At 32.1% G+C, this 71,745-nt stretch overlaps 7 protein-coding genes and 3 pseudogenes across 10 annotated transcripts; 4 read left to right on the forward strand and 6 right to left on the reverse strand.

The window, feature by feature from the left end:
- The first annotated feature begins 19,420 nt into the window (after positions 1-19,420).
- Positions 19,421-20,814, forward strand: LOC107638193 (CASP-like protein 4D1). Its single transcript, XM_016341360.3, has 3 exons — positions 19,421-19,644; positions 20,035-20,167; positions 20,414-20,814. The coding sequence occupies exons 1-3, from the start codon at positions 19,421-19,423 to the stop codon at positions 20,615-20,617; spliced, it is 561 nt and encodes a 186-aa protein (XP_016196846.1). The 3' UTR covers positions 20,618-20,814.
- Positions 20,815-22,598: 1,784 nt separating this feature from the next.
- LOC107638194 (uncharacterized) lies at positions 22,599-23,402 on the reverse strand. Its single transcript, XM_016341361.3, has one exon. The coding sequence runs from the start codon at positions 23,257-23,259 to the stop codon at positions 22,729-22,731; it is 531 nt and encodes a 176-aa protein (XP_016196847.1). The 5' UTR covers positions 23,260-23,402; the 3' UTR covers positions 22,599-22,728.
- Positions 23,403-24,631: 1,229 nt separating this feature from the next.
- Positions 24,632-28,721, forward strand: LOC107635664 (transcription initiation factor TFIID subunit 6). Of its 2 annotated transcripts, XM_016339205.3 has the most exons (11): positions 24,632-25,168; positions 25,244-25,345; positions 25,431-25,539; positions 26,065-26,168; positions 26,246-26,383; positions 26,480-26,575; positions 26,791-26,915; positions 27,249-27,381; positions 27,515-27,640; positions 27,726-27,837; positions 28,199-28,721. In XM_016339205.3, exons 1-11 carry the CDS (start codon positions 24,956-24,958, stop codon positions 28,573-28,575), a joined length of 1,635 nt encoding a protein of 544 aa, XP_016194691.1. In that variant the 5' UTR covers positions 24,632-24,955; the 3' UTR covers positions 28,576-28,721. The 2 variants fall into 2 exon arrangements, with proteins under 2 accessions (XP_016194691.1, XP_016194692.1); XM_016339206.3 differs by lacking the exon at positions 26,480-26,575 and having other exon boundaries at positions 24,755-25,168.
- A 58-nt stretch (positions 28,722-28,779) lies between these two features.
- Positions 28,780-29,542, reverse strand: LOC107635665 (uncharacterized). Its single transcript, XM_016339207.3, has one exon. The coding sequence runs from the start codon at positions 29,437-29,439 to the stop codon at positions 29,026-29,028; it is 414 nt and encodes a 137-aa protein (XP_016194693.1). The 5' UTR covers positions 29,440-29,542; the 3' UTR covers positions 28,780-29,025.
- A 1,615-nt stretch (positions 29,543-31,157) lies between these two features.
- On the reverse strand, positions 31,158-33,493 carry LOC107635666 (heat shock 70 kDa protein 4-like). Of its 2 annotated transcripts, XM_016339209.3 has the most exons (3): positions 33,378-33,493; positions 32,994-33,240; positions 31,158-32,901 (listed from the first exon to the last, which is right to left on the reverse strand). In XM_016339209.3, exons 2-3 carry the CDS (start codon positions 33,211-33,213, stop codon positions 31,286-31,288), a joined length of 1,836 nt encoding a protein of 611 aa, XP_016194695.1. In that variant the 5' UTR covers positions 33,214-33,240; positions 33,378-33,493; the 3' UTR covers positions 31,158-31,285. The 2 variants fall into 2 exon arrangements, with proteins under 2 accessions (XP_016194695.1, XP_020977908.1); XM_021122249.2 differs by having other exon boundaries at positions 32,994-33,441.
- Positions 33,494-34,921: 1,428 nt separating this feature from the next.
- Positions 34,922-36,784, reverse strand: LOC107635667 (heat shock 70 kDa protein 4-like). The gene is made up of 2 exons (XM_016339210.3): positions 36,565-36,784; positions 34,922-36,363 (listed from the first exon to the last, which is right to left on the reverse strand). Exons 1-2 carry the CDS (start codon positions 36,782-36,784, stop codon positions 35,039-35,041), a joined length of 1,545 nt encoding a protein of 514 aa, XP_016194696.3. The 3' UTR covers positions 34,922-35,038.
- Positions 36,785-38,115: 1,331 nt separating this feature from the next.
- LOC107635668 (heat shock 70 kDa protein 4-like) lies at positions 38,116-40,126 on the reverse strand. The gene is made up of 2 exons (XM_088485359.1): positions 39,907-40,126; positions 38,116-39,801 (listed from the first exon to the last, which is right to left on the reverse strand). Exons 1-2 carry the CDS (start codon positions 40,124-40,126, stop codon positions 38,219-38,221), a joined length of 1,803 nt encoding a protein of 600 aa, XP_088341485.1. The 3' UTR covers positions 38,116-38,218.
- Positions 40,127-41,280: 1,154 nt separating this feature from the next.
- LOC107637454 (heat shock 70 kDa protein 4-like) lies at positions 41,281-43,455 on the reverse strand (annotated as a pseudogene). Its single transcript, XR_015881045.1, has 2 exons — positions 43,156-43,455; positions 41,281-42,912 (listed from the first exon to the last, which is right to left on the reverse strand). The product of XR_015881045.1 is annotated as a heat shock 70 kDa protein 4-like (transcript).
- An 8,503-nt stretch (positions 43,456-51,958) lies between these two features.
- LOC148569600 (uncharacterized) lies at positions 51,959-52,566 on the forward strand (annotated as a pseudogene).
- Positions 52,567-64,691: 12,125 nt separating this feature from the next.
- On the forward strand, positions 64,692-66,065 carry LOC107635669 (putative acetyltransferase At3g50280 pseudogene; annotated as a pseudogene).
- Positions 66,066-71,745: the final 5,680 nt, after the last annotated feature.

Consider the following 71,745-nt stretch of genomic DNA (forward strand, 5'->3'; position numbering starts at 1 on the left):
TTTATTTTTAGTATGTATTTTAAATTTTAATATATATTTTAGAATAATAATATTATATATTCAAATTTTTTTATTTATTAAATTTAATTAAATTGGTCTAACATAACAAAAATCAGTTATGCCTAGTATTATTTCAAGTCTTATTGTTTAACTTGATTATAATTAATTCATAAAAAAACTTAAATGTGTAGTATTATCTTTTATTTTATACCAATAAATAATTTTGATGATTGATTTTGGTGTACACATGACAATTGTATTATTAATGTGCTTTTTTTTTCCTTTCTTTTAGTTAAATATACATGTTACATACATTATTCATTTTGTACTTAGCTTATAGTTATTTTTACCCTTTGTTTAGAGATTTATAAGCACAAATTAAGAAAAAATGTGTTCTACTAACTCTTTATTTAAAAAAAAAAATCATAATTTAAGGGCTAATTGAATAGTGGCAACCGATTTTTTAAAGAATTAAACATGTGAGATTCTTCATTTCTTTGTATTCATGCTTTAACAGACTCTAATTCAATTATTGATTAATTAATTAAAAAGCTTCAAAGGAAAAAAAGGACACATAACCAATCTATGGTCTCAGACTCTTAGATCCAATCTTTATAATTTTGGTGATAAGCAAATATTTGAATCAAAAAAAAAAAAAAAGAGGTGTTTGTTTATTGCATTTCAATAAAGGTCAAGATATACCTGGAGTTGGATATATTTTTGGGATTTGGTCCAATTCAATATTCCTGTGTTTTACTTTTCACTTTGGAAAAATCCTCACCCAAAATAAAGATACCCGGAGTAGGATATTTTAGGATTGTATGTCAAATTCAATATTCTGGTGTTTTTTTTATATATATATTTTCATTCTAGGAAATTATTTTACTTCAATATTCTGTTTATGTTTGTGCTTTACACTAATAACTTTTTCTATGTATCTAACAACAAAGGGTTATATATCAAATAATCAAAATGTTATACGAATTAAATGAATATAAAAAATATTTGTTCTTTCTTATGAGCACATTAAATAGATAAATAAATTAAAGTACTATAGCACTAAAATGAAAGTGAACAATTCTAAGGTAGGCCTTCACATATTAATACATAACATATATTTTGTCTAAAAAAATTTCTAACATGAGTCAACTCTTTTACTGTAAAATTATTTTGTTAGTATTTATTTTTGAAAATAAATAAAATTGGTTAATGTTGACTAAAAAATTTGACTCCCTAGTTAATACTAAAAGATCTAAAAGGTAACACTAAAAGAGTTCAATTAGAGAGTTAATTTTTTTAGTCAATATCATCTAATTTTTTAAATATTTTTATCTTAAATTTCAAATTTAAAGTTTTAAACTCTAAATTTTAAATTTTAAATCTTAAACTTAAATTTAAATTCCAAACCCTCCAAAACAATGAGATTATAAAATAATTTTATAATAAAAAAATTAACTAATAATAATAAGAATCAATTCTCTGTAATTTTGAAAATTAATTTTTATCATAAATTTTAACTCTTAAATTTTAAATCCTAAATTTTAAATCTTAAATACTAACCCTTCTAAAAATTAGAGTTACACAAACAATTTGACAGTGAATAAAATTTGCTAATATGAATAAGAATAATACCCCAAATTAATTCTTAAGAATTTTTTAGTCAATATTTTAGTCTTCAACAAATCTTAATCACTAAATCAGTCTCTAAATTTTTATTTTATCCCATTCAAATTGTTCGTCTATATAGAGGAACTGATATGAAAAATTTAAAATTTTTTAAGAATAACTACATTTTTATTAAATAACGACAGAGACTGATTTATCTAATTTTTTATCAAAATTTGATTAAAGGACTGATATGCTTGATAAAATAAAAGATTAGAGGCTAATTTGATAATTAAATTTTTTGAAAATTAAATTATCCGTTTAAAATTTTTTTGAAAATTGATATAGAATATTACTCTTTTAATTAATTAAAAAGTAATTTTTTTTATATTTATTGAAGCTAAAATTAAAGCATGAAGATTCCCATTTTTAGAGGGCACTGAAGGTGATAACGAATAGTTCCTGATGGTTCAGATTCACAAAGATTATACATACTCACCAGTTTCCACTATTGTTTTGTCTTGTTGAAGTTAGCCCTAGTTTTCATATGATGAATCACTGTTACATATGTAGAGTACGTCCACCTTGCTTACTTTAATCCTCTAAATAGAAATTTCAAATTCCTAGATAAACTTCACTATTGGTGTGGTCTCATATTTTGAGAATTGAGAAGCCGCTTTTTATTTTAAAAATAAAAATAAAAAATTAATTTGAGTTACTTTTTTAATTTCCAACCTTCAATGGGAAAAGGACTTTGGATAAATCCAATAATTGGGGACCAAGGTGTGTAGTGTTATGTGTGTGAGAGACATGATTTTTTTTTAGATAGAAGAGAGAGTTGAGTTTTTTTTTTTTTTTTTTTTTTTCTAGTAATACAAATATGTACTAATATATATATATATTGGTGGCCAGAATTTTTATTATAGTATTACAGGAAAATTGACTAAGTGGATCGTACTTGTTTGTTTTACATGTGAAGATTGAGAGTGGTGCAATGGAAAAAGAAATAAAGGAGCATATAATGTAACAAATACAAGTACAATAATTAAGACACTAATTAAGTGAAGTGTCTATATATATATTTGAAACTTGTTATACATAGTGTTAATAAGACACTAATATTGGTGGATTTACATTTATAATTGTTTGAAAAATTTTATTTTTATGTATTGTTAGCGTAAAAAAGTTATGTAAATAACTTGTTTTTTTTAATTGATAATCATTTTTCGACTAACTTAGCTTTTTTTATGTTGTCCATCGACTATATTTTTCGGCTTGATTTTAGATCTTGTCTCACCCTCCATGGATAAACCTTGCGGAGGAACCTTAGATTTTCGAGACATTGAATTCTCGCTAACATTGGCGTTACTACTCAAGCCGACATTCTCACTTTCTTCACATTAATAAAATAATTAATATTTAAATTTATAACTTAGATAATTTTCTAACGACATAAATTTAATTGTATAATTGTATACATTTTTTTATTTGCATATTAGTATATTAAAATCAAACTTATTTTTATATAATACATGCTCAATAAATCTTGAAAATAAATATATGCATATATCATATATTATCATGAAATCACTTATTTATTCATAAAACATGATTTAATTATTAAGTAACATACAAAAATGACTATAAATGTAACACATGTGTCTATGTCATGTAATGTTTTTAGAAGTTTGGTGTGTTTGCATCTCTTGTCGTGTGGTGTGTGTCTCTCATCCATATCAATGTTGGCAGGTAACATATATATGTTATGTTTTGGCGAAGAAGTGCCAAATTAACATTCCACTCAAAACCATGCAATATTCGTGCATCAACTTCTATTCCATGGATGGATGACTTTGTTGAATGAAAACAAAAATAACTAAATAGATAGAACAATTCCAAATATTGCTATAGGATATAATCATTTAATTATTAATGTCCAAATTGATAAATAAATTATTAAAGTAGTCATTTAGTTTTAAGTGATTGGAGGCTTATCATTATCAATAGACTTAATTGCTTTGCTTAATGAAATTTAACTTTCCATTTATGTCATGAAATCAATTAATTATTTCAAAAACTTAGATAGATAGAGAGGAACACATGGAATTTTTTGGCTAATTATAAAACTTATGATATCATATCATACAAAAACCTAGAATTTACATGTAGTAACTTTTATGTAAAATTAATAATTTAATCAAACATGTTAAATAATATAATCATTCTTAACTTTATATGATGATATGAAGATAATTTCATGTGAATTTTTACTCATAAAATTAAATTACTTATTTTAAAAAGTTAAAATGATAAAAAATATATTTGAGTGATTATGTGTTTAATATATATCATATAAGTATAATGTTATATAGTAAAAAATAAAGTTTTTGTGAATAATGAATATTGTTTTTTTAATTAAAAAAAAAATTATCATGTACATACAAATACACATATTTTTTATAAATTTATTAAGGGTAAAATATATTTATTATCTTTGAAGTTTTGCAAAAATTTTAAAAATACCCCCAAGTTTCATTTTGTTTCAATTTTGTTTCAAAAGTTTTCGATTTGTATCAAATATACTCTCGGCCGCTAATTTTTTAAAATATTTAGGACTAATTCAATAACAATTTCATAAGAACAACCTTTAACACAAGCAAATCAAGCATAATTTTCATGTATTTTTGTTCGATTGGTCTTGAATTTTTTGAAAAATTAGCAGTCATCAGGAGTGTATTTGATGCAAATTGAAAATTTCTAGGATAAAATTGAAACAAAATAAAATTTAGAGATATTTTTAAAATTTTTATCAAATTTCAAAAACAAAAAATATACTTTACCCATTTATTAAAAATCTTAGGTCTTAATCAAATATTTTTCATCATATATTGAGTAGAAACTCAAGTGCAGTCAACTTCACGTGAAGTTGATACATGAGAATCGTTAGATGAAAATTCAATCAAATTAGTTAAATCATCTAACGGCTATCAGTATCAACTTCACATGAAGTCGACTTCACTTGAGTTTTTACCGTATAATCCTACTAGAATTAAGCACATGGGAAAGTAAAGAATCTCACTCATCATGGGGTTTTGCGATTAATTAACCTAATTGTGATTATGATGTGAGTGATAGTAAAGTATGGTATAATTGAAGGGGGGCTAACTTGAATGTATTATTAGATATGGAATCTGGGGGTTGGAGGTGTTGCTTTTTTGCAATTGCCAAAGCAAGCTAATTTGCTGGGTTACAAGGAATAAAGTTGAAACAACACAACACTACTAGTCAAAAAAGCAAACACGTACTACACTCTCTCTCTGTTAGTGTAAACAGTAAGTGAAGGAAGGTTTTCTTTGGTCGGTTGGTCGATCTATGTTGATGTGATACTCAATCCCTAAATACTAAATAATTATAATATTCATTTTATTCACTTCATTTCTATCTATATATTATTAAGAGAAAATACCAAATAGATGCTTAACTTTTTAATTCGCGAGCATTTAAATCCTTAAGAATTTGAAAATACATTTAAGTCTCTGACCTTTTTAAAATCTAGATATATCGATTTCTCGTGTTTACTTGGGTCTGTCAAATCCAACTGAAAAATTAAACGTGATTTTCGTTATACTGACCTAATTGATACGGATGCACATGTGAGAGTTTTTAAAATGGAATAAATTAGACTCAGGAACCGATGTGTCCAGATTTTGAAAAAATTAAAAAATTAAATATATTTTTAAATTCTTAAAGACTTAAATATCCACAAACCAAAAAGTCAGAGATCAATTTATTCTTTTCTCTATTATTAATGGTGTTGCATGATTATTGACACTACTACGATGCTACTAGTTCTTTTACTGTCGACTCTGTCTTATGATATTATCAATAACAAGGACAAAAAGAAAAGGTCCCCACTACCACCTAATTTTTCCAAAGAAAGAAAAAATGCATTTCATTTTAATATTCTATTAAATTTAACTCTTTACTGAAATTAAAATTATGTGAAATAATATTTTTTATTGTGTTATTTTATTTCATCCGACAATTATCATTCATCTAAATAATTTTTCTAGGCAATATAATTCAGCTAAAATATTTATGAGATTTTAAGACTAGGCCGATTAACTAATATGATTTAATTAAACGTTACTATATTCAGTAGTTCAATCACTCAATTTTTCCTAAATTTTATTTACTACTTCTTTTCGTCGTGTTACGATTATAGTCTCAAGACTAATTGTGCATGTCATTCGTAACTCTATACAATAAATCTTGTGCATGTCGTACTTTTAGGGTTTGTAATTAAAATGGTGTTAAAAAAAAAAAACTTATTTATCATTACAAGAAGAGCGAAGATTTGCAGTGATTTTTTTCCGTGATTAGTGACGGTTTTAAACCGTCGCAAGTACTAATACCAACAGTTAAATAAACTGTCTTAGTTAGTAGCGTAGACAATAAATTTTGCAGTAATTTTTAGTAACTCTTAATATACGTGTTCCGACCCGGCTCAGTTGGCATAATGTCTCGATCCGGGTGGCCAGTCAAACAAGGTTGTCGAACTCGATCCGGGAAACCGATCTGGCACTTCCACCCCTCCAGCGCAGCATCTGACAACTGAGGGAAAAAGAAACTTCCTGAAAGGTGGGTCTGCCCTTGTGGGATCCACTCTAGATGCAGGGTATATAGGGGGAGGGCCCTACCCCTCCCCGAGGTACGTCACTATCTCACTTTTACTGCTATTTATACGGATTTTTGACTTGAGCGTCGAAGTCCTTTTTGCAGGTGGCTCCCCCTCTCCAACATTACAGCCCGTGAGGTCACAAGGTCCCAGCCATCCACTCTCCTACAAGAATCCGAGAGGTCCATTCGCTCACCAACAACCAGGTCGAGGCTCCCACCATCTTACACCCCTTTCACCACTCCTTTCACCTATCCGGCTTGTTTGGTACCTGGCCTACCGAACAATACGCTAATCAAATAATAAATTAATTTAATTCTTAAAAGATTAAACATTCCAAATTTGTCCTTGAAAAATTTAATATTAAATTAAATTGATTTTTTTGTTGATTAGATGATAACTATATATCGCAAAATAGCTATACCACGACCGTCATTATTTTACCTTATAAAAGAACCAATTTAATTTAGTTGTATTTTCAAAAATTAATTTAAAATATTTAATTTTTTAAAAACTAGATTGACACCCATCACTTGTTTTTTAAAAAAATTATTTTTAATATTATCTCCTTACTGTTATACAATCTATAAGGATTAAGGAGCATACCAGGGATTTCGTATATAGTTTCTTAAAATATTTTTTATTATATATAATTTATAAAAAAAATTTATTTTTATTATTTGAATAAAAATAATTAAAATATATTTAAAAAAATATAGGAAAACATTTTTTTAACATTTTAAACCATAGATTAAAAAAAAGTTAATTTTGAATTAATTAGATATAATTCTTGTTAATAAGTCTAATGCAGTTCGTTATTCACGTTGTTCGTATATCTCATTGTTCAACTAGTGAGATTGAAAAAATTTATTATCTTATAGCTAGAAAGAGTTTTAAATATATCAGGAATATTGGTGTTCTAATTGTTTTAACCGTTGATCTAAATTATAAAAAATATATATAATATATATTAATTAAAATCTGGTTAAAACAATTGAAACACCAGTGTTCCAGTACACTTAAAATTTTTCCTATCTTATAACTCAATGATAGGTAAAGATAAAGAAACTTGGAAGTTGCATAGGGGAAGATAGGAAGCAGTTGCTAGAAGAAGAGAAGGAGCATCAAGAAATAAAGGTCGGAATCCGAAGCAAGAATTAAATAATATTAATTATTGTTAAGCTAATAAGTAATAAGGTTTCTTTATTATTTTCATTTTTGTTGATGTGGGCACATGTGTGTGTGTGTGTGTTGTGTAGGCGTGAATATGTTCTCTTCTGTGTTTCCTTTCATTGGCAGCTTTTGCTTTTCTGTAACGTCCTTTCTGTGTTTAATTTGTGTGCATGATCATGATCATCATCATCATCATCATCATCATCATCGCCATCATCATCGCTCTCTTTCTATGATTCCAATCTCCCTTCATCTTCTGCCCCACATTACCCTCAATCATTAATCTCTTTTAGATTCTTTCTCACTACTTCTAAATCATATCATAATAATCTATATCTTGTACTATGGCTGTCTTTGCTTGCTTTTGATTTGGATGAGAGACATATACATAGTGTTATTATTACAATTTACAAATCTATTATTTAGTATTTTATTAAAGGAAAAATTGTGACATAAATAATATTAAATATGTGATGCTGATTTGTATTAGAATTTATTATTTTTTTTATTTGTAAAATTTTACTTTTTACCTTTATCATCACTAACAACAATAAGGATCAAATTAGTTTTTAATAATAAATGTATTTATATGTATTTTTTTTAAATTAAAAAACGGGCCAAAGGCCCAAACACCCAAAGAAATTACATTCTCATTATTCTAGCGAACAAAATTCTTCTCCTATCAGTCTCTAACAATCAGGAGTGAAGCTAGATAAAATATTAGAAGAGAACCAAAACTATTTATACAATAAACTAAGAATAAAATAAAATTTTAAGGGGAGACTAAACTGAAATTTACATGTAAAAAATTAAAATTAGCGGGCCATCGCCCCCCTTTCCTATCGCCTGACTCCGCCCCTGCTAACAATGGTGCTAGAAAGAGGGAGGTGAATGCCCGCCGAAAGATCGTGTGCGCGCTTATATAGCAAGGGCATCAGCGCTGGAGTTAGCTTCTCTCATGACATGGTCAACACTGAACTTGCTAGGGCACACTAGCAGCTCTTGATTGTACGAATCAGGGACATGCAATCATGGAGAGGACTTGGGTCTCCTTGCAGCAGCTTCACGGCACTAGAGTCTGTCTCCACTTTCATCTTATTTAACCCTATCTCAATTGTAATTTTGAGTCCCGTGTAAATTGCCCATAATTCTACAACTGTGATTGTGACTTTTCCATGTTCATCATGAATTCTGTAATAACCATGTCATTTTCATCGCTAATGAGGCCACTACAGTTTCTGAACCGGTAGCATGAATCAACGACCCATCAATATTAATTTTAATCCATCCTGTCTCCGACAGATTCCAACTCACCATAATAGGGTTCGTGGCTCGCAGGGTTTTAATACTCTTTTCGGTAAGCTCCAAAACTTCATCGTATATCTTGACAACTCCTTTAATCTCTGGAATAATATGCTGAGGAGGGGTATACCCCTGTCTGAAAATTAAATCATTACGCTTCCTCCAAATTATGTTGCAGGTGGTAAGGAAAAAATGGGTCATGAAGTCCCATTCTCTGTTCGAAATGTCTTGTCCAGGTTCTCTTTAAGCTAATCAGTGCTGTTATGACTGAAGAACGACGCTGAAAAGACCCTACTTGAGCCGCTCATCCACACACTCCGGGTGTAGGGACAGTCCCTCAGCACGTAGAGCAAACTCTCATCCTGATTCATACACCTTTGACAATTTCCATTCTCAATAAGGCTTCTACTTCTTCTCTTAGCATTAGTTAATAAAGCATTGTGACTTAATAGCCAAAAAAAGGTTTTTAGCCTCTGTGAAACTCTAGTTTTCCAACAGATTTTATAATGTTGTTATGAATCATCTTTCTGTGTGTAATAAATTTTGTAAGTTGTTTTAATAAAAAAAATTTCTTTTTGGTAGCGTTTTGTGGAAAGACAGAGACAGAAAGACTGAGACTGAGAGACAGAGACTAAGAGGTAGAGATTGAAATAAATCTCAGTATTCTAATTGGTGCAAAGTAGGAGACAAAAATTGAAACAAGAATGAAATTCTAATTTAATTTGTACAAAAGGTAAAATTGGAATTAATTAATTGAAATGAAGGTATTTTAGATATAAAATGTTATTAAAGTTTCAGTCTCTATCTCTAAAAATTTTAGTTCCCTATATCTCCACTTTTTGAAGGTACTGAAATACTGAAATTTTGGGGACAGAGACAGAAATTTTAATACCAATCTCTGAACCGACAAACATGATATTGAGTCTCAGTTTATGTCTCAGTACCTCAAAATAAACGCTACCTTTATGTCTGGTAATCAACTGAGCGAGTCATGCCCAATAGAGGGGTGAGGAGCTTTAAGAGTGCTAATAAGATCCATGATGTCCTCTGGCACAAACCAGGTTATTTTTGTCCAATCCCAAGACCCTTCTGTTGTAGCATAATCCTCCAACGTCTCAGTTTTCATCTCCTCACTAATCTGACTATGCACTAGTTCATTTAGGTTACTAATCTCTGGGATTCAATACGCTGTCCAAAACTTGACCCGCTTCCCGTCCCCTATTCTCCAAATAAGACTCCTCTGAAAATTCTCCCAAACCTTGACGGTCCCCTTCCAAGCATTAGAACAGTTTGCCTTACTGACGACTTTGGGAATTGGGCTGTCTCCACACGCGTATTTAGCTTTCATTACCTTTACCCAAAGGGAGTGATTATTATGAACCAACCTCCAAGAAAGCTTCATAAGAAAAAGGTTATTTGTTTCCTGAGCTTTGTGCAGCCCCAGGCATCTATATCCTTTGGCTTCCAGATTTTATCCCAACTAATTAGATGAATCTTCTTATCCTCCTCATTCGACCCCCAAAGAAAATATCTACATATTTTATCTATTTGGTTACAAACTTCTTTCAGCATCTCCATGGTCTGCATGGTGTAGGTCGGTATGGTGGAGAGAGCAGATTGGACCAGTGTGCATCTTCCTGCTAGTGAAAGAGTTCGCATGTTCCAACTAGACAGCTTCACCTGCATCTTATAAAGGATAGGTTGAAAGTGTTGCCTTCTGCATTTCTTGTGAATGAGCGGCACTCCGAGATACTTTTCAAGGTCGTTGGTCAGAGGGATGCCAAGGTTCTTGCTTAGTTTTTCTCTAACTGTGTGGTTAACATTTTTAGAGAAGAATACACAGGACTTGGTAAGAGTGACTTTTTGACCTGAAGCGTCACAAAACACCTTTAAGGATTCTTTAATAACTTGAACCTGGTCTCCATCCTACGCAAATAGGACAAAGTCATCTGCAAAACAGAAATGAGACAAATGAGGCCCGCCTCTACTTAGCTTAATAGGTTTCCATTTTTTTGCTCTATGAGAGAATTAATTAAGTGAGATAACTTTTCAATGAACAAAATAAAAGGTAGGGGAATAAAGAATATTTCTGTCTAATTCCTCTTGTCAACTCGAAATATTCTGACAGAGACCCATTCCACAATAAATTCATTGATGAGAAAGATATACATTGGTGAATGACTTTTATAATACTATCTGGGATGCCAATATCATATGTATCTATATTTATGTGTATGTGTGAGCCTTTATATATGTGTCTTTATTACTGTTAGATAGTAAACAAACACAATCTGTGTGAATATGGGTACTCACCAATTCAGCATGCATCAACCTAATATATAGTGTTTATGAAAAATAGGAGTATTTAGTTTATATACCACATCATTATTTAATAGAGTAAATCATTACACCAAATCAGGAGGTGACAGTATACACCCTACTCGCGGATATCTAACCCTATCTGTAAGGTCCCACATCGGTTGGGGAGGGGAACGAAACATGCCTTATAAGGATGTGGATACCTCTCCCTAGCATGACGCGTTTTGACGAGTGAGTGTGGGGAGCTTCGGCTAGCATCCCTATCGTCAAAGGCAAAACCGTGAGGCCTTGTGTGCCAAAGCGGACAATATCGTGCTAGCGGGTGGTCTGGGCTGTTACAGATGGTATCAGAGTCAGAACCCGGATCGATGTGCCAGCGAGGGCGCTGGACTCCCTTAGGGGGGTGGATTGTAAGGTCCCACATCGGTTGGGGAGGGGAACGAAGCATGCCTTATAAGGATGTGGATACCTCTCCCTAGCATGACGCGTTTTGACGAGTGAGTGTGGGGAGCTTCGGCTAGCATCCCTATCGTCAAAGGCAAAACCGTGAGGCCTTGTGTGCCAAAGCGGACAATATCGTGCTAGCGGGTAGTCTGGACTGTTACACTATCCAATCCGATCGAGTAGGGTTACCAACCCTATCTGCTGCTGATATGGTTGCCAATAATCCGATTCGATGCAGATAGGGTTGAGTGTGGAGTGGGTTTGAGCGCGGGTCAGGTAGGGTACGGGCTGAATCTCAACCCTACCCATCTTATATATGTATATATTATAAAAATATATTATAGGTATGTGTTGAACCAAAGACCTCTGCAAAAAGTTTTTACCATTGAGCCAAGATCCTCAATTGATAGGTTAACACTTTTGTTTATATAAAAATTAATTCTATTTTAGTGATACAACTTTATATCACGACATTTTATTTGTGTTTGTGTTATTAATTTAAGTAAAGATTTTTATGTAGAATTGAACATTTTATAATTATGCTGTTTATGGGATGATTGTATTGAATTTTTAATTTGCATACTTATTAAGTTATATAATAATATTGTATATTTGTAAAATTCGCGGGTAGGGTTAGATACCCGTGAATTGACTACGATTGAATTAGTGTTGGATTGTTCTCATCAACCCGCGAGTAGAGTAAAGTTGAGTTTTAGTAACAAATTTAATCTACGGATAAAGTTAGAGTTGAGTTCAAACCCTACCCATTGCCACCCCTACATCAAATTGGATGAATAATTCCACCTATTTTATGACTTTTATTTTTTAAATGTCTTCATTAAAAAATATTGTGACATTTATATATGTAATCTTTTAACCGTTGGTTTTATATCCGTACAATATCTCTCTTTTTCTTATTTTTTATTTCTTTAGAAAGACCAAAATTTTATTTGCCGTTGTTTGAGATCGAGAAGATAATACCGTAGCTTTGACCATGTGCAAATCTTAATCTTTAAAGAGAAAATCTTTGATATTATAACTATATATGTAAAATTTGCTACATTTATTATGTTTTGAAATACAATGTTGATATTTTTGTGAAATTTATTTTTTTGAGAAAAAAAAAATATTTGATATTGTAGTATTTATATAAGTATAAACTATTATCTATAATGGAGATAGTTTATGTAATAATTAAAAAAGAAAATCTGATGATAAAGAGATTATGATGGCTTTAAACTCCGACAAGCATTTAAAAATGAAAATTTTGATTTTGAAAAATTTGTAGCCATTTAAAATCACATAAACTAGTAATTTAATGACGATTTACAACAAAATCGTCGTCAAATATAGCAAAAATATTGAAGTGTTATACATTATCAACAGTGTCATCAATGGTTATTTAAAATTACTAAATTCACTAACAATGCTTAAATTAGCAACGTTTTTTAAATTTTGCAAAAAAAATTTATAACGCTTAAAACTGTCACTAAATAAAAAAAAATAACGCTTGCGAAAATTCTATTTTGATGTAGTGAATAAATAATTTTTAAATTTATTAAACTAAAACAAAATAAAAAATTACAAAGATCAAAACTAATAATAAACATATAATTTATATGAATTCAAAATTAAATTTATAGCACGGTCCCAAATTCCCAACCATGCAAACTAAAAATCTCACCTCCACCACCACGTTCCATGGATCTCCTCCGGCAATGTTAGTCTTAGCTTACATACCATCATCTTGCAATAGATCAAGGTCTTAAAAATAAAATAAATAAATAAAAGGAAAAAAAAAATATCAATGACTTATAGTTTGTTTGGGTGGGCTTTTAAGAAAATATCTTTTTTCGAATTATTTTTTTTTTAAAAGATCTTATGAAAAAGTAAAAGTAATTTTATGTTTGGGTATCTCATGCAAAAAGATATTTTTATTTATCAATTATGTTTGGATATAACAATATAAAAGTACTTTTTGTTTATTTGTTACATAAAAGACATTTTTTTAAGAAAAAAAATCTTTTAAAAAAAGATGTAAATTATAGCTTCTAAAAAAAGATGTTTTTCTGATTTTTCTAATACTTTTACTTTTACTACTCGAAATTTGCCAAACATACTAAAAATTAAAAAAAAATATTTTTCATTAAAAAAAGATATTTTTTTATCAAAATAATAACGCCCAAACAAACACTTAGTACATTATGAATTAAAGAAAGCATCACATATATATTTATGCAGTTTTGCAACTGGAAAAGCTGTATCCCCTCTCTACTTTTTGTAGCTTTTTTTCATAGTAGTGTATGTGGCTAGCAGTTAAGTGAAAATATCAAAATCTAAATCAAATTAAACATCAGCACTTATTAATTAGTATAGTAGCATATTATATATGTGAAACTAACATAAAATTAAAGTGTTTATTCTTCTTTTCCTACTAGATCATTGAGCTACACATAATACAGCAGTCTGAAAAGCAAGAAATTCGTTTCTACCAATGTGATTAATTATAAGAGTAATATTTTGGATTTGTTTCTAATAATTTTGTTTCAGAATTTTTTTTTTAATAAATTAAAGTCCAATAAATTGATTCTTAATATTTTATAATATTAGACAAATTAAATTTTAATAAAGAGTAAATAAATGGATATACTAGCCTTTAATATTGTATACAAAGAGTAGTTCGTTCTTAATAATTTTTTTAAAAAATAATTAGTTTTATCTTGTTATTGACTAATTTACCAAATATTTTAATTACTAAGAAATTAGAGACTAATTTAATTATTATTATTGTTGTTGTTGAATATTAATTTATACGAAGCAAAATGGTTAAATCATTATGAAAAATATTAAGAGACTATTAGAATTTATTATTTTTTATTATTAATTTGTTATTAATATTTAAAAATATAAAATAATTAAAATACGTTATTAAATTATTAGATTAAAAAATTAAATTTATAATTAAGTGATAACCAAAAAAAAAAATTTCGATGGAGCTAATATTTCTCTATTAGTATATAAAAATAAATGGTGGAAACTCAGGTAAAGTCGACTTCACGTGAAGTTGATACCTGATAACCGTTAGATGATTTGATTGATTTGACTAAATTTTTATTCAACGGCTCTTAGGTATCAATTTCACGTGAAGTCGACTTCATCTGAATTTTCATCGAAATAAATACAGTAAAACCGCTGGGCATCATTCAGGCACGCGTACCCTTTAAAGGTTCCAAAAGGTATGAACCAAAAAATTAAAGAATTATATGGTTACGAAAAGCCATAAACTACATATCAATAGTGAAAAGCCATAAACTAATTAATTGTTTATTTCTTATATCCTTAATTGGCCAATATTCGCTATGTCCTTATCCTAATTGCTACTATACCTTTAGGTTCCTTTATTTTAGTTAATTAATATTAGAGATATTGAAATTTCATTTTTATTATTTCTAGCTACAATAATACCTAGTAATAAAATTAAAGAGATAATAGCCAAAGTAGACTACTTTGTATCTTCATATGAATTTCCCCATAATTAATTCTAACAAACTTATTAAACTATATACTTCATAAATAATTTGAGAATTGTTTCCTGGCAATGCCAAAAAAACCCTATTGTAAGGGTGCTGGAGACACATAGATAGGGATTTCAATAATTTTTTTTTTTCTCCTCCTTACAATGATGAAACTAGTAGCTAGCTAGCAAGAACTTTCATTCTTGGTTCATACTGTTGACAAATTCAAAGAAGTTGAAAATTGCTGTTCCTTCATCGAAGCTAATATTTTATTCAATGCCATTTGAGCTATAGCTCATTGGCTACATTATCTTTCCTCTTTTTTTATTTATTTATTTATTTATTTATTTTTTATTTTTTACCAAAGATAGAAGACTCGAACCCGCAACCTCTTAATTGAGTATGGGGAAACTATGCCATTTGAGCTATTACTCATTGGCTAAAATTTGAAAAGATATGTGACTCGAACCTGCGACCTCTAAATTGAGTATGGGAAGTCTATGCCATTTGAGTTATAACTCATTGACTAAAAAATTTGGAAAAATATGTGACTCGAACCCGAAGAGTCTATGCCATTTGAGCTATAACTCATTGGCTACATTATCTTTCCTCTTGCAAACACACAAAGTTGTTTTTTAACTGTTTAATTATTTTATTAGTTTTTATAATTTTATTAAATTTATAATTATTAAATTTTTTATACATTTTTTTAGTTAGGTCTTTGTATTATTTTTATTTTTATAATTAAATTTTTTTCAGTATAAAAAATATTAGAATGAACTAAAAATCTTTTTATAAATTAATGATATACATAATTAAAAATCTAATTAAATTTTTCATATATTTTGAGAATAAAATTATAAAAATTAATAAAATAATTAATTTTTTTAAATCATAATTATTATGAAGAGATTGATTGTTAATGGAGGAGATTATATATATATATATATATAATCAAAATTTTTTAAAAATAAATTATAATATATTAATTTTAATTTTTTACATGTAAATTATATGTAAATTTTAGTTTAGTTATTATTAAAATTTTATTTTAATCTTATTTTATTGTGTAAATATTTTTAGCCTCTTCTAATATTTTATTTAACTCCGCTCCTGAATAATAAACACGAAGATAAGTAACTTAGTATGTAATGTGTAACAAGTATACACGAGAATACTTAGATGAATAATTATAAAAATATAGATGAAAAGTTGGAATAATAACATCCATATTATTGATTTAAAAAAAAAAACTATAATCTTGATCGTATTGATCGGGTGGTTTGAATTTGTGAAAAAAGGCCAATAGAATACTTATTAAAAAGAAAAATTAGATAAAAATTATACTATTTAATAATTTTAAAAGACTAATTAATGAAGTAAAAAACTCTATAGAAATTATTTTAATGTAATTATAATACATGATAAGATGTACTAACATCGATTGATTCATGCACCATAAAATACTCCATCTATTCTCAGGTAAACCAAAGGAATGTCAAGATAAAATCAAGGAACAAGAGCTTAGGAAGAATGCAAGGACAGATTGTCGAGGCAATGATAAATAGTTAGGCAAGTTTATATTTATTTCACGCGGAATAATTACTTCTAAGGTAAGAGTTAAACTCCAAAATGGTCCCTGAGATTGGCGTCGTGCACTAAAATTGTCCCTGAGATTCTAATTGTACCAATTACGTCCCTGAGATTGAGAAAAGTGCATCATATTAGTCCCTGACCCGTTTTCTCTTAACGGCGTGATGACATGGCTGGATGACATGGAAGATAAGTGACACGTGTCACTCTATGATTTGGCCATATATAATGATATGATGATGTGGTGACCAGTGACACGTGGCATGTTGACATGAATGGTTGTGCCACGTGTCACAATGTTATTTGGCCACGTGTTCGTTTGTGCCATGTGTCGGAACAGTATTCGTCCACGTGTCATCCATTATGTCATCATTGTAGATGCACCAAATTAGTCCCTCACTTTGTATTAAGTGACTCATTTTAGTCCCTGAAATTGAATGTCGTGCACCAAACTAGTTCCTTCACCAATTTTTTTTCATTTTTTTTTCTATAAATTCAAAATTCCCAATATTTTTGAATGTATTAATTTCAATTCTATTTTTTCACATGTTATTCAAATAAAAATGCTTTTATAAAATAGTTTTTCCCTTGCAAATATCTTAACCGCCGACTTGGAGTTGATGTGAAGGCATTTCAAGCACCTTCACTACTATCTCCGACCTTTTTCAATGCTTTTATAAAATATTTTTTTCTCTTGCGGATACCCCTAACCGCCGTCTTGGAGTTGACGTGAAGGTATTTCAAACTTCCCTCATTACCATTTCCGACCTCTTTTTATCTAAACTGCAAAGGTTGGAGATGATAGTGAGAGTGCTTAAAGTACCTTCAATCTAGCTCATTTACACATAACGAAAACGTGTATTTCATAAGAATAAAAAAATGTATATTTTAATTATTGATTTCTTGTTAAAAGCACATATTTTTTTATGAAAAAAAATGTGTCTAATCAATCATATAATTATTTTTTTATAATAACATACTTATATATTACAAAATTTATCAATGTTAAATTATTAAAAAAATTATATAATTAAAACTAAAATCTTAAAAATTTTTATGAAAGCACCTGTATTTAAACGATATGTGAAAAAATAGAATTAAAATTAGTGTATCTAAGATATTGAAAATTTTAAATTTAAGAAAATGAGAAAAAATTGGTGAAGGGACTAGTTTGGTACACGACATTCAATTTCAGGGATTAAAATGAGTCACTTAATGCAAAGTAAGGGACTAATTTGGTGCATCCACAATAATGACATAATGGATGACACGTGGACGAATACTGTTGCGACACGTGGCACAAACAGACACGTGGCCAAATAACATTGTGACACGTGGCACAACCATCCATGTCAGCATGCCACATGTCACTGGTCACCACATCATCATATCATTACACGTGGCCAAATCATAGAGTGACACGTGTCACTTACCGTCCACGTCATCCAGCCATGTCATTACGTCGTTAAGGGAAAATGGATCAAGGACTAATATGGTGCACTTTTCTCCATCTCAGGGACGTAATTGGTACAATTGGAATCTTAAGGACGATTTTAGTGCACGACGCCAATCTCAGGGACCATTTTGGGGTTTAGCTCTCTCAGGTAAACTGTAAACCAAAGTCTTTCATTTTGTATTTATATTTATTATTATGTTACGTGTATTCTAAAATCAGTTTCGTTCTAAAGTCAGTCACTAAATAAATCATCAGTATAAAATATATGTTAGAAATTTAGAATATAAATACATATTAAAAATAAATTAAATCACATATATATATATTTATATTTATATTTATATTTATATATAAATATATTGGTGATTAATTTTAGTGGCTAATTTTTAGTATATGAATAATATTTTTATTATATTTATTTCACGTGGAACAATTAGTTCGGCCTATCAGATCAACTTATTTATTAATGTGTCAATTAGCCAAAAATAATCAAAACTTGCCTTATTTAATATTTATTAATTGTTGTAATAATTAATAATTATTTATTTTGTCTTTCTATCATTACTGATATTAAAAATATTATTTATATATTAAAATCAGTTATAATTATCATATAATTATATATAAATACATGTATCATTTAATTTATTTTTATTGTGTATTTTATATTTTGTATTACAATATATATTTTATATTAATAACTTATATAACTTATTTTGATATGCATTTGACATGATTGTGTGTGTATATATATATATATATAATTGTTAAGGATGGATAGTGCTGTCTAGTGCACCCTCAAGTTCCACAGTTTCAAGAAGTTTTGTTCATTCTTGTTCAATACTCATTGTTGAAACCAAGCTCTAATTATGTAAACGAATGTTCATAGCAAAGTATATGTATGTTACACCTAATAAATTAATCAAGAGTCAATATTATAAAATATTTAATAGGGAGATTGATCTGTAAATTTGAGGATGTATTGCTTTAATTTGTTAGTTAGCTTAAAGTAAACTTAACATATAAATCAATTTTAATTTCTTGAATAAATATTTGTATATACTAACTAGTAATATGAGTAGGATCTTATGGGCACAAATCCTCCAGCTAAGGTCAACAAATGGAAAGTCAACGATAAATAGAATGAGAGGTTTCTTAGAAGTTATAGAAAAGAGCAACCTCTGATTGTAGAGTGAGTCAATGATTTTGGTTTAATTTGCATGGCACCATTTTTCAAAGTCATCCATTTTTATGCGGCACATTCATACTCTTTTTATTAATTAATTCCCCAATTGGCTATGTATATATATAAATACCTTAGACTATACCCTTGAGATGATAGAAGGCAAAGAAAATTGCACCAATTTAATTAATTTTAGGATGGATAGTAATAGTGCACCTTCAAGTTCCACAGTTTCAAGAAGTGTGATTCTCGTTTTGAGGGTCTTAACCTTTGTGTTCCTTCTCATTGCTCTCATACTCATTTCTGTAACCAAGGGCACTGAAGATACAACAAATGGTTCTGTAGAAGCCAAGTTCAGCGACATTCATGCTTATCGGTAATTACTATTTTTTATTTATATATCAATCATGCTTTTCGAATTCGGAATCTTTAGTATGAAGAAATTATGTCATTTAAGTTATAATTCATTGTTTGCCAATGAATTATAACTCAAATAGCATAGTCTATCGGCCGCCATACTCACCTAAGAGGTTGCGGATTCGAGTCTCCCTATCTTTGGTAAAAAAAATAAAATATATATTGAAAACGTGTAATTTGGGGATTCTATATGATCAATTAATTTGGTGACTATTTTTTTTGTGCACATAGTAGTATTTAATAATAATAATAATAATAATAATAGTAAATCAATTAATTAGTTAATGTTCTCATCATCATATAGAATATATAATTAATTAAACGTAATTTCTTTGTTAACATTACATAGATACATGATCTCGACAATAGTCATTGGATTTGTATACAACCTCATGCAAATGGTGCTCTCAATCTTCAATGTGGTATCTGAAAAGCATGTATGCGGTGATTTTGGCTATGTATTTGATTTCTTTGGTGACAAGGTACATATAACAAGTCCTTCGACTTAAGTAATTTTATAATTTATAATTAAAATTTAATTTTAAAACACGTAATTTTACATGTATTTTTAAGGACATAACGTCATATTAACAAAAAGAACTATTTTTTATATTAATTATAAAATAATTATCTAAAAAATAGATATAATTACATAATTGTATAAAATGTTTTACACTATTATTACGTCAAAATTTAACGCTTATAATTAATTATATTTCTTTGAACAGATTATATCATATTTCCTAATTTCGGGTTCAGCTGCTGGATATGGCGCCTCTGAAGATTTACACAGATTTTTCAAAGCAGAAGATCTTCCTTTCAATTCGTTTTTTGCAAAAGCAAACGCCTCAGCGAGCCTTCTCCTTGTTGGATTTCTTTGCAATGCCATAGCATCAATTTTCACGTCATTTGCTTTGCCAAAGAAAGCTTAAATTATCAGATAGCTTGTTATTACACGTTATAGATTTCTTGTTTTCTTTGCGTTTAATTGTCATTTGTCTTTAGTTTTATTTATTAATTAATTCCTCTAGTACGCAGCATCGCAATTGTACTTAATTACTTTGGGTTTTGAATAGAACGAAATTTTATTGTTCTCCATCATTCATTTGGATTTTTTTTTTTCTTTTTTCGAATTTGGTATATCATTTTATTTGATTTATTTAAATTTTGGTGTTATATTAAATTATTTTATATTGACGACACTTGACTGAATTTAACAAAATAACTTCTTTGGACTTATATAAAGTTTTAGTACTTGTAACACACATATTGTTTTGGCTTCTTTATTTTATTTTATTTTATTTTGGTCGTTTTTACTATTTAATTTTGTAACGATATTTTTTAGTAATTAAAATTTAATACATATAATTAATTAAATCATATTATTTTTGTCCAAATCATATCAGATAAATTAATTTGGCAAAACAATTAGTAAATTATACCTTAAACCAGTTTAAATTAATATTTTTTATAAAAAATAATTATAATATCTCTATTGAAAAATAATTAAATTATTATTATTATTATTATTATTATTATTATTATTATTATTATAATATATATATAAATTTTAAAAATTTTAAATTCTAACCATTCTCTTTTCTTTGTATCATTATAGGGCTAGTATTTAGGATTTTTAAATATATATATATATATAATAAGAATATTTTAGTTATTTTTTATAATAGAATTATTATAATAATTTTTTTAAAAAAGAATATTAATTTAAATCGATTTAAGGTTCAGTTTACTAATTTTTCAACCAAATTAATTTGTTTGATATAATTTTAATAAAAATAATACAATTTAATAAATTATATATACTAAATTTTAATTATTAAAAAATATATTTTGAGTAGCTCCTGTTTAATTTGATAGGTTAGTATTTAATGGTATAAAAAACTAGAGACATTACTAATATAGTTGACTTTTTTTTTAATCAAAATCAATAATTTTTTTAAGAAGAGAAATCTGACTTTTGCAATATATTCAGCTTTAACTGCGCTAGAAGCATGCATAACGTGCATCCGATAATCCAAGGTAATTTAAAGTCCACAGTCCGATTTTATTGCTAATCATTGCCATCGAAAATGCTTATAATTTTTTTTTTGGGTAGTGTGTATGGAGTCCATTGTCAACACTTTAACACTAATTAATCAATCAGTGGCAGGATTCTTAATTCATATAACCAGCACACATGGTACATTCGATTTCCAATTACATGAACCTAGCAATGTTTAATTTAGGTGTGCTTCCAAGTTCCAAGCAATAACATCGATAAACATATATTCAATTTGTTTATGTCAAACATTTTAGTGGGTCGTCCATAACTATTTTAGAAAAAAATATGTAAAAAATTTTACCTTTGAAATTATATATGTGGTTGATGTTGTTTGACACCGGTACATCATTTAGGTTACTAATTTTGACAAAGTTAGCCAATCCGGTAAAAATTAAATAGTCATAAATCTATTTTGGTTGGTTAAATCAAGAATGTATCTTACCCTCAAAGAATTTAGAGAAAAATAAGCATAAAATTTAATTATATTCAAATCAAATTTATTTCATAAATAAATTGTACATGAGTTATTTATACTAGTGAAAAAAAATCTTTATGACTTGAACAATGTGAGACTAATAGATAATACAAAATTCACTATCCTAAATAATATGAGACTTCTATTTCCTTATTACAAGTAACTAATATAATTAACCTTCTAACTCTACTTGTTCCAGTGTCATTGTTACCTTTGTTGCGCTTTATTTTTATATCTTTGCTTTACCTGTATTACAAGTATATAAAAAAAAAATTAGATTTTAAATTAATCACACATATAAAATATATTAATAGAATTTAATTTTGATGTTGTCAGTATAAAACCGTTTTATATGTGTATTTAATTACATATCACGTTAATAAAAATAACTACCTTTTACATTGACCGCGTGATAATTATCCAAGAGAACGATTGTGATTACACGACTGTGCATCAAAATTAAATTAAAAAAAAGACCAAATATTAGCCATAACCGCTAATAATAACTAATCTAGAGGAGGAATTTCATCTGTTGACAAAAAACTATGAACCAAGAAATCCTCAAAGTTTCCCTTGAAATAAAAGAACTTCCTAAGCACTCCTTCCCTTTGGAAACCTACCTTTTGCAACACCCTTTGGGAGGCCTTGTTCTCCACAAGGGTAAAAGCTTGCAACCTCTTCAAATAAGGTAACACATTGAACACTTGTGACAAAACAATCTTCACTGCTTTTGTGGCTATTCCTTTGCCCCAATACTTGAACCCTATTGCATACCCTAAATCAGCCTTGAAGTTGTCTTCACCAAGCCATGGAATCACCCAAATAATCCCAATCGACCGGTCGTCCATGCAAATAGATCTTTTGAATTCTTGCGCCATGCATTCATCTCTGATGAATGCTATGGCTTGTTCTTTGGATACACAGACATCCAATCGTGTATTGCCGGTGACTCTATCGTCGCCGGCCCATAACAACATGTCGTCCGCGTCGGCTAGCTTGAATGGCCTCACCGTGATTCTTGAGAGGTCCATTGCCATGGCAAACACAAGTTTTGGAAAAATGTGAAATTGCTAGTGTTATGAGTGTGGAGATTCATTGATATTGGTCTTTTATAATACTAGCTAATTTATTAAGGGTTCAATCATAGAGGATATGATATCAATCAAATGAAAACCCGTGAAAATGTACTAGTGATACACAAACACTAAAAAGATCAGATTATTTGGGCCACATCGATATAGGATAAGAAGTGTGTGGTAACTAATTCATACATAATTTGGTGAAAATTCAGGTGAAGTCGACTTCACGTGAAGTTGATATTTGAGAGTCGTTAGATAAAAAATTAGTCAAATCAATTAAATCATCTAACTATTCTCAGGTATCAACTTCACGTGAAGTCGACTGCACCTGAGTTTCCACCACATAATTTACACATGCAAGGGAAATTGTATTTTTTCTTGGTTTTGTGCCTAAATTTGGCTAGTAGAGAATTATAAGTTATATATGTTTGCTCATTACTGTCTTTAACCAAAAGGGGAGTGCTAGGGGAACAATGAAAATTTTGAACAACATAAACAACCACCAATCAAATGAAAATACACTACATCCTAATTTAATGCTACTAATTAAATTTACTCTTTTAATCCTATTAATTCACATTGTTTACACATTGTTCAAAAATCTTGTTTGTTACCTATACTTTTTCTAACCAAAAATATATATTTCTAATTTCTAATATTTGCATGCCATTTTTGTTGAGGCTTCACATGCTTCATAGTTATAATTCCTGCTTATTATTTGAATTCTGTTCTAATAATAATTTGAAAATTTTCTCGAGTCAACTAAGGTCTCATGAAAAGGGTGTGAGATTCTCAACAATTTTTTGTTTAATTGTTGACATTTGAACTCAAAATATCTAGTTAAGAAACCTAGTTAACTGATACCTACCACATTAACTAATTTTGGATGATCATATTTTTTATGGTGCTTATTTGTTTGAACCATATTACATATACACAGAAAATTAATTATTTATGTAAAATATATATTTAAATATAAATATATATTAAAATTATGTTAAATAATATATATTTATTCACAAATATATAATAATTAATTTAATAGTTAATTTTTATATGTATATTTTTGTATTTATTTTTATAAATCATATTGATTTTTTTACATGGGTAATTGGCAGAAGTTGGGCCTCTCTAGATACTTTAATACTATTCTGTCTTATGTAAGGCCCATAGTGTCGTCCAAAAAAATGTAAGGCCCATAGTTACTTGGGAAAAACTTTATGTCGGACCCAAAAATTACTCAGTAAAATTTCGTACGACTGTATGAGGCCCTTCCACCACCACGAAGACGCATTCGTTTATTAGTTTTATTACTTATAAGCCTCTTTTGGTTGGAGTATTGAAGTTGCTATTTTGCAAATAAATTTCAAAGAGGGATTTCTTTGAAATTGTATTAAGTTGCTATTTACTGCATATAGCTATATATATTAATTGATTAATTAACTAATTGACTAATCAATCCTTATGAAAATTGAATATTAAAAAATTGGAACTGACACTAGCTCCAGCTCTGGTATTATAAGAAGCAGCTACAGCAAATTGAAGCGAAGAAGAAGAAGGAGAAGAAGGTTGAAGTTGAAGTAATTCACTAATTTTCAGTTGCAGTTGCATCACTGAAAGGAATTGGACGAGAAATTAGAGAAGGTGAGTGGGAATGAGCATAGTAGGGAAGGAGAGAATAGAGGTGATTGCTCAGAGCATCGGAATTACGAACTTGTCCCCCGATGTCGCTCTCTCCCTCGCTCCCGACGTCGAATACCGCCTCCGCGACATCATGCAGGAATCTATCAAGTGCATGCGCCACTCTCGCCGCACCACTTTAACCGCCGACGATGTTGACAGTGCTCTCTCCTTGAGGAACGTCGAGGTAGGGCGCTTTTTCCATTTCTAATTCTCAATTCCGCTTAGGTTTTTTCTTCACAATCTCCATTTTCATTTTCAGCCTATATATGGATTTGCATCTGGTGGTCCTTTACGTTTCAAGAGAGCTCTCGGACACAGAGATTTGTTCTATATTGAAGATAAGGATCTTGACTTAAAAGATGTAAGTAAGGGACTTTACTCGCTTCAATGGAGTTCAATGTATTAGCTAGTTGTAATTATAGTTTGTGTGTTGATTATGTTTATAGGTCATTGAAGCTCCTCTACCGAAAGCGCCACTTGATACTGCGGTCACCTGCCACTGGCTTGCAATTGAAGGTGTACAGCCTGCTATCCCGGAAAATGCTCCTGTAGACGGTAGGTCTCCGAGTACCGGTAGTTCTTTGTTCATAGGTTAATGGTTTATGATGCAAAACTTCAAAATAGGTTTGTAAGTTACTGAAATTTAGCTCGAGGGAATTAGGAATAGTTGAGGCAATTGTGTTGTTTAATCCATGTAACCTTGCTAATCTTCTGGGAAAATGCTTTATTGTTGATGTTGTTTTGTTATACCAACATAGCTAGAGTAGATTTCTTAATATTACTGCAGTAGTAATCAACTTCTTCAGTTTTTCACAATACTAACTATTAACTAGAAATGCTTGACTTAGAAAACTGTATAAACTTAAATAACTATACCATTTGAGAGTATACATATGCATGTTAGTGGATATATATACTTGGGATGATGCACCTTGTGCAGACAAACATGGATTACTTGGAATCTTAACTTGTCATGGTATATTAATCGATTCTTTGTGAATTTGTGTCATATGCCTATAACTTACACTCCCTTGCCCTTCCATGAATAGTTAATTTTTCCTTTCTACATTTTATTTGCAGTGATTTCAGTTCCTGCCGAAGCCAAAAAGAATGAACAGAAGGATGATAACCTTCCTGTTGACATCAAATTACCCGTTAAGCATGTATTGTCTAGAGAGCTTCAGGTATGCAATTTACCAAGCCACTATGAGATATCTCGTTTTTCATCTTGTAATTTATTTACTTTTATGATTTCTTGCAGCTGTATTTTGATAAAGTGACTGAGCTAACTTTGACTCAGTCTGAGTCGGTTCTGTTTAAGGAAGCATTAGTAAGTTTGGCCACCGATTCAGGACTTCATCCATTAGTTCCTTATTTCACATGCTTTATAGCAGACGAGGTAATTATATTTGACTTATTATCATTCTGGTGGATAAGAAGGAAAATATCTTGTATCCTAGCTCATTTAGACTGTGTGCTTCTCTGTTCTTCTTAGGTTTCTCATGGTTTGAGTAATTTTTCTCTTCTATTTGCCTTGATGCGAGTTGTTAAAAGCATTTTGCAAAATCCTCATATTCATATCGAACCTTATGTAAGTCCACCTTTTCTGGATTTAGAGTATTTGTTTATATTGCTGTAATATCATGAATATGGTTAGTGTTGAAATTAATGCTTATTTTGTTTTCCATATTCTGTTGGAATTTTCTCAAACCATACAAAAGATTAAGATATTAATGGGAAATTGTTATTTTGTTGATCTTTAACAAAATCTGTTATCTCTGATTCTTTGTATATTCCTTGCTTCAGCTGCACCAGTTGATGCCATCTGTTGTCACCTGTCTTGTGGCCAAAAGGTTGGGTAGTAGATTGGCAGACAACCATTGGGAACTTAGAGACTTTACAGCTAACCTGGTCGCCTCAATTTGCAAAAGGTGAGATGTCCTGAATTGATTCTGTCATATGTTGTGCATCAAGGGAAATGAAAGCAATTTTACTTGAAATTTTTGTTGGTCCTCTATTTATTTTGTGCAATTTGTGCTGCATTTCTTCCTTAATTTTAGAGTAGCAAAGAAAGAATCATGTGCTTTAATTTGAAATGCACTATTGTTTTTCAACATCAAGTCCAAAGGCACAAGAATTATAGACCAGAAAATCTAATATTGCTTTTTGTTAAGTATTGTGCATCATTTTGAAATATAGCATGGCTTGTTTGTCGGGCAGTTATTGATTTCATTTCAAATTTTGCCTTGCCTCTAATCTTGCAGGTTTGGTCATGTTTATAGTAATCTACAGTCTAGGTTAACAAAAACATTGGTGAATGCATTCTTGGATCCCAAGAAAGCACTGACACAACACTATGGTGCAATTCAAGGGTTGGCAGCATTAGGGCCCAATGTGGTACGCATGTTTCCATGCTCTTGGCAATTATGAAATTAGTTAAATACAAAAAATAGGATGGGATTCTTGTGGATAAACTTAATATTGACATATGAGCCTTTTGTCTTGCTTTTGACTCATTATTTTAAAATAGGTTCGCCTTCTTTTGCTGCCAAATCTTGAACCATATATAAGACTTCTGGAACCAGAGATGCTTCTTGAGAAGCAGAGGAATGAAGTCAAAAGGCATGAAGCATGGCGTGTTTATGGATCCTTGCTGGTAAGATTTATTGTTAGATACATACTTAAAAACCAAAAGACATCAAATTATAATATGGTTAGTCCAATGATTGTGTATTACTCAGCGTGCTGCAGGTCAGTGTATTTATGATCGACTGAAAATATTCCCGACTTTCCCGTCTTCTCTTCCTCATGCTGTCTTGAAGACCAATGCAAGAGTTCTCATGTCTTCACCTTGTGAGTATCTTACTTCTTGACCAAGAAAATGATGTGCAATTGTAAAAGAATTATTTGGTCGTCTTGTTAAATCTGTTCAGAGCATGCAGACCTGGTGCTTGGGTCGTTAATATAATGAATGATCTTAGAAGTACTCATTTTTTCCCAATATTAGTCATTTCTTGCCAAAATATGTTCCACTCGTTTTTTGGTTTTTTATTTGACCGTAAGGTAATTGATATTTTTTCAGTATGACCTTTCCACATTATTGAAAGATATAATATGTTTATCTTCGTGAAAAGTTTTCTTTATGAGGGAAGTTGCATAATCTTTTCATTGAAAATGACCGCCTGCTGAATCCTCTCTATTTTCAATCATCAAGATAAACGCAAGGCAAGCCTTGAGCAGTTGGAAGAGCAGCCACCTTTGAAGAAAACTAATACTGATGGTGAGGTTGGTGTGGTTCTGACAAATTCCTCACCGTCTCATAAGCAAGGGGAGGCAGGGACTCAAGCCTCTTCAGTTGATTCAATCATTGGCTCATCATCGGCTTCTGAACAGATGAAAAATGACACAATTTCTAATGCCGTAGTTAGAAGTAACAAGGTTGATACCCGTTCATGGAAAACATCGGCTGCCCTTGCCCAAGTTTGGAAGGATGAGCTGAATTCTGGGCGTATCCTGGTATCATTGTTTGAGTTGTTTGGTGAAGACATTCTTCCCTTCATTCAGGCCCCTGAGTTGTATATGTTCTTGTAACTTTGCATGTATTATAGCTTTGCTCACAATTAGATCATGGTTAACCCACAGATATTAATTCCGGGAGCAAACTAACATTGCTCCTTGTCCTTGTTATAAAATATAATTTTTCTTTTCCGGTTAATGAAATTTCTAGTTCCTTGTTATCCTTATTCTTTTAGACTTTCGAGATTGCATGATATTTCTTATTGGATTGTGAGTGTCTGAGTGATAACAGTCCAATTGTGAAGTTCAAACAAAAATACAAATATTAGATACTACCGTGAATTAAATCATTATTGTAAGGACATTTTCTTTTTCCTCTATCCTTATTTTGATGTTAGAACTCAAATTAAATTTGTTTTGTTGATACACAGTACAGTATATAACGAGAAAACAACACATTACATTACATTAAAATGTTTCTTTACTTGTATAACTTGTAATCCTTTGAACTTGAGTAGAGTAGTATTAAGCAGATACTTTATTGCACTCCCTTTCAACAGCTTTCTTCAGTAGGCTATCTTCTTCCAAGACCATCTGAACCGGCAAGAATCCCATTCCATCTGCCATGGCAAGCATCATCTGCTTGGTTTCCTTCTTGAATTCTTCAAGATCTACCGTCCCATTCAAGTTGTGGTCGAACTGTATGAACAAGGATTCGTACACGCGAGCAAGCTCATCTGGGTCAGGCTCCACATCAACACCAAAGTGAGTCTCAAACACCCTCAGGCTTTGCAACTCCTTCAACATCTCTGCATAGGAGAGAAGGCCATCGTGGTCTGCATCGAGGTAAGCAAACCTGTTTCCTACTAACACACTAAATGCTTCTTCATCTTGAAGGAAGCTCATAATTGTGGCACCATCCAAAATTTCCACACTCATTTTCTCGTCGGGTGAAAAGGAAAGTAGTTTTATGTGTAAGAGAAGCGAAGATGTTTTTTGTGGGGTTTTGAAATGCTTAGTGCTTTGAATAGAGAGTGTTGGATTCTCCTACTATATATATAGCCGTTGGTGGTCGGTTTCAAGAGCATATATTCTGTGGTAAACTAACGTTAAATTGCCAAAGAAGACAATAGTATAAGAAACTTTCTCTTGTTTTTGTGTCCCTTGTTTAAGTTGGGTCTTAACTTGTTTATTCTTCAACCAATACCAACCAAATAGGATGCTTCCGTCCCCATTAAGTAGCAATTGTTGGAACTGTTATGATGTTTGCATTCTAGTTAGGCACAGGTTACAATATGGTCATGACGTATGAGTCATGAGTATCAGGAGGATCTCATTGGGTGGTGCGATTTGAATCAGACGGCTGAGATTAATTGGGCCATGTTGTGATTCAAATCTTGGGCCATTTGCACATCACAAGTGTGGCCTATGAATTATGAAATTCAAATTGGCTATGTTGGAAGTCAAAAGTCAAAAACTCTTGTCTAGTTCTAGTTTTATTGCACACAAGTTGCTGCTTGGAAAGTCCTGGAGAATGATATTTGGATACCCACTGATTAATAAAACACGCAATAAGTAGAAACTACGCGACTTTAGCCTCTTTTTATTCAAACTGTCTTCTTTACATCAAATAAAATAAAGGATATTCTTGGTTTATACTTTAGGCCCTCTCTATCTCTCTTTTAAAGGGGTCAACGTTTTCGGAGCCATAATTTTGTTTTATTTTATTAAAAACAATTAATCAGAAGCAAACAGAAAAGGTAAAGGGAAAACCATCAGACTTCATAGAGAATTTAAAGTTGGTTAATGTCAACTTGGAAGGAAACCCGGGAAGTAGTTTGAACATCTACTAATTCACAACATACTCTGATCATTTTTATAACTTTATATTTTTTTTGGAATAGAAAAATATTCACGAGAAGTACAGATAAAATTTGTTTATAATTAGTAAGTTTTCACAAAGGAAGATACTTGGCAACCGGAAAATTTACTAGAAAAATATTAATAATAAATATGAGGCAAATATAGTTTAAAGAACTAATGATTTTTGCCAAACCATTAAGATATCTTTAGAGATAATGATTTATGACTTTAGCATATGAAAAATAAGTAATAACACAAATCTTTTTCAAGTGATAAGAAATGTTTCGGATATTCAGTACATTTAATTAAATAAACCCAAAACTGGTGGTGCACAAGCATAAGCTTATGATATTTGATGATGTAGCATGCTAACACAAAAGCCACTCCTACACTGCTTCCATACCTCTGCTGAATGCTGATTTTATATCAGTGAAAGTTTTAACTGTGGAAAATCATAATTTGAGTTGATCTTAAGCTAGAGAAGATTGAAAGGAATTATGAGAGAAGAAGATGAGCAAAGTGGAAACTTCACTCAGCTTCATTTCAGAAAAATGGTGGAAAAAACCCACTAGGGAATCATCTGACTCAACCTTATATACTATGCTCTACATAACTAACTTTACTCTGAACCTATTGGCACAAATCTTTAACTAACTATGCTGATATGGAATCTACACTTACTAATTAAGTTAACTTGGAACTAAATTAACTGCTATTTACAATTTGGACCTTGCTGCAAACTACATACTATGTCAGAAACTGCTCTAGTTTACAAGTTTTCTTTTAAGAAGCAATTAACAGTTCAAAATATAACTTAAGATAAAGGTAATTTAAGTCACATAAAATTTGCATTACATACCAAATAAAATGAAAAGTCTGCACTCTATCCTCGAAAGATCTTAACATGCAGAAAATCAATGATTTAATTTTCCAATCTTGGCATCATGGGCTCAAAAACGATCTCAAGCTCCTTGCGATTCTTCTCGAACACATCTTTTTCATGCTGATCTCGACCACCATAAAGCAAACTCTTGGCCTTAATAATTGCATCAGTGATAATTCCCTTGCCCTTTGCCATACCTTTTAAAGCTTTTTCAATTTTGTAAACATAATCATCCAAATCATTTCTTGCTCTAGCCTTCTCCAGAAACTTTTTGTCTTCAGCCTCATAATCTTTAGCTTCTTGAATTAATCTCGCAATTTCCTTCTGCGACATTCGTCCTGTATTGCTTATTGTAATATCATTGCTGTTGCCAGTTGTTTCATCTGCGGCAGTTACGTTTAAGATACCATCGGAATCAATTTCAAAGGTTATCATAAGAGGGTGACCTCTAGGACCTTTAGGTATGCCTGAAAGATTAAACCAACCCAACAAGTTGTTATCAATGGCTCTTGTCCTCTCACCCTCAAAAACATCAATTTTTACGACAGTTTGATTATCTTCTGATGTATGACATCCTTGTTTCTTCTTCACAGGAATAGTAGTATTCCTAGGAATCACTACATGCATCAGATCTCCTTTAGTTAATATACCAAGTGACAGCGGAGTAACATCATGCAGCACCAAATTTGGCACCTTCTTAAAGCCTTCACTTAACAAAGCAGCTTGAACTGCTGCTCCAAACGCAACAGCTTCATCAGGGTTGATACTCCTACATAGATCCTTTCCATTGAAGAATTCCTGCAATAGTTGCTGCACTTTAGGAATCCTAGATGAGCCACCAACAAGGACAACATCGTCCACACAGTTCCTGTCCATGTTTGCATCAGTAAGACACTTATTTACAGTATCTATGCACTCTCTAAAGAGGTCCATGTTGAGTTCCTCAAACCTAGTTCGAGTGATTGATGAACAGAAGTCAAGGCCTTGAAATAAACAGTCTATTTCGATGAAGGCATCAACATTGTAAGAGAGTACTCTTTTCGCCCTTTCACATGCATTTCTCAACCTCCTCAATGCTCTTGAATTTCCACTTATGTCCAGATTGTTCTTCTTGTTGAACTTCTGCATAAAGTAATTTAACATTCTGTTGTCAAAGTCTTCTCCACCCAGATGAGTATTTCCAGCTGTAGCCTTCATTTCGAACACCTTATCTTTGATGGTAAGTAGTGATACATCAAATGTACCACCACCAAAGTCAAAGACAAAAATGTTCCTTTCTCCAACACAGTTTGATCTCTTGTCGAGGCCATAAGCAATAGCTGCAGCAGTAGGCTCATTGATTATCCTCATAACATTAAGGCCGGCAATGGCGCCGGCGTCTCTGGTGGCTTTGCGCTGAGAGTCATTGAAGAATGCAGGTACAGTAATAACTGCATTCTTCACAGGTGACTCTAGATATGCCTCTGCAATCTTGCGCATCTTCATAAGAATCATAGCCGAGACTTCCTCGGCACAAAGGCGTTTCTCTTGACCCTTGTGCTGTACAACAATTGTTGGTTGGTCATCAACACCGGAAATGACTTTGAATGGCCACAAAAGTTTGTCTTTCTGGATATTGGGGTCACTATATTTTCTGCCAATCATCCTCTTAGCATCTGTCAATAATTATTCTTGGTTATTATGAAGAGAAAAAGTGTATATATAGACAAGTAAAAGAAGACATAAACTAATAAAGATGGTGAATTACCAAAGACGGTGTTGGTAGGGTTGATTGCGGCTTGGTTCTTAGCAGCATCACCGATCAACCTTTGTTTGTCAGTGAAAGCAACATAGGAAGGTGTTGTTTTATTGCCTTGATCGTTGTGAATGATCTCAACTCTGTTGTGGTGTTCAAGCCACACTGCAACACAAGAATATGTTGTGCCAAGATCTATCCCCACTGCAACTCCCTTACATTCTTTTTCCATCGTTCTTTCAAAGTGAACTAATTGAACCTTAATCAGAAGGAAAGTGAAGTCAGTCTCAGGAATGTGAAAAACCAGTTTGTTCTTATTTACTCTGACTATATACTGAATATATAAAAGTCATTTGGGTGTTTATATAGGTTGATAAACTCAGAATACATAACCACCTATGTAGATGATAACCATTCCCTTTATTTGGGAGTTTGTTGAAACTTATGAAGTAGAGAGAGTAGGAGAGATTCGGGGGAGGGAGTTACTTATTTAGATAAGTAAGGCTGGCCTCCTTGTCGCGCCCGACCGAAGTCGGGTACATGGAAGAGGTCACCCTTGATGGGCCTTTATTTTTAATGGGTCAATAAAATCTGTTTATAATTAATCAAGTTTCTCAAGGGAAAATATTGGTAGCCTTTATATTTTTTCTGCTGCTCTTTATCATCATCAAGCAAACTCTTGGCCTTTAACAATTGCATCACTGATCTTTTTCTTGTTCTTTTCCATGTCTTCTAAAGCTTTTTTATATTTTATAAACGTAATCATCCAAAGCAATCATTGTTGGAATAAATTAATTTAAATAACCCAGATCATCCATATTAAATCATAAAAAATATATCATAATGCGGAAGCGTACCTTTATTCGTAGAAATTAGAAATTGATGTAAAGCCGGGAAAGACGGGGAAAGAGCGACAAAGACGGCTTTGGTATATTGGGGACCGAAATCTGAGGTCTATTTATATTTGAGCATGACACTCATTAAACTCTAAAGCCCAAATAAAATAGTATCTAAATATATCTAAAATCCAAAAGATAATATCTGGTTTTATTCTCATTTAACTCCAAATCAAAAGTAATAATGACTTATTCAATTTAGCATTTATAACAATAAATGAGATCACTATTATATAAATCATTTAATTTGAAATAGCATAATTTGTGACTATAATTAATATATGTATTACCCACAAACAAATTAGGAAATTAAAATAATTTCCTAACAATCATTGCTCTAGCCTTCTCAAGAAACTGTTTGTCTTTTGCAGATACATTGAGAATACCATCAGCATCAATATCAAAGGTTAACATAACAGGATGACCTCAAAGATTAAAACATTCCTCTTCCAACAGAGTCAGTAGCTGCAGCATAGGCTCATTGATTGTCCTCATAACACGGAGACCAGCAATGGAACAAGCATCTCTGGTGGCTTTGCACCGTGAGTTACTGAAGTAGGTTGGTATGGCAATAACAGCATTCTTTACCGGTAAATCTAAGTATGCTACTGCAATTTCGGCATCTTTGTGAGAATCATATATGAAATTTCCTCTGCACAAAGCCACAAAGGTTTTGCTCTTACACCTGTATTTATATTATCATTATCATTGTTTATTAAAACAATAATAAAAAAAAAGTGAAAAACATTCACAATACATAATCTTAACAAGAAACTGACAATTCAAAATACTCCTAGAACTTACTATAACATGATCAGTCACGTAAGATTCGCATGACATACAAAATACATAATTTGTTTAAGGCAATCATGGATTCTTGTTCATCATAGGTTCAAAAACTTGCTTGAGCTGCTTCAGATTCTTCTTGAACACATCTATTCCATGTTTCTGTTTATCACGATTATCAAGTAAACCCATGGCCTTAGCAATTGCATCATTGATCTTTTTACTGTCCTTTTCCGTATGTTCTAAAGTTTTTCTCATTTTGTAAACATAGTCATCCAAATCATCCATTGCTCTTACCTTCTCAAGAAACTCTGTGTCTTCAGCCTCATAATTTTTAGCCTCCTGAACTAATCTTGCAATTTCCTTAGCTGACATTCATCCTTTATCATTGGTTATTGTAATCTCATTCCTGTTACCAGTGGTTTCTTCTTCAGCAGATACATTTAAGATACCATCTTCTTCTATATTGAAGCATATCATAATGTCATGTCCTCGAGGAGCAGGAGGAATACCAGAAAGCACAAATCGGCCCAGCAAGTTGCTATCATAAGCTCTTGCCCTCTCACCTTCATAAACCAAAACATCTGCACAAGATTGGTTATCTTCACTTGTGACGTATGCTCCTTTCTTCTTTATAGGAACACTAGAATTCCTAGGAATTACTATGCTCATAACATCATCTTTTGTGTCTACACCAAGTGACAACGGAGTAACATCATGCAGCACCACATTTGGAACATTCTTAAAGCCTTCACTCAACAAAGCAGCTTGAACGGCAGCTCCGTAGGCAACATCTTCATCTGGATTAAGTCCCTTGCACAGACTTTTCCCCTGGAAGAATTCCTGCAATAGTTTTTGCACCTTGGGAATCCTAGAAGAGCCTCCAACAAGAACAACATCATCTATACAACTCTTATCAATATCAGCAATGGTAAGACATTCCTTTACCGTCTGAATACACGCTTCAAAGAGGTCCTTGTTGAGTTCCTCGAACCTAGCACGAGTGATCGATGAAGAGAAGTCAATACTCTTAAATAAGCCATCTATGTCGATGAAGGCATCAATAGAGCTTGAGAGTGTTCTTTTAGCCCTTTCGCATTCATTTCTCAATCTCCTCAAGGCTCTTGAATCACCACTTATGTCAACTTTGTTCTTCTTTTCAAACTCTTCTAAAAAGTATTTCAACATTCTGTCATCAAAGTCTTCTCCACCAAGATGAGTGTTTCCACAAGCGGCCTTAACTTCAAACAACTTATCATTGATGGTAAGGAGGGTCACATCAAAAGTACCACCTCCAAGGTCGAAAATCAAAACATTCCTCTCTCCAACCCAATCAGCTTTCTTGTCAAGACCATAAGCAATAGCTGCAGCTGTAGGTTCATTGATTAACCTCATGACAGTGAGACCAGCAATGGCACCGGCATCTCTGGTGGCTTTGCGCTGCGAGTCACTGAAGTAGGCCGGGACAGTAATGACTGCATACTCCACAGGTGAACCTAAATATGCCTCTGCAGTCTCGCGCATCTTTGTGAGAACCATGGCTGAAATTTCTTCAGGACAAAGGCGTCTCTCCTGACCCTTGTACTTAACAACAACAATTGGTTCGCCAGTAGCACCAGAAATGACTTTGAATGGCCACAATACTTTATCTTTCTGAATATTGGGGTCAGAAAATTTCCTACCAATCATCCTCTTAGCATCTGTTAAGAGTAATTAACATATTAAAATGGAAAAAAAAAAAATACTTCGTTCATATTGTGTACAGAGTCTTTAACTTGTAAAATAACTTAGACATGAACTTATGAAAACAAAGACTAATCCTGGTTATCTATCAATAACTAACTAACTTCAATTAACTCAACTCAAAATAATACATGTATAAAAAAAGATGAATTACTTACCAAAGACAGTGTTGGTAGGGTTGACAGCAGCTTGATTCTTAGCAGCATCACCAATCAACCTTTGATTATGAGTGAAAGCAACGTAAGAAGGAGTTGTCTTGTTGCCTTGGTCATTGGGTATGATCTCAGCTCGAGAATGTTGTTGCTGCCACACTGCAACACAAGAATATGTTGTTCCAAGATCTATTCCCACTGCATGTCCCTCACATTTTTTGGCCATTTTTTCTTCCATGTAAATGGAATGTTATCAGAAGAAATGGGAAGAAGTCAGTCTAAGGTAAGGTAGATTCTAACAGTTTGTTCTGGAATATTTAATAAATATATCTTAAGTATAAAATTTGACAGACTTTTTTTGAAGTTTTAAAGACAATGTATTACAAGATAAAAAAAAAAATATTTCTACTCCTTTAACCATCGTACTTGTTAACTAAATTTATTTTTGCATTGTTTTTGGTTGAAGTATTGCCATTACTATCTTTTGGCAACTGTTCCCAACAGTATTGGAACCAGGCATATAATCAGTATCAGACTAATATGCCCCCCACACAAACATTTCATTTGAAAACCATACTACATTTATTCTTTCTCTTCTTTTGGAGGCTGCATTAATGTACTATACGTGGTAATTCAAGACCTTCGAGTATATTCCAAAAATAAACTGGAGTGGACCTCTCAATTTTTTTTAAAATTATTTGATAAAGTGTAATTTTTTATTATTGAATATCTTTTCTCATATTTATTTTGTTTCATTTAAAGAATGTAAATTGAGAGATCAGACTTTATTAAACAATTGAAAAAAAAATTGAAAAGATTCATTTTCAAAAACAAACTATGCATCACTAGTATGGTAGCATTATTCTCATCCTTTACAAATTAGTAGTAAAAAACTTGGAATTCTCTTTAAAATTTGACCATGAGTTAAAAAAGAAAGCCCTCTAAAATTTATTTTTACTTATGGTTTTTTTTTTGTTAAAAAATCACTTTTTCGTTTTCCGACTCAAAATTTAAAATTGGTTAATGTTAATTAACTTCAAATTCGAAGTATTCTCCAGAAGTAATTTGATCAATTGCTACTTTTTTGGACCAATAGAAACATATGATCTCACTAGAAAAATATTTATCATATATTTATATGACAAAGTATGATCGAAACACTTTCAACTTGTTAACCACTCATGTGAAGTAATGATTCTCGCCAAACCATCAAAAGAATATTTCTTCTGAAGTCAAACAATCTTTTGTGATGGTTCTAAATTTCTTTCAAGATACACATGATTTTATATCAGTAAAGTTTTAAACAGCAACAATATTTCCTTTCGGTACATTTAGTTCAGTAAACTCAGAACTGCTAAACAAACATAGAACTTCTGATATTTGATGATGTAGCAAATGCATGCTAACAAAAAAAACCACTCCTACTCTGCTTCGATACCTTTGCCGAATGCTGACAGCAAGAGGCAATCACAATCTCTCTCAATATACAATTCAAGGACAAAATCTTAACAAGCAATTAACAATTCAAAATATAACTTAAGATAATTTTTTCACATATAACTTGTATCACATATCAATTAAAGTGCTAAGTCTGCACTATTCATCCGAAAAGAGCTTAACAAGCAGTAAATCGTTAATCTTCCATACTTGGCATAGTGGGCTAAAAAATGTTCTCAAGTTCCTCCAGTTTCTTCTCGAACACATCTTTTTCATGCTCATCTTTATCACCATCAAGCAAACTCTTGGCTTTAACAATTGCATCAGTGATCATTCCCTTGTTTTTGTCGACAGCTTTTAAAGCTTTTTCCATTTTGTAAACATAATCGTCCAAATCATTTCTTGCTCTAGCCTTCTCTAGAAACTTTTTGTCTTCAGCCTCATAATCTCTAGCTTCTTGAATCAATCTCGCAATTTCCATCCGCGACAATCGCCCCGTATCATTGCTTATTGTAATCTCATTGCTGTTGCCAGTTGCTTCATCTTCAGCAGTTACGTTTAAGATTCCATCAGCATCAACATCAAAGGTTACCATTACACCATGACCTTTAGGACCTTCAGGTATGCCTGAAAGATTAAACCAACCCAACAAGTTGTTATTGGTGGCTCTTGTCCTCTCACCCTCAAAAACTTCAAACTTTATGAAAGTTTGATTATCTTCTGAGGTAAAATATCCTTGTTTCTTCTTCACAGGAATAGTAGTATTCCTAGGAATCACTACATCCATCAGATCTCCTTTAATTGATATACCAAGTGACAGCGGAGTAACATCATGCAGCACCAAATTTGGCAGATTCTTAAAGCCTTCACTTAACAAAGCAGCTTGAACTGCTGCTCCAAACGCAACAGCTTCATCAGGGTTGATACTCCTACATTGATCCTTCCCCTCGAAGAATTCCTGCAATAGCTGCTGAACTTTAGGAATCCTAGACGAGCCACCAACAAGGACAACATCGTCCACACAGTTCTTGTCCATGTCTGCATCAGTAAGACACTTATTTACAGTATCTATGCACTCTTTAAAGAGATCCATGTTGAGTTCCTCAAACCTAGCTCGAGTGATTGTTGAACAGAAGTCAATGCCTTGAAATAAACCGTCTATTTGGATGAAGGCATCGACATTGTAAGAAAGTACTCTTTTGGCCCTTTCACTTGCATTTCTCAACCTCCTCAAGGCCCTTGAATTCCCACTTATGTCCAGATTGTTCTTCTTGTTGAACTCCTCCATAAAGTAATTTAACAATCTGTTGTCAAAGTCTACTCCACCCAGATGAGTATTTCCAGCTGTCGCCTTCATTTGGAAGGCCTTATCTTTGATGGTAAGCAGTGATACATCAAATGTACCACCACCAAAGTCAAAGACAAAAATGTTCCTTTTCCCGACACAGTTTGATCTTTTGTCAAGGCCATAAGCAATAGCTGCAGCAGTAGGCTCATTGATTATCCTCATAACATTAAGGCCGGCAATGGCGCCTGCATCTCTGGTGGCTTTGCGCTGAGAGTCATTGAAGTATGCAGGTACAGTAATAACTGCATTCTTCACAGGTGACTCTAAATATGCCTCTGCAATCTTGCGCATCTTAGTAAGAATCATAGCCGAGACTTCCTCGGCACGAAGGCGTTTCTTTTGACCCTTGTGCTGTACAACAATTGTTGGTTGGTCATCAACACCGGAAATGACTTTGAATGGCCACAAAAGTTTGTCTTTCTGAATATTGGGGTCACTAAATTTTCTGCCAATCATCTCTTAGCATCTACAGTAATTATATTATTCTTGCTTATTACTATTTGGAAAGAAAAATTTACAGAAAAAGTGTATATATATAGACAAACAAAAGAAGGTGAATTTACCAAAGACAGTGTTGGCAGGGTTCATTGCAGCTTGGTTCTTAGCAGCATCACCGATCAACCTTTGTTTGTCAGTGAAAGCAACATAGGAAGGTGTTGTTTTATTGCCCTGATCGTTGTGAATGATCTCAACTCTGTTGTGGTCTTCAAGCCACACTGCAACACAAGAATATGTTGTGCCAAGATCTATCCCCACCGCCGCTCCCTGACAATCTTTTTCCATCGTTCTTTGAAAGTGAACTAATTGATTAATCAGAAGAAAAGTGAAGCCAGTCTCAGGAATGTGAAAAACCAGTTTGTTCTTACTTTTACTATATAACGAACATATAAAAGTCATTTGGGTATTTATACAGGTTGATAAACTCACGTACATTTATTTTCTTAACGTTTATTTATTATTTATTTATTGCCACATAGATATCATACCCATAAGCCAAGCATACAGTACTACTAACTATTGACTCTTCATTGTCTAATTAACTTTTGCATTCTTCTTCTTGTCTAATTAAAGAAGAATGAGACTTTTGCTGTTCTCATTTGTCAACTATTCCCAATAGCATATAATACTAGAGAAATAAATTGTCTTAATAGAAACATCTCATTTGGAAGCCAGTAATGACTCTTCATATTACATTATACTGTTACTCTTTTTCCGAGGTTGCACTGCACGTGTTCGGAATGGATCTTTTTAATTATGTGGCAAACTATATATGATCGAAATTCGAAACACTCACAATTTGCTAACCACTCGTGATTTTTGCCAAACCACAACTATATCTTCTGAAGTAAAATACAATATATGAGAAAATATACTGAAAACGCAAATCTGTTTCTAGACAATGATGTAGCAAGCTAACACAAATCATAAAATACTAACCCCTCTTAGCCTTCCTACAAATCAAATAACAAACATAGGCAGTATTTACTATTTAGTTCATTTAGTTAAATTTAAAAATACTACAGACTTCATAGTAATAATGCAGAAGCAGAGCTGTTTTGCTTTCAAAAGAAACTTTTAGATAACATCAGAACAGACTAATAGCTAACGAGTCTCTGGGGATAATTGGTTTAATAATAATGTGAAACTCCTTCAATAATCTCTGTTTATAATTAATAAATAATAAAGTTTAGTGCTTTTAGTAAAATAAACTCAGGAATTGATGCACAAACCTAAAACTTATATATTATCTCCCTAATGTACAATGACATGTGCTAATATATAGAAAAGGCACTCCACTGCTTCCATACTTCTGCTGAATCCATAGTTTACAAGTTTTTCTTAGCTTTAGGTACATCATGTTCATCAAAGACGATCAAAGTGATCTTCATACACAATTCAAGGACATAATCTTAACCATTAACAACTCAAAATATAGTTTAAGATAATATCATATTCTTCAGATTTGCATTTAGTGATTCAGAATATAACTCAAGATCCTTCATATTCTTCTCAAACACATCTTTTTTATGCTGCTCTTTGTGATCATCAAGCAAACTCCTGGCCTTAACAATTGCATCACCGATCTTTTCCTTGTCCATTTCCATATCTACTAAAGCTTTTCTCATTTTGTAAACATAATCATCCAAATCATTCATTGCTCCATCCTTCTCAAGAAATTCTGTCTTCAGCCTCATAAATTTTAGCTTCTTGAATTAATCTTGCAATTTCCTTAGCCGACATTCGCCCTTTATCATTGGTTATGGTAATCTCGTTGCTTTTACCAGTGGTTTCTTCTTCAGCAGATACATTTAAGATACCATCTTCGTCTATATTGAAGCATATCATAATAGGATGGCCTCGAGGAGCAGGAGGAATACCAGAATGCACAAATCGGCCCAGCAAGTTGTTATCACTAGCTCTTGCCCTCTCACCTTCATAAACCAAAACACGTGCAAAAGATTGGTTTTCCACAACTGTGCCGTATTTAGTTTTCTTCTTTATAGGAATACTAGAATTCCTAGGAATTTCTATGCTCATAATATCTACTTTTTCACATATACCAAGTGACAACGGAGTAACATCGCACATCACCACATTTGGAGCATTCTTAAAGCCTTCACTTAACAAAGCAGCCTGAAGGGCGGCTCCATAAGCAACAGCTTCATCAGGATTAAGTGCCTTGCACAGATTTTTCCCTTGGAAGAATTCCTGCAGTAGTTGTTGTACTTTTGGAATCCTAGAAGATCCACCAACAAGGACAACCTCATGTATACAACTCTTGTCTACACCAGCATTGGTAACACATTCTTTTACTATCTCAATACACTCTTCAAAGAGGTCCTTGTTGAGTTCCTCAAACTTAGCTTGAGTAATTGATGAAGAGAAGTCAATACCCTTAAATAAACCATCTATGTCAATGACCGCATCAATGGAGCTTGAGAGTGTTCTTTTCGCCCTTTCGCATTCGTTTCTCAACCTCCTCAATGCTCTTGAATCACCACTTATGTCAACTTTGTTCTTCTTCTCGAACTCCTCTATGAAGTAGTTCAACATTCTGTCATCAAAATCTTCTCCACCAAGATGAGTGTTTCCACCAGAGGCCTTAACTTCAAACAACTTATCCTTGATGGTAAGGAGGGTTACATCAAAAGTACCACCTCCAAGGTCGAAGATCAAAGCATTCCTCTCTGCAGAACAGTTACCAGCTCCCTTATCAAGGCCATAAGCAATAGCTGCAGCAGTAGGTTCATTGATTAACCTCATGACAGTGAGACCAGCAATGGCACCAGCATCTCTGGTGGCTTTGCGCTGCGAGTCACTGAAGTAGGCCGGTACAGTAATAACTGCATTCTCCACAGGTGAACCTAAATATGCTTCTGCAGTCTCACGCATCTTTGTAAGAATCATGGCTGAAATTTCCTCAGGACAAAGGCGTCTCTCCTGACCCTTGTACTTAACAACAACAATGGGTTCGCCATTAGCACCAGAAATGACTTTGAATGGCCACAATACTTTATCTTTCTGAATATTGGGGTCAGCAAATTTCCTACCAATCATCCTCTTAGCATCTGTTAAGAGTAATTAACAAATTGAAATAAAGACAATGATTTCAATGGATAATTTAGAATTTGTAAAAGTGACCTTTTATACGCAGTCTTTAACTTGCAAACTAATAAAATGGCAAATGACTAACTAACTTCAATTAACTCAACTAATGACATAAGTTGCATGGCTAATATACAGGAAAATGAACTTAAAATGAGAATGATTATTGGTTTTTATGTCGAAAAAAAAAAAGATGAAATACTTACCAAAGACAGTGTTGGTAGAGTTGATAGCAGCTTGGTTCTTAGCAGCATCACCAATCAACCTTTGATTATGAGTGAAAGCAACGTAAGAAGGAGTTGTCCTGTTGCCTTGGTCATTGGGTATGACCTCAGCTCGAGAATGTTGTTCCTTCCACACTGCAACACAAGAATATGTTGTTCCAAGGTCTATTCCCACTGCATGTCCCTCACATTTTTTGGCCATTGTTCTTTCAAACTGAATGGAATGTTATCAGAAGAAGTCTAAAAGTTCTACTCTAGGAAACTTGATATCATAAGTATAAAATTTTGATAGACTTTTTTTTTTTGAGGTTTTAAATACAATGTATTATTACAAGTTAAAAAAATATTTCTACTCCTTTAACCATCGTACTTGTTAACTAAATTTTTTATAATATGATACGATATTGTACTGACGGTTCATTGTCGAATTTTAAATTTTTTGCATTGTTTTTTGTTGAAGTATTGCCATTACTATCTTTTGGCAACTATTCCCAACAGTATTGGAACCAGGCAGCTAATCAGTTTTAAATACAAACATTTCATTTGAAAACCATACTACATTTATTCTTTCTCTCTTTTTGGAGGCTGCATTAATGTACTAATGTTTGCTTTTTAATTAAAACAAAGATGTGTCACTACTATCGTAGTATTGCCCAGTTTGGATAAACACTTAATTAAGCTCCTTTTAAAAAAATAGCTTAAACAATAAATGACGATATTAAAAGTAATTTATAAATAAATTATTTTGTGTTTGAATTTTTAGTTCTAAAAGTGTTTATTTTATAAAAATGTGATAAAAAGTAGTAGTATTATGAAAGAAGTCATTTTTTTTAACTTCTCTATAAGCTCCTAAATAACTTCTTAGGAAGTTACAGTTTGGTTTTGAAAATTGTACCAATCATTAATACTATTACTTTTCATAAGTCAAAAGTTCAAAAAAGTTACTTTTGAAACTTCCCAAACGGACCTTGTGTGCTAAAGCAGACAATATCGTACTAGCGGGTGGTCTAGGTTGTTACAGATGGTATCAGAGGCGGAGCCCGGATCGATGTGCCAGCGAGGGCGCTGAGCTCCCTTAGGGGGGTGGATTGTAAGGTCCCACATCGGTTGGGAGGGGAACGAAGCATGCCTTATAAGGGTGTGGATACCTCTCCCTAGCATGACGCATTTTGACGAGTGAGTGTGGGGGCTTCAACTATCATCCCTATCATCAAAGGCAAAACCATGAGGTCTTATGTGCCAAAGCGGACAATATCGTGCTAGCGGGTGGTTCTGGCTTGTTACAACAACTACCTTAAATTTAATTATACTCTAAGATAATGATGACACTGAAGCGCCATTCCAATAAAAAATTTATACAACTTCACACTAAGCACCATTACTGGCGTTGAACGCCCAGTAAGGAAGGACGTTCAACGCCCACCCAAGGCTTCCCTATTGAAGATCTGAAGGCAACTAAGGCTCATGAGGAAACTATAGAGGTCCCCTTGAATGCCTTGTTGTAAATCATGGATTAAGGTCACTCTTGAAGAGCTGGTTGCTCGTTACCTAGGAGTCCTCATGAAGATGAATGCCAAGTTATTTGGCACAGAGCCATTAGAGGAAGAACCTCCAGTGCTCACCAAGGAACTCATTGCCTTGGTTCAGCAGAAACTACCTCATAAGCTGTCGAATCCCGAACGCTTCCTGATTCCCTGCACCATAGGCACCATTACCTTTGATAAGACTCTGTGTGACCTAGGTTCAAGCATAAACTTTATGCCACTCTCTGTAGTGGAGAAATCGGAAATCTTTGAGGTACAAGCTGCAAGAATTTCATTAGAGATGGTAGACAAGTCCATGAAAAGTCTTATGGACTGGTAGAGGATGTCTTAGTAAAGGTTGAAAACCTTTACATCCCTGCTGATTTCATAATTCTGGATACTGGAGAGGAAGAGGATGAATCCATCATCCTTAGAAGACCCTTCCTAGCCATTGCCAATGCCATCATTGATGTGGCAAAGGGAGAGCTGATTCTACAGTTATGAGAGGATCACATCTTGTTTAAGATGTCTAGCCCTAACTCTCCTCCTGACAAAAGAGAAACAGTTGTGCAACACCTAGTGTTCCAACCTTCTCTCTCAGTGCAAGGATATACAGAACCCCCAAACACCAACTCTAAGTTTGGTGTTGGACAGCCATTGTCAAGCACTGAAAACAAAGGTACTAAGAAGAAAGTACCTAAAGGCTGGAGGGATAAGAAAATCCCCACTGAAGTCCTCTCACCTGGCATGAGAGTTGTCTTCACTAACAATCCAGTCAGTCCACACACCTGTTTCGATGAAGGGGGATGAATTAATCCAATAAGATCCAGAGCCCAACCTCTAAACGGCCATGGCTTAATAATCGAATGTAACTCAGACGCTGGGATCTGTTGTATGGACCCATGCCTTTGACATTCTTGACACGCCTTTGCATATTCGATACAATCTTTGATCATGGAGGGCCAATAGACATGATTTCGATATAGTACCCATTTCATTTTCATCCCAGCCTGATGAGCACCACATATGCCTTTATGGACTTCTCCTAGAGCAATGTCTTTATCCTCTTGACTTAGACATCTTGAAAGACTCCCGCCGATTCCTTTCTTATACAACTCATCAGCCATCAAGACAAAATTCATTGCTCGCAAGTTTATCTTTCTATCGACTGGCATGCTAGGATTCTTTAAATACTCAGCAATGGGCTTCCTCCAATCATCATCTTCCCATTCGCCTACACACAAAACTTTCCTTCATCTGCAGGCACCAAAATTTGATGGATACTGGTCAAGTTTTTTAATGTTTCTGCGCCGATTCTATATCTTGAAGCAATTTGGGCTAACTCATTGGCGATCTCGTTCTGGACCCTTGGGATATGAACCAAGGAAGCTTTTCAAAAAGAAGTTAACAACTCCCAAGCTGTTGCCAAATATTTTTGCAACTTCTTATTAGTGCTCTTTCTTCTCCCTCTCCTCTCAATGCAGTTGTGTGTGTCTGTGTGTTTGTGAAGTTTATGAGCTGAAAAGCTCATTAAGTGTTCCTTTATATGTTGGACTTGGGCCAAACTTTGGCCCGGTCCAACTTGTTAGCGTTTTTAGCTCGTTTGGCCCAACTTTGGGCCAAACCTTTAAAATTAGCGCCCGGTTTTCAACTTTAATTTATTTCCTAACTTTTTCTACTATTTTTATCATACACGCACAGTACCTGACAGACTTAAGCCAGTACTTCCGGTTGGTTTACCGGTACGCGTTTTTACGCAATTTTCTGCTGAAAATTACATTTTTCCACTCAGAAAAATTCATGAATTCGAATCTCACCGTTAAATTGCAATTAAGATGTCTAATTTCTCGAACCTATTTCGGGCGATTAAATTATTATTTTATATCCTCTAAACAGTCGATTGAAATTATGGTTCTTACACTCTCCCCTCCTAAAAAGGAACTTTGTCCCCAAAATTCGAATCGTAAGCAAACGAATAAAGGTAGTACATCTCCGTCTCCGAGTTGCCTTCCCACACACCTTTCACTGTGTCACTCTGATTTCGGCTACATATAAAAGAATCTTCTTTTCCCCATTCGTTTCCCCCCGATGCAACTCTAAGTTCTGATATCACGAACGGCGATATTCTATACTATGAAAATAAGTTAAGGTTTGGTTACCGGCTTCATAATTACCTCAACCCTGTTGTTGTGATTGACCTGCCTCATGTGTTCCTCGATGTGGACAATCTCTAACCAAATGTCCCGGTGCACCACACTTGTAGCATAGTTTCATACCCAACCGGCATGGCTTATTCGGATGGTAGTTCCCACACTCCTGACACCTCAAATCAAGGGAGTAAGCTCTTGACCACTTCGCTTCACCATTTCTCTTAAATTTCTATCCCCTTGGTCCAAGGTAATCATCACGAGCTCGGTTGTTAGTATAACTATGATTTCCTCTCGCCTCAGCTTCCTTCTTGGCACAGTCTTCCACCACCATTGCCTTGTTCACAAGCTCGGAAAAGATTCGAATCTCCAAAGGAGTCATAGCAGTCATAATGTTATCCTCCAAGCCTCCTTGATATTTAACGCACTTCCAACTCTTATAGGACTCTAGGGCACCTTGACATACCCTAGAAAATCTACAGAGTTCCTCGAACCTACTAGTGTATTCGGCCACAGACAACGAGCCTTACTTCAGCTGCATAAGCTCTAACTCCTTAGCTTCTCTCACCGACTCTGGGAAATACTTCCTATAGAACGCCATTGGGGAGCCCAACATCCCACATTGGTCTTGAAGGTAAAAGACCCAGCCTCCAAGAGTTCGAAGATGTTGCACATGGAGGATCCACATCGCACGTCCTTCCTCCTAGCAATGAAGACGTCCAACGTGGGGAGTCACGTCCCACGTTGGGGTTGTACCCAGGAGCCTCCATTCCTCCACGCTCGAAGACGTCCAACATGGGGAGTCACGTCCCACGTTGAGGTTGAAGCCAGCAAGCCCCCTCTAGAATGTCGTTGAAGGCATGCCACGTTCAACTCCTACGTTGCACGTCCAGCCACGGTCCCTCCTTCTCCCATCGAAAACGTCCAAAGTAGGGGAGTCACGTCCCATGTGGGCCTAAAGTCAATGGCTTCACTCCTCTCCCTCTCAAAGATGTCGCACGTCCCTCAGTCACGTCCCATGTTGGTTTGCAAGCATACAAGGATGTGGGACATCCAACCTCCTCCACCATCGAAGACGTCCAACGTGGGGAGTCATGTCCCACGTTGGGCGTGAAGCTAGCATGTCCACCCTTCTCCTATCAAGGACGTCACACATCACCCCTCTCACGTCCCACGTTGGGCTTAAGCCCAGGGACGTCCGACCTTCTCCAGACATCCATGTCGCATGTGGTCATCACCCATGTCCCACGTTGAGCCAATCGAAGCCCTTGGAGGTGCACTTTAAGTCCAAAACTTAATTTAAGCCCACAAATCTTAAGGAAACAATCAAACAATCAAGCACCAAAGATTGGGCCTCAACCTCAAGAAATCACTCTTAATTTGTGGAAGCTAATTAGGAAAAGAGATTATGAGATTTTGTTTTAATTAATTTTGATTCTTAGGTTTTGTTTTGCAGTATTTAAGGATTTTTAGAAAACCTTGAAGGGGAGCTGATTACTCCCGCATACTTTGGAACCCTAATTTTATGTTTTGCATCATGGGCAACTAATATTCTCTGTTAAAGTTAGGAGCTTTGTTGATTTTCGATGAATTAATGTTATTACTTTTCTATCTTTGATTATTGCATTGATGTTTTCTAAGAATTGGTTTCTGTTCTTCGTTATAAGGACTTGAGTATATTGGAAAATAACTCAAGTCTGATTCAATTCTGTTTTAAAACTTGGAAAAGCTGATTAACTGAATGTGTGTTTGAAACTTTTTCTCAAAATTCTATAAGTTTTGAAACTAATTTTGATAAGTAACATCTAATCAAACCAGAATTAATCTTGAAGAATTATACAGTGTTAAACTGGATATTATGCGTAACCTCTTATCATAACAGATTGTTTAAAGAATTGAACATTTGTTAAGATTAAGAGAAATTGAACTTTTAAGGAATTGAGATTTGATTAACCATGGTTTACCGTAGAAACATGTCTGCATGATGACATGATCAAGGTAGCTAGTGAGAAGCATTTGTTCAGAAGTTTCAACATCTCTGAAAATATTAACGTTTTAATCTTATCACTCTTTCTACTCAATGACTGCTTGCTTTGTTTACATTGCTGTTAACTAATCACTTGCTTAGTCTGTTAATCCTCGTGGGAACGATAACCCACTCACCGTGGTATTACTTGATATGATTCGGTGCACTTGCTGATAGTTTGTGGTTTTGTAAAATTCCTCATCAAATTTTTGGCGCCGTTGCTGGGGATTAATTGAGATTAACAACAAATCAGTTAATTGATTACCTAAATTAGACCTTTTTTTATTTTTTTTTTGTTTACCTCACTGGAAATTTTCTTCACTTTGACATAGGGAATTCTAATTTTTCTTGGTGTTTTGGTGTTTATGCAGGACAACCAAGAACAAGAGCCTTTCCAATTTGATCTTAAAATTGAACTAATCATCTGGTGATTGAGAAAGCAAGCTAGAAAAAAGGGGTTATAGAAGAAATTGAAGAAGAACTAGAGAGCAACATGACAGATAATAACAACAACAATCCTAATGCCAATGCAAGAAGGACCTTAGGGTCTTTCACCAAGTCCACTTCTGGAAATTGTGGAAGTATCATAGTAGCACTCGCTATAGTGGCAAACAACTTTGAATTGAAGTCTCAACTCATCACCTTGGTGCAACAAAATTGTCAATTCAATAGGATCCCTCAAGAAGATCCCAATTTATTCATCTCCATCTTCTTGCAAATTTTTGACACAATCAAATCTAATGGTGTCTCTACTGAAGCTTATCGATTGAGGTTGTTCTCATTCGCTGTAAGGGACTGAGCCAAACAATGGCTCAAAACTCAACCAAAGGAGAGCATAGCAACATGGGATGATTTGATCAATAAGTTCTTAACCAAATTCTTCCCACCATAGAGGTTGGCAAAGCTGAGACATGACATCCAGACTTTCATGCAGAAATATAGAGAGTCCCTGTTCTGAGGGTTACCTGAAACGTTGAGGTCGATCTCGGGCGAGATCTTCTGGTCTGGTTAAGCCTGTCCTGTCAGACTTGTTGGAGCTCGGGATGCTGCTGGTCTTTGATCACCGGGGGGTGGTGGTACCTGCAAGAGACTCCAATGCTTAAGTCAGTATGGGCTTTAGGCAGGCTTTTTGTAGAATTTAAGTATGAGTTATACCTGGGTGCTCCAGTGTATTTATAGTGGTGTGTGACGATCTCCCTTTGAGATAAGTTTGTTATCTTATCTTATCTTTTCGTGGGTGAGATCATATCTTTTGCCATCCGTATCTTAGTAAGAGGTGGTCCTTTTTTTTGGGCCTCTTTGGACCTCCGTGGCGATCTTCCGAGCTCTCTGTGAAGAGGTCGGTAGTGGACCAACCTTTAAAGAGGTCGGTCCCTTTGTCTTTCGACCAACCCGACCCTTATATCTCGGATCAGTGTATGAACAGTGCCCCTGCTTGAGCTTCGACCTCTCCCTGAGGTTATACTCATCTCTGAGCTTCGACCTCTTTGGGGAAGTCGTGTTCAAGCATCTTCTTTGTTGATCGTGTCGGAGGTGCTGTTGTTCCATTCGGGCGGGCTTTTTGCATCTTTAATGCTATTTCGAAATGCGAAGCGTTTTTTCTTTTGCTCTTTAAATGTTGCACGATTCTCGAGTGCGTTAGTTTCTTGGGTTCATGCAAGCGCTTTTAAAGCCTATTAATTTTGGGCTTTTACTCCTTTGTCGTTTTGTTTCCTTCTTTGCATTTTGTTTGAAATCAAAGGGGTTCAGTTTCTTGCTTTCTTCAGTTTCTTGCTTCCATCTACTTTCTTTTGCTTTCTGAGAGAAAAAACCTTCCTTTATTTTGTTAATTTGCCCCAAGTTTTTTCCTTTCCTTGAAAGCTTCGAGGCGCTTATTGGTGTGGATCGTTCGTGGTTTTACTGCACGTTTCGTCGCTACTACTTCTTCTCTTTTTAGGTTGGTACTTTGCTTCGTGCATTTCGTATTCTTTTTCATGGTTGCGATCCTTTCTGCTTGATGTTCTATTTCTGCTGCATGCTTCTGTTTTTGTTCAAAGTTTTGATCTTTTCATGTTGTTGTTGCTGAAAAAGGTTAGGGCTAGGGCTTTCGATTTTCTTTGGTCATTTTCTTTGATCTTTTTCGATTTTCTTTGTTTCCTCGCTTTCTTGTTTTGGCTGAGTTGTTTGGTAGTGACGCCTCTTTATTTTTTTGCTGTAGGTGTAGTTTCTATGTCTTCTCATAGAAATATTGTTGAGATGTCCACAAAGGTCCCTCCTGGTATGGCTGACTGGTTAGATTCTGTAGTGTTAGGGTGTGTTACTGTAGTAGATCGAGAATATTATGAAAAATTTAGGAGGTTTCATAGGATTTGTGGGAATAGGGAAGATGAGAAATATTATGAGTTGGTGTCACCTGATCCTGAGGAGAGGGTCAGTTTTTCTCCTTTAAGTAGGGCCGAGCGTCCATTCTTCTATGCGTATGATTGCTTTTTTACCAAGTTAGGTATTACCCTTCCTTTTACTGAGTTTGAGACCGACCTCCTTTGGAACTGCAAGCTTGACCCATCTCAGCTTCATCCCAACTCTTGGGCTTTCATGAAGATTTTTCAGTTACTGTGTCAGGAGTTAGGTGTCCGACCTTCCCTTTGTCTATTCCTTTATTTGTTTGTGCTGACCAAGCCCGGGGCGGCCAAGAAGAAGGCTTCTTGGATCTCTTTCCGGGCTACCCAAGGTAAAAAGGTCTTTTCCATTTATGATGACTTCTTTCATGATTTTAAAAACTTCTACTTCAAAGTTTGGGCTGTAGATGGTGTTCACCCCTTTTTTCTTGATGAGAACAAGGAACCTCTCTTTCCCTTTTGGTGGCAAGAAAACCCTGTAGTTCTTACGTATTCTTTAGAGAGTCTTGATGAGGTAGAGAGGGCCTTTGTGGGTGTTTTGGAGGAGAACTGGGGGGAGCCTCCTCATTTGGATACAAAGAAGTTTTTAGGGGATCCTGCTCTTTTTCATTCCGAGCTAGGTAGCGCCCGACTTCTTACAAAGAATTTTTTACTGTCGTTTGTTTGTCATATTCCACTATATAACGATTTTTGTGATTCCTTTTTTCAAAGATGGTTGCCAGCTCTGATTCGATGAAGGTCCTTCGTAAGACCAAGAAAACGGTGGCCGCCTAAAACTTACAGAGAAAGACGTCGGGGGAGGGTTCTTCCCAGGTCCCACTGAAGAAGCCGGACTCGGGACCTCAAGGTCTGAGGAAGATTATTCCGACCTCACACGTTCGGGTGGCCTCTACTGACCCACCTCTGGCGAATTCTGGTGCTATCTCTTCCCCTTCTTCATCTGGGCCTTCTCCCAAAAGGCAAAGAACTGATGGTGCTTACAACCTCGATGATAAGGATTTTGATGGCGTAACCTTTGCTGCGGAGCACATCGCTCCATATGGGTTTGTTCCAACTGATGATGTGTCTATCCTTAAACATCTTGATTCTATATCTAGCAACAGTATTCAGATGGCTAATCTCGGTGCAGCGTTGTCGAGGGAGTTCAAAAAGTCCCCTATCAATGCTACCAACGCCTTTCTTGGGAGGGCTAAGGCTGATTACGAGAGGGTAGAGGGGTTGAGACTTGAGCTAAAGGCAAAAAATGTTGGGCTGGAGTTGTATTTGGAGAAGGAAAAGGCTCGGGCTACTGCGGCGGAGGCGGCTGCCAACTTGGCTGAAGATATGGCGAAGAATGCCAATGAGAGCTACATTCGGACTTATGGTGAGCTTCTGGAGGTTAAGGAAAAACTCCAGTCTTCTTATGATGATTACGCCGAGCTGCAAGGCCACATAATGAATGGCATGATGGCTCGGTACGAGAATTTGAAAGTTCAGGTCCGGGTTCTTGCTCCTGACGCGGACCTCACCTTATTTAGCATGGACAACATTGTGGAGGATGGCAAGATTGTGCCTGCCCCTGACAATGATGAGGTTTCTCCTTTTGACTCAACGGCCAAGGCTTCTATAGCCCCTTCTGCTGAGACATCCCGACCTGAGGCAGACCCCGACGTGGAGATCTTGAATGGCCCGAATGGTGTCGTCGAAGCTGTCCCGATTTCAGTCATTCATCCAGCTCCTCAGGATGTGGCGACGGGGGCGAAGCCGGATCCCTTTTGACATCTCTTTTTTATTGCTCTTTTGGTCATGTGTTGGTATGGTTCGACTTGTGGACCTTTAAACTCTTTATATTGTAACTTTTTTAGTAGTTCTCTGACACTTGCAGTTGCTTTCTAGCAACTTCTTAGTTTTTAATCAAAACATTTTCGCTCTTGGGTTGCCGTTGGGTAACCTTTGAGTCTTTAATGTTTATCTTTTAGTCGGTTTCCAATAACTTTCTAAGTAGTGTTCTGTTCTGAACCTTTTACCTTTTAGTTTATTTGGACGACCTTTTAGCCTTGTTTGGGTTTGTGACTACTTTTGCTTTTTAACTGGTGTCCTTTTCAGACTCCTACCTTTTAGCTCAGCAATTTTGATACCAGGTTTTTCAACCTTTTTCGACCTTCGCCTGGTTAGGAAGGCCCTGTTCCCTTTTTAGTGATCCTTTAGCTAGTCTGACTTCTCTGTCGGACCTTTTCAAGTTATTTTTTGCAACCCCTTTTTCATCCGACCTCATCAGGCCACTTTATACGGGTTGCTTTTATAACTTCTCACATTAATTTTGGCCTTGTCGCTTCACCTTGCCGACCTTTTTTGGTCGGACGATGAATTTTGCGTTTTTTCGAGCATAAATTAATGCGTCTTGGTAGGAAACTTTTTTAGGGAATCTCTATGTTTATTAAAATAAAATGCAATTAATTAAAAGCGTAACTAAGAGTATGTACATGTGTGGGGCTACCCTGCAAGTCGGGAAACCTTGAGGTCTTGGCCTAGTGCCTCATTAAAAAATCCTTTAGTAGGAAAAAGAGCACACCTTAGCTCAAGACCTTTTTCTAGCTATAGTACCTTCTTAGGTTATAGGCGTCCATGACCTCGGGAGCTCCCGCCCTTGGAGGTCGGCCACCTTGTAGTAACATTTTTCTAGTACTTCCGTAATCCAGTATGGTCCTTTCCAGTTAGTTGCTAGCTTTCCCTCTCCTGACCGACCTACTCCGATGTCTTTGGACTAGGATGAGGTCGTTGGTAGCGAAGCTTCGTTGGATTACCTTCCGGTTGTACCTTGAGACCATTCGATGCTTCATGGCTTCCTCTCTGATCCGAGCTCTTTCTCGAACTTCTAGAAGCAGGTCGAGTTCTTCCTTTTGTGCTCCGGAGTTGGTGTCCTCATTGTAGAAGATCACCCTAGGGGATCTTTCATCTACTTCTATGGGGATCATTGCCTCCATTCCGTAAGCAAGTCGGAAGGGTGATTTCCCGGTGGTTGAGTGTGGCGTCGTCCGATATGCCCAAAGGACTTGGGGGAGCTCTTCAGCCCAGGCTCCCTTCGCGTCCTATAATCGACGCTTTAACCCGGCCAATATGACTTTGTTGGTAGCTTCTGTCTGTCCATTGGCTTGTGGGTGTTTCACCAAGGTGAACTGATGCTTGATTTTTTAAGTCAGCGACCAGGTTTCTGAAGCCCGTGTCGGTGAATTGTGTCCCATTGTCCGTGGTGATGGAGTGGGAACCCCAAACCTTTTGACGATGTTTCCATACAGAAACTTCCGGCTTCTCTAGGCGGTGGCGGCGGCCAGTGGCTCTGCCTCGATCCACTTTGTGAAGTAATCTATTCCTACAATAAGGAATTTGACTTGCCATGATCCCTGGGGGAATGGCCCGAGGAGGTCGAGCTCCCACTTTACGAACGGCCAGGGTAAGGTGACGCAAATGAGCTCTTCAGGTGGAGCGATGTAGAAATTGGCGTACTTCTGACATAGAGGGCACGTTTTGACGAACTCGGCCGCTTCCTTCTATAGAATTGGCCAGTAGAAGCCGGCAAAATTTTTTCTACAATTAGAACCTCCAATTTATCAAATTTCAATTCCATATTATATTTTAATATATTAGCAATATATTTACACAATATAAACTAATCATCATATAATTTACAAATTAAATACACTATTTAATTCTAACCATTCTAATCACCTTATTTCCAGCTCACAAACAAATATGGAGTAAACATAAACAAATTTTATAGCAAATCGGAAGAATTTCTATGCTACCTTTACACATAATTATTTCGTCTCTTCCATTCTATAAATCTATTATACGAGTTTAAATCTTTATCCTAAACATTTAATATTGCCAAAGTAAATACTTTTTCAATTTAAAAAATTCTTTCACTTATATTATTTATAAGTTTTAGGTTTAATTAAGTTTAATAGCAATAAAAATATAATTAAATAAATAAATACTAATCTAATTGGACAAATTAAATTATTAAGCTTGTTAAAAATAGTAAAAATAATCGAACAATTCCCGCATTGTAGTAGCGACAGCAGCAATGTCCCTAAAGCCACTAAGAATCTGAAAAAATCACATTTGGGAACTCAAGATAAAAAAATAAGAACACTAAAAAATGAATAGAAAAACTCAACTAATCAAAAAACCTAAACCAATTAAATTGAAGAGAAACTCATCGCGGTTACAATGGTGTAACCTAATGTTGATCGAAGTTTCGTGGAGTGAGAAATTGTAGAGAGAAAGTGCGGGTAGTGAGAGAGGAAGAGATTGCTGAAATGGGAGGGGGAAGAGAAAAGAGGCACGAATTTTAAATTCGTATTCATCCATTACTGATGGTTTAACTATCGGTAAAATAACTTATCAATGGTATCAAAACGTTGCGTTTCTTTAAATTAATTTTATTGATGGCGGCTTAAACTCCGCTTCTATAAAGACCATCGTAATATCCATTGGTAAACCAATTTAGCGTGGTAGTATTCTTGTGTTTTATTTAAATGAGATTTTAAGACTTTGATTATTATATTTTAAAGTGCATTTTTAATATTTATATTAAAATATAAGTATATTTTTATGTTTTATTTTTTATTTTATAAATTATTTTATTATAATTTAATTATTTGGATTAGACTATATAATTGAATTGGTTGAACGTCTAAATCAATATGATTCAATTGATTGAACTTCTCAATCAATATGTCATTAATTAGATTAGTATGATACCCAATTTGGTTTTGAAAAACCTTGTTGAGGATTGACTTTCGCAACTATTACTTTTTTTTTTTTATTTATCTTTTTCTTATATATTAACATAAGTATTACATTATTTTTTATTGGATTAAAGGTAATAGAATCGGTCCAATTCGACCTCTTAAACCTCATATTCGTGTAAAGTATTTAGAAAAGAATTCAGAGAAAAACAAAATATTCTTTTATATATTCTCCTTACTTTTTTATTAAAAAAAAAATCTTCTTTACGCATTAGACACTACTAATTTTTAATTTAAAAAACATTAAATCAATTTTTTTATCAATGAACCCAAAAAAAATGTGGCAAGACGGTAAAGAGGTAATGTATTAAGAAAAAAATAAAAAATAAAAAATAAAAAACATTCACACCAGTCCATTATACCATCCTCTAGCGTTGAGCTGTTAAGTTTAAGAGTATCATTGGAAAGTGCCCAATACTTTGTAGCATCCAAAAGCATGTCGCTAAAGGTAGCTTTTGTTTTGAGGTATTGAGACAGAGATTGAGAGATTGAGATTCAGTATCATGTTTGTTAGTTCAAAGACTGATACTAAAATTTATGTGTCTGTCTCTAAAATTTCAGTATTTCAGTACCTCCAAAAAGTAGGGACACAAGGGACTGAAATTTTTAGAGATAAAGACTAAAACTTTAATAACATTTTATATCTAAAATACTTTCATTTCAATTAATTAATTCCAATTTTACCCTTTGTACAAATTAAATTAGAGTTTCATTGTTATTTCAATTTCTGTCTCCCATTTTGTAACAAACAGAATACTGAAATTTATTTCAATTCCTGTTTCTTAGTCTTTGTCTCTCCATCTCAGTCTTTCCATCTCTATTTCTCCACCAAACGCTACCTTAATAGTAACATCTTCATTACCCGAAACAAGTTCTATGACGCTACCCACTACCACCTCATTACCCACCGACATGTTATTAAATATGTAGAATCCTGTTTTGATGTCTGCATCGTCGTACCTGACCCACAAACAATTAAGGGGATCATTTAAATAAGATGTTGATTTCATCTTTTTACTAAAGATGTTTTTGTGTTATATTTTAATTAGTTTTTATATAATTTATTTGATATTATTCGTCACATATTATTAAATTTTTTTAAAAAAAATTTCTAAAAATAATAAAATATATTTAAATAGAATTAAAATCAACAAAATAATAAATTAATTATTAGATTTTTTTAATTATTTATATAAAAAATATATTATATTCATTAATATATATATATATATATATATATTTTTTAAAGTAAAGTTTATCATACAAGTTATATCGATAACAAATTTAAGTCTCTTAAAATTTTTAAAAATAAAAAATAACTAATTTATATTCGTACAATATATAAAATAATTACTATATTATTATTATATTATATAAATTAAAAATTAAAATTTACTAATTTAAATTTGTTTTCATTTTTAATATAAGTATTAGAAATAAATAAAATTTTATAACTAAATGTAATGTAATATAATATATATAATATTAATTAATTTTTAAAAATTTTAGAAAAATAGTTTCTTTCTAATAAGTGTTATTAGAAAATTAACATTATAAAAGCTATTTTCAACCAATACGATATAATAGGTTATTAAAGATATTTAATGCAAAACACATTGAATATAAACTTTTGTTGAGTTTAAATTTCAAATAATTTTTAATTAAATTTCGAATATTTTTATTTTAAAAAGTTATAATATTTTAACATCATCTTTTTCATATTTTTTTAATTGAATCCTTAATTTTTTAAATTGTATACCTTATTTATAATCAAAGATAATATTTTAACACTGTTAATTAGTCACACATACAAAAATATCGGAACAATTCTATAGTCATAATTATAATCTAACTTTATAAGCAATACAATGAAACTATATATAAGTAATATAACTAAACTTTATCTGTATCTATAGTGATATTTTATAAATAATATAACCAAATTATATTTATTTTTATAATTAAAATATGAATAAAAATACAAAAAATTATCATGATGGTTAATTTTTTTTCATTCATATTTTTTTTATTATTTTTGTTGTGAAAAGTTTAACTATTTTGATAGTTAATTATTTTCTAAAAAAGATAATTGAATAACACAAAAAAAATTTATTAAGAATAATTTATTTAGATGTGATTAAAAAAATTGAATAAATTATATACGATAAAAAATTAATATTATTAAAAGATAAAATTAAAATTCATTTCAAAATTAAAAATAAAATTTATTTAAAAATAAAAATAAAAATTATGCTTTTTTTTCCTTTTTCTAAAATTTATCTACGAATAATTCTATAAGTATTTTATGATGATAAAAATATTAAACTCATACTGAAATTTATTCTAATAAAATTTATTTTTATTCTGTTAAACGTTAAATAAATTATTGAAAGAAATTTTATTCTCTCCATTAGAAAAAAATGGTAAATTTCCATAATTTTATTATGTAATGACAATAATTTGGCCTTGTTATTTTTAAAGTCATGATTGCATTTCATGGTTTTTCACTTTTATCTATAATTTTTTGAATAATAATAATAATAATAATAAAGAAATGTGTCACAATAAAAAAGGAAGCACGTCATCAAATAATTTATCATCCAAACTATATACGAATCAAATTGATAATAAGAGAATTAATACAAAAAAAATCGAAAACATGACTAGGGACTTACAAAACTTTTCTTAAGTTCATAGAAAAAACGTTTACATTTGTGTGACATATAAAACAATTATCATATTATTATTATTATTACATTATATATATATATATGGACAAAAAAAGTCTAACTGATTTAAAGTAAATTTTTCTTCTAATATTTGATTAAATTGTCCTTGTATTTAGTATTTTTTTTTTGAACTTCCTCTTAGTTAGTATAATCATTATAATTTTTTAATTATTATTGTTAAGAGTGTTTGTAGATCGGATATGACTAAAATTTCGATCCGATCCGCACTAAACTCATTAGATCAAATTCGATATTCACACTTTTTATGTTTAGATCGAATATAAAATATAAAATATATATGTAAACTAAAAAATATTAAAAATTTTATTTTTATAAAAAAGTCAATAATTCTCTTGTTTACTTTTTTTAACATATTTACTTCTATCCGATTAGAGTGTGGATCAAATTCGATCCAATCCGATCATCTTACAGATCGGATCATATCCACAAATTACATATTAGATATAGATAAATACTGTGGATTTATGGATATGATCAGATCTATGAACACCCCTAATTACTGCTATAATAGGTTCATTGCTGCAAAAGTATGCTTCTTTTTTATTATAAACCATTATTATTAGATCTTAATTACCATTTAAACAATTTAATTGTCAACAAAAAGATCATATTTATTGGTCTTGAAATTATGTTTGTGTTTTAATCTAATTTCAAAGGAAAAGTATATGGAATCAACTCCAAATCAACCAAAAATAGAACAACTTAATTAATTATAAATATAGTAATTAGTTTTATTTATTTATGATTTAAAATATTGGTTATTAAATGTTTCACCACATTCAAATTAGGAGGAGATGTATCATTGCAACGTGAATCACGGAAACTGATTCAATTAGCTTCCGTCTCTTCACCCTCCTTCTCTCTCCAAATGCCTAAAACATGATAAATCAGAAAACAGATTTAGAACCATCCAATTTACAAAAGAAAAGAAACATCCTAATGCCTAGTATAAGCACCATTTACGTAGAGGTTTTGGATTCACCCAAAAGTATTTGGCTGGTTTTTTACTAGAACCATCTTGGTTCCCTAGCATTATTGAATTTCAAAAGTTTCGATTTATTCAATTTAATCTCCCAACTTAGTAATTATGACTCACATTGGTTCCTGATCTTATTTTTGTCACAGTCTCACTGAATCGTTAATGGCATACTGAAATGAACTAACGACTGCTACGTTCTATGTTCTAGCGACTATTTGATGTAACAAGTGAAATTTTTTTACCTTAATTTTTTTCCAACAAAATACTTAAAACCCTAATCTGAGTTATGGATATCTAAGTAAGAAAATCAAATATAGTAAATTGAAACTTTAAAAATCATATTGAAGCTCGAATATAACCTTAAAACAGAACTTTAATTTATGTACTGATTAATTTAAATGAGAATAAAATAAATCAAAATTTAACTTAGTTTGCTCCAATCAATTATTTTTATGTCTTTAAAAAAAAGAAACTGTATATAAGAATAAATTAATTAATTTGTCCATCTTAATAAATAGTTATTTGACTAAAATGAAAGAAACTATTTTTTAAGAATTTTTTAAAAATGAATTAATATTATATATATTTTGTTATACTACATCTAGTTATAAAAATTTTATTTATTTCTAATGCTTATATTTAAAATAAAAACAAATTTAAATTAGTAAATTTTAATCTATAATATAATAATAATATAGTAATTCTTTTCTATATCGCACAAATATAAATTAATTAATTACTTCTTATTTGTAAAAAATTTTAAGAGACTTGAGTTTGTTATATATATTTTTTTTATATAAATAATTTTAGAAAAAAATTTAATAGTTAATCTATTACTTTTTTTTATTTTAGTCTATTTTAAATATTTTTTATTGTTTTTAAAAAGAAAATATTTTAAAAAATTTAATAATATATGGTGAAAACCGAATAGATTATACAGAAATCAATTAAAACACAATATGAAAATATTTTTCGCAAAAGATGAAATAGACATCTTTATTGTCAATGAGTTATAGCTCAAATGGCATAATCTCTCCATACTCATACTCATCTAAGAAGTCGCGAGTTCGAATCTCCTTATCTTTGGTAAAAAAAAAAAAGAAATTTTCATCTTTTGTTAAAGATATTTTCATGTTGCGTTTTAATTAGTTTCTGTATAATTTATTCGGTGTTCCTCGCTCGTCACATATTATTAAATTCCTCACAAGATTTTCTTTGCAAAAATAATAAAAAATATTTAATTTAGACAAACACTAAAAAGATAATAGATTAACTATTAGATTTTTTTTCTAAAATTATATAAAAGAATATGTCTTACTCATCAATATATATATATATATATATATATATATATATATATATAATTTTTTTTAAATAAAATTTATCATACAAGTTATATCGATAACAAGCTCAAGTCTCTTAAAATTTCTACAAATAAAAAAATAATTAATTTATTTTCGTGTAATATATAAAATAATTACTATATTATTTTTATATTATAGATTAAAATTCACTAATTTAAATTTATTTCTATTTTTAATATAAGTATTAGAAATAAATAAAATTTTTATAATTAGATGTAGTGTAACAAAATATATATATAATATTAATTAATTTTTAAAAAATTATGAAAAAATAGTTTCTTTCTAATAAAATGTTATTAAAAAATTAACATTATAAAAGCTAATTTCAACCAATATGATATAATAGGTTATTAAATATATTTAATACAAAATACATTGAATATAAATTTTTATTGAATTTAAATTTTAATAATTTTTAATTAATATTCGAATATTTTTATTTTAAAGAATTAGAATATTTTAACATACTACTACATTTTACACATTTAGTAACATTAATTTCAAGATATAAGGCTTTTCTATTATAATAGGCTGTTCAAAAAGATTTCATGTTCTTTCATCAAATATTCTACTTTTTTCTGGATACTTAGAGTTTAAATATCCACAAATTTGATTTTGTTTACTGGCTTCATATAATTAAAAAACATACTAATTTTCTCGAAGCATTTTACTCATATTTCTCATCAAAGGATACTATTCGATAATGTCTATCTAGCATATCTCCGGCTAATTCAAGTAAGCATTTAAATATCTGCCCTACATTTATTCTTAACGGAACTCTTAATGGGTTGAAAATCATATCAACGGGTCTTTTATTTTACAAATAAGGCATATCCTGTCTACTCTTTTGAGATGCAAAGAAAAAGAAAAAGATATCTAAATAAGAGTAAAGTGAAAACTGATATTAGGAAGTGAAAATACCAGGTAAAATAAGTAATTCCTGGTTGAGTTTTTTGGCTTCATGTACCACTTCTTCATGTCGACGTCTTTGTTGTTCAAAAACACTTCGACACCGTTCCTTCCAAATACACCAAGTAAGGATATCAGCACGAATCTAATTGTATTGAACTAGAAATCTGTTAACTTGGTCAAATTACAACTTCCTTCCACCAATTAAAGAAAGACTGGCAGCTGTGATTCAGAATAAAAAAAGGAGATCGAACTGTGTTTCCAAATTTTCTGTACATGTCCACATCTAAATAGGCAATGAAGAACGTCTTTTGGTTTTGAATGGTAGATTGAGCAAAATGAAGGAGTAATCTTTATTCATAAACTGCATTATTAGTAGTCTACCATAAAGGGATTTTCAACCAAAAATGAGGATCTTGTGGGGGATGACAATTTTCCATCGAGAATTCTAGATGTGACACTGTTACATGATTGAAGGGAAGAAATATGTGGGAGCATGATGGAATAGGTAGGTCATTCTATAGTTAGATGAAACATCATATTCTTTTGATTTGTTTAAAATCCTCTATAATTTGTCCTCATCTGATCCTAGGGTAATTGAGAGAACCCTTTGAGCGATCTCATGTGAAAAATTTTTATCTATTAATGCATGGTTTCATTGCTTATTTTTTTGTCAGCATGTCTTGCACCCAAAGGATTCAGTTAGAAACCCATTGGTAATTTAAGCATCTTTATAATTATATTTATTATCATTATTTTTTTTAATTTTTTGTATATAAAAAAGAGTTTAATTTTAATAAATTGATAATATAAAATATTTTATATAATCATGTAATTATATTTATTCTTAAGTCATCAATCAAAATAATTATTATTTTTAATAATATAATATTATGTAATTAGATATATGTATAAAATTATTTTATATTAATAATACATCAAAATTAAATTAATAAAAAATAAATTATTTTTATAATTGATTCTCTATTATATTTAATTTATTATTAAACAAAATATAATATTAATTTTTATATATCTATTATTTGTGCCTTAATCTTATTTCATTCTCATACCGAAACGCATCCTATATGTTCACCCGCTAACCCCACATCCGCTTCGCGCAAAAATAAAAATTAAATTAAATTAAATTAAAATATGGTTTAATTTCCATTTTTCTTTTAAAAAATAAGGTGTTTGCTACGGTATGATAATAAATTCATACGTACCGATACGTTTGAAATATGGACAAATAATAACAAGTTATGTGAAATTTATTTTCTACATCAACATTTAACTTTTGTTTTTTTTAAATATATATTATATCACCACTTTTACTAATACACTCATTTAATTAAATAAAAATAAAAAAAGTTATTTAATTTTATAAAAAGTCTTAAATATCTTTTTTTTATTTAATTAGACAAAAATATCCTTTTAAATTGACGAAATGTTAGAATTTAATTAATCCTAATTTTATAATTTCAAATAATTTAAACAACAAAACAAAAACATATTAAAAAAATAAAAAATTAAAATTTCTTCATCTTCTCTAATTTTTCTAATGATTCGTGCCCCCCTTTAAGCAAAATATATCAAAGAAACAAAAAATCGATCTTTCTTCATCTTCTCCAATTACCCTTCTGAAGCAAAGTAGTAAAAGTTCGAAACCAAAATCCTAATTTCTTTGCTGCCGCCCATTGTCGAAGAACACTTGCTGGGCAAACAACAAGTGTACCAGCAGCTGGCCGTTTCCTAGGTTCTGCAATAGGTTTTACATCATCAGACTCTTCTTTATTTTCAAGCTTTTTCACATCAACAGTAACACGATCATCTTCATCATCCAAATTCAAAGCTTCAGTTTTATGATTGGATGCATCGTCTGTTTTAGATTTTGAGAGCAGTAACCTCTGCATTAGGATGAGGGCAATCATTGAAACTGTCTTGCCAAGGTCCTGTTAGAACAAGGGTTTGGTGTTCAATTAAAAGCAATAAGATGTAAAACATCGAGGGCCATTGACTAGATACATAAAAGATGACCAAAATACCCCCAAGGCAATGCAAACTTCTGGCTAGGGTTTTGATTTGGGATTTTCACTGCTTTGCTTCAGGGGTAATTGGAGAAGATGAAGAACGATTGATTTTTTATTTCTTTGATATGTTTTGATTAGAAAGGGGCACGAATGATTAGAGAAATTGGAGAAGATGAAGAAATTTTGATTTTTTATTTTTTTAATATGTTTTTGTTTTATTGTTTAAATTATTTAAAACTATAAAATTATGATTAATTGAATTCTAAAATTTCGTTAATTTAAAAGGATATTTTTGTCTAATCAAATAAAAGAAGAATGTTTAAGACTTTTTATAAAATTAAATAAAAAATATTTTTTATTTTTATTTAATTAAAGGGATGTATTAGTAAAAGTGGTGATAAAATATATATTTAAAAAAACAAAAATTAAATGTTGACGTGAAAAATAAATTCCATGTAAATTGTTATTATTTGTCTATATTTTAAACGTATCGATACGTATGAATTTATCGTCGTATAGTACCAAAAACAGAAAAGGAATATAATTTCTCATATATATATATCCCACTAAGTCTACTATGACAAAACATCATAAACATATTTAGATTTTGTGACACATAGATATGGCGAGTGTGAAAGTCATTTCAACAAGTACAATCCATGCAGCAAACAAAGCTTCAACGGTGGAGGAGGAGATTCAGTTAACTCCATGGGATCTCCAACTCCTCCTAATTGATCCCATTCAAAAGGGCCTCCTCTACCGTAACGACCCGGTCACTCCACCGATCATAATCCAACACCTCAAACATTCCCTTTCATCCACCCTTTCTTTCTTCCCACCGCTTGCGGGCCGCCTTTCCGTTACGGAACACGACGACAACACTTCCTCCGTTTTCGTTATTTGCAACAACTCCGGAGCGCTGTTTGTCCATGCAGTTGCGGATGACTACTCCGTTAACGATATCGTTAGTTCCGTTTACACTCCACGCTTTGTGCACTCTTTGTTCCCGCTCAACAGGGTTAGAAACCACGAAGGAACAACCAAGCCGTTGTTGGCGGTTCAAGTCACGGAGCTCAACGACGGTTACTTCATCGGGTGCACCATGAACCACATTGTTGGAGACGGAACTTCCTTTTGGCATTTCATGAACTCTTGGGCTGAGATCTCACGTGGTTCGGAAAAATTGTCCAAGCCTCCCGTGCTTGAACGCTGGTTCCTTGACAGCGGCGGCCATGGCTGCTCCGCTTCTGCCATACGGATTCCTTTGACGAAGGAGAAGATGATTCAAAGTGGTTTCTACGGTTTCGTCTCAGAAATGCAACGCGAGAGAGTTTTCCATTTCAGTAAAGACAAGATCGCTGAACTCAAGACAAAAGCCAACGCAGAAATTGAAGGCGAAAGCAAAAACAAAATATCTTCGTTGCAAGCGCTTTTGACTCACCTGTGGAGATCCGTGGTTCGGAACCGGGGTCTTGAGCCCGAAGAAGAGGTGAATTACAGGTTGCTGATAGGTGGTAGGGGGAGAATGAAGAGTCCGGCATTGGCGGAAAACTATTTTGGGAATGCGGTGCAGGATGGAACAGTGAGCATGAAGGTTAAAGAGCTTCTAGAAGGAGGGCTTGGAAAGGGTGCGTTGGAGATGAGAAAGATAGTTGAGTTGCACACCGAGGAGAAGATGAAGAGTTATTATAGGGGTTGGGTAAAGAACCCTAGGTTTCTGACCGAGGGAGGCATGGCTAGCAATGCTTTAGTGACAAGCAGTTCGCCAAGGTTTGATGTTTATGGGAATGATTTCGGGTGGGGGAAACCGGTGGCGGTGAGAAGCGGAGCCGGGAACAAGAGCCATGGTAAGATAACGGTTTTTGCTGGGGCGGAAGATGGTGTTGACATTGAGGTTTGTCTTTCCTATGAGATATTGGAAGCTATGGGGAATGACCATGAATTCATGGATGCCGTGTCGCTCCCGTTAATTATCTAACGGTTCTCAACTATTAACTTCACCTGAATTCTTTTTAGTTTTTACCGTTAATTAAAGTCATTGTGTTATGTTTAAGTGTTTAACTCGTCATTGATGAATAAAGTGCAAGATCGATCTAAGTTAGCTAAGTGGATCGAACATCATATTACATCCAATCATGAATAAAACGAGTGATCAATAATAATCTCTGTTCTGCCGTACGTATATTATTAGTCGCATTAAATTGAGTTCACCGCTATACGCCTTATAAGTGTTTTAGAATTCGAATTTTTTTTGGACATGTAATAACTTATTAATTAGTAATAAATTTTTAAATGAAATTAAATTTTAATTTGTAATAAATTAATTTTTAATTTATAGAGATATAATGAAAAATTAAAATAATATAATAAATAGTGGTATTTATTTATAAATAAATTAAAAAATTAATATTTTTTGTCTTTTTTATTAATATTTAATCATTTTTTTCAATTAAAAGAATTTAAAAATTAATAATTTTAATTTATATTGATATACATTTTTAATAAATAATTTAATATTCTTAATTCAATATCCCAAAAAAAGATATAACAAAAGATATATCTTGTTATAGGGAAATATATATATACTCACACTCGAATCATGATTTGGTATATCACTATCATTTTTATTAATTGTGTTTTGCAGAAGTTAGATCTTTTACTTTTATATAACAAAAAAAAAATTGTGTGGTTCATTAGTATACTTATGTCGATGTTGATTTTTTTTTGTGACTTCATGTCGATGTTGATTATTTTTTTTATTCTTTGTTTTGTCGATTTTTAACAAATTGGTGGTTCGATTCTAATGATCTGAGAGCAAAATCTACTCCTCTTTTATAAGTACCAGTTTTTCTATAAGTGCATCAAAAGTCCTCGAATTAGATGGACATTAAAAAGGGAATTGAGTTCGAAAAGTGTAAAGGAATGAAAAGCGTAAAATAAAGATTTCAAAAGGAAAACTTGACTGAAAATTGAAATGATTTGCATTGAATTTTAAATAAAGCAATTAAAATGCCTTCGATTGGATCAAAGGGCTTTTGACATAAAAATTAAAGGTACTGAAATGTAAATTAGGCAAGCAAGTAAATGAGACTTTGAATGTAAATCTAACAATGAAATTAAAATATGCTTTGAAGAAAAATTGAACAAGAAAAGTAAAGTTTGCAGGAATTGTAAAATTGAAAAAGTAAAGGCAATTGAAGGAACCCTACAGAAATCGAACTCGAATGCAGACTCAGAAATCCGCTGGGGATGTGAATGTGCTTGAGTGTATTTCTGGAGAAAAGTTCCAACATCGATTTCCTAAAACCTACTAATATTTATAACTCACTTCCATAACCAACTATTAATTGCATGATGCTGCCTTATGCGATATTTTTTGGATAACCGTTCTCACTCCTTTGCCCATGAGCGTTACCAACACATTCCTAACTCAGAGAAAGCCTTCGAAATCCCCACTCATATAACCGTTTGATTTTTCGTTCGAGAAATCGCTCAATTCTCTATTTCGAATAACTGTTCAATTTATCAAAGTGTCAAAATCGAATCCGAGTCAAATATTTCCCACTTAAAACTTGCACGTGCATCTCTCGGCCTCTGCTTTCCTTCCGACACTTTATCAACATCTCGAATCAGCTTTAATCTTTCGAAAACAAATATTTTGATTAACACTCTTAAATATATTTTTGATATAAAATCGTCAAAGTTTCCTAATTCAAAATATAAAAATAGATTTTGGGGATAATATTTCTATCCATTTATAAAATAAATTCGACATAATTAGTTAAAATTTATAATCAAATTGGTTGGATATTATTAGAGAATATTACAGATTTAATGTTAACATGACAAATAAGATTGATTTGTATAATAACTAATTAGACTAATTATTTTTATAATTTTAAAGATAAAAATTACTTATATGTGTTCTTTTAAAATAAACTATTTTGACTATAAATTCGGTAATTAAATTAAATTACATCACTGTCTTTTGAAAAATGATAAAACAAAAATATCAACTAAAAAATAAAAGGCCAAAATATTAATTATAAGAACAATTGCATAATGATAACCTAGCTACTATATATATCTTTTTTAATATTAATGGATACTCACACTTGAATACCTAGTAAATGGTGCTTCTAATAGTGACCTTCAGTATATTGTGATCTTTGGAGTTTAAGATTGTTCATAATTTATTAATAATAACAAAACATGAGAAAGATTTTTTTTTATGTTGTTTGCTAAAGAATTTTAAAATTTGATATTTAATTAATAAAAAATTTTAAATAGTTAATATTTAATTTAAAATATAGAAATAAATAAATTTTAAATATTATAAAAAAAAATTCAACATCAAATAATAGACACTAAAAAATTGATTTTTTTTTTATTTGGTCTTGCACTCGTGAAAAAGTTCACACATTCTTAAGTTTCCTTTTTCTTATTTTAGTAACAAAGGTCATTTTTAATTAATTTATTTATTTATTGCTCAAACTCAATCTAAATTGACTCCTTTTTCTTATTTTAGTAACAAAGGTCATTTTTAATTAATTTATTTATTTATTGCTCAAACTCAATCTAAATTGACTAACAAGTTTACTGTGCACAGTGCACACCCACCCGTTATTCTAAATCGTGCGAAAAATTCCGTTAGAATCCAAGACTAAGTCTACAAAAAAAAAATTTTAAATAATATAAAGCATTATAAAATATATTTCTTTAAATGAATTGTTAACCATTTAACATGTGTTTATATTCTGATTGTATTAGAATCAACTGTGACAACTACAATAAGATTGTCACTTTCATGGGACACCCTAATCATACAAAAAAAAGACACGTTACTTAAATGAAATTGAGTTTCAGACCATAGAATCTCCCATTGTATAATGGCCAACTACAAAAAGTTTCAATCATTGACAGAATTGAAAAGCTAACAATATTGCTAAGATTAAAATAGTAAAATATATTATGCGTGCAAAATGCGGGAGGATAAGATTTTTAATTTTTTTTCCCTTTTTTTTTTTGTCTTTTGGGAGGATAAGATTGAAATCTATGTGATAGGAATCTTAGTTCTATAACTCAAATTTAGCGAATATGGTTTGTGTGATGTTTTTATATTTCTGAAAATTTTATATTAAAAATTATTTTAATATACAAGTTTTAGCGTAATATAAAAAAAAAGTATGTGAATCAGATAGTTTAGATAATTTAATAAAAAATATAGACATGGAGCTAGAGAAATACTTAATTTAATAACAAACTTTTTTTTTTAGTTGAATCAAGTCAAATATTTATTTTTTAGTAGATAAACAAAAAAATATATATAAAATATAGAAGAGACAAAAGTATATCCTAAAAATTTAGAAAATAGTTTAATATGCTTCAAAAATTATTTTTATTGGATAATTTTTTTTTGTTTATTATTTGAGTTTTATTAACATTAAAAAAAGTGTCTAGACAATAATTATGACTAAATTTTTAAAGTGATCCTTCATATTGAGTGTGGCACTAATTTTATTCATAAGTTTTTAATTGTACCATTTTAATCTTCGAAATTGAATTCTGGGTTCGAGTAATAAAAAATTTATTTTTTTATTATTAAATTTTACTTACCAAAATATTCTTTAATAAATTATTTTTTATTGATTAAATTGTATTTTTACCAAAATAATTTTTAAAAAAATTTAATAATTAAATTATTTTCTTCTAAAATACCATTGAATAATTTTTTAATTATTAAATTGTGATTTTACTAAAATTTTCGTTAACAATTATTTTTATTTTTTACTATTAATTTTTTGATGTCGATATATATTATTTTAACATTAAATAAAAAATCTTACCATGGTTAATATGTATAGCAATTAATTTATATTGATATCAAAAAATAATCTTACCAAATTTTTTTATATTTAATGTTAAAATAATATATATTGATATCGAAAAATTAATAGTAAAATATAACTATAATTGTTAATGAAAATTTTGGTAAAATTATAATTTAATAATTAAAAAATTACTAAAGAGTATTTTAGAAAAAAATAATTTAATTATTAAATTTTTTAAAAATATTTTGATAAAAATACAATTTAATTACTAAAAAATAATTTATTAAAGAGTATTTTGGTAAGTAAAATTTAATGACAAAAAATAAATTTTTTGGTAAAGAAATTTTTATAAAAAATAATTTATTTTTTCTTGAAAAATAGATAAAGTTAATATTAGTTAACACAAAAAATTTAAAATGGATTAAAGAATAGGTTTTTTTAAAAGTTATAAAAGAAGAAAATGTATATTTTACAAATAAAAGGGAGGAGAGTGTCATTTTAGCATCTCTCAAGAGAGAAAAGTAGAATTTTCTTTCATATATATTATATTATTATATATGACCATTATTTATTTGTTTTTAATTACACTCAGTAGGGTTGTGAATATACATGTGTTTTGTCGATTTTTAGCAAATCGATAGTGGTTCGATTCTAATAGTTTGGGAGCGAAACTAACTCCTCTATTGCAGTTACCAATTTTCTATAAGTATATCAAAGGCCCTCGAATTAGACCAGCATTAAGATAGGAAATAAGTTCAAAAAAGTGCAAAAGACTAAAAGAAGTGAAAAATAAAGGATTCGAAAAGTAAAGTGACTGAAATCGAAATGGTTTGCATTGAATTTTAAAGAAAGCGATTAAAATGCCTTCAATTGGATCAAAGGGCTTTTTGACATAAAACTTAAAGATACTGAAACGTAAATTGAGCAAATAAATAAATAAAACTTTGAATGTAAATCTGACAATGAAATTATAATATACTTTGAAGATAAATCGGATAGGAAAAGTAAAGTTTATAGAAATTGTAAATGGAAAATTAAAGACATGGAAGGAACCCTACAGAAATCGAACTCGAATGCGAGCAAACTTAGAAATTCTTTGGGATGTGAGTGTGCTTGAGTGTATTTCTGAAGAAAAGTTCCAACCTATATTTCCTAAAACTTACTAATATTTATAACCCACTTCCATAACTGACCATTAATTACATGATGTTGCCTTGTATGCGAATTCCAAGATAACTGTTCTGCTCTTTTGCTCATGAGCGTTACCAATAAGTTCCTAACTCTGAGTCTATTCATGAGCGTTACCAATAAGTCCCTCACATTCTTTTTTCATCGTTCTTTCCAAATGAATTAATGCCTTAAGGAAAGTGAAGTCAGTCTCAGGAATGTGAAAGAAACCAATATGTTCTTAATTTCTTATATATAGTTTGATAAACTCATATACGTTTACTTTCTTAATTATTATTTATTATTTATTTATTACCTCATAGATATCATACTCATATGCCAAGCATATAGTAGTACTGAATCTTGACTCTTCATTGTCAAATTTAACTTTTCCATTCTTATTCTTGATCAAAGGTATTTATCTTCAGAGGAGAAATGAGACTTTAGCTATTCTAATTTGACAACTATCCCCAATAGCATTGGTACCAGGCAGGTAAACAATACTAGGGAAAGAAATTTTCTTAAATACAAACATTCATTTGAAAGCCAGTAACCAACATTGGTGACAATGTGTCTCTATACATATTCTAATTTTTTTATGCTCCAAAAACAAATGCTGTGATTGTCAAAGTATTATTCTCATTCTCATCCTTTACAAAGTAGTATAAAAAAAATGAA

This window comes from Arachis ipaensis, chromosome B4 (assembly GCF_059453495.1).
Source record: "Arachis ipaensis isolate K30076 ecotype BB chromosome B4, ASM5945349v1, whole genome shotgun sequence".
In the NCBI taxonomy this organism is placed as follows: Eukaryota; Viridiplantae; Streptophyta; class Magnoliopsida; order Fabales; family Fabaceae; genus Arachis; species Arachis ipaensis.

Coding starts and splice junctions, on each gene's coding strand:
- LOC107638193 (XM_016341360.3), top strand. CDS start 19,421: ATGATAGAAGGCAAAGAAAATTGCACCAATTTAATTAATTTTAGGATG. Junction 19,645..20,034: donor AGCGACATTCATGCTTATCG/GTAATTACTATT, acceptor AACATTACATAG/ATACATGATCTCGACAATAG. Junction 20,168..20,413: donor TTGATTTCTTTGGTGACAAG/GTACATATAACA, acceptor TTCTTTGAACAG/ATTATATCATATTTCCTAAT.
- LOC107638194 (XM_016341361.3), bottom strand. CDS start 23,259: ATGGCAATGGACCTCTCAAGAATCACGGTGAGGCCATTCAAGCTAGCC.
- LOC107635664 (XM_016339205.3), top strand. CDS start 24,956: ATGAGCATAGTAGGGAAGGAGAGAATAGAGGTGATTGCTCAGAGCATC. Junction 26,576..26,790: donor ATATTCATATCGAACCTTAT/GTAAGTCCACCT, acceptor TCCTTGCTTCAG/CTGCACCAGTTGATGCCATC. Junction 26,916..27,248: donor GTCGCCTCAATTTGCAAAAG/GTGAGATGTCCT, acceptor CTAATCTTGCAG/GTTTGGTCATGTTTATAGTA.
- LOC107635665 (XM_016339207.3), bottom strand. CDS start 29,439: ATGAGTGTGGAAATTTTGGATGGTGCCACAATTATGAGCTTCCTTCAA.
- LOC107635666 (XM_016339209.3), bottom strand. CDS start 33,213: ATGGAAAAAGAATGTAAGGGAGTTGCAGTGGGGATAGATCTTGGCACA. Junction 32,902..32,993: donor CCCTACCAACACCGTCTTTG/GTAATTCACCAT, acceptor AATTATTGACAG/ATGCTAAGAGGATGATTGGC.
- LOC107635667 (XM_016339210.3), bottom strand. CDS start 36,784: ATGGCCAAAAAATGTGAGGGACATGCAGTGGGAATAGATCTTGGAACA. Junction 36,364..36,564: donor CCCTACCAACACTGTCTTTG/GTAAGTAATTCA, acceptor TACTCTTAACAG/ATGCTAAGAGGATGATTGGT.
- LOC107635668 (XM_088485359.1), bottom strand. CDS start 40,126: ATGGAAAAAGATTGTCAGGGAGCGGCGGTGGGGATAGATCTTGGCACA. Junction 39,802..39,906: donor CCCTGCCAACACTGTCTTTG/GTAAATTCACCT, acceptor GTAGATGCTAAG/AGATGATTGGCAGAAAATTT.